Raw genomic sequence first — 56,668 nt, forward strand, 5'->3', positions numbered from 1 at the left:
GAACTAAGAAGACCAAATAGAAATTCTAGAACAAAAAGAAAAATATATAGTAAAATTCCGTAGGTAAACAGCATTGAAAGCCTGGAGAGGCAGAATGAAGAATCAATTTGTTTGAATATAGATAGATAATTCAGACTGGACACTGACACTGGATGGGGACTTCTTCTGTGTGCACAGCCCTGTGTCCCTGCTGGGGAGCCCAAAGACACCCTGGGGAAGTCCCTAGGGAGAAACTCAAAGGCCCCTCAGGTCTTCTGCCCTCAGCCCTCTGGCCACACGGGGGCGCTGCTGAGCTCCCGTCCCTCACCGCCAGGGGGCGCACGGGGCTGAACTGAGTGAGGTCCAGAGGGAGGACCAGCAAGCTAGGTGTCTTGGGGCCTTCTGAGTAAGGGGCCTTCTGAGCAGCCCTGGGGGCCAGGTGCAGCCGGGGGACAGGGATCCCGGGAAAGGAGCGCTCTGGAGCCCTGCCCGGTGTCTGAGTTGCCATCTGTCCTCCCCACAACCCCTCTCTCCAGCCCCTGGATCACAAGTCCAGGAAAACTGAAAAGAAAAACCTCAATCCTCCTGGACCGATTCCCTCTCTGAGGGCTATTTTACAAAAGACACTCTTTCATCTTAGAATAGTTGGGGATTTACAGAGAAGTGACAAGGTTAGTGCAGAGTCCCTGAGCACCCCACACTCTCTTGTCCTGTCGTTAACCCCAATCTCACCGTTGTGCATTTGTCACAGCTAATTACACAATATTCACATATTACTACTGATCTCCACACCAGATTTGCTGTCATGGTTTTGTTTTCTCTCCCAAGATCCATCCAAGTTACCTCATTGAGTCCCATCATGGCTCCTTCAGGCTCCTCTGGCTGTGACCATGTCTCAGACTGTTCTTGTTTTTCATGACCCTGACATGTTTGAGGAGATGGTTTGGGTACTTTGTAGACTGTCTCTCATTATGAATCAGGCTGACTGAGGCTGTGGGGTTTAGGAACACCACACACCTGGGCGGGCCATTCTCCACACAACATAGCAAGAACATACAGTGATCACTCATTCACCTTCACCTACTGGCTAAGGTCGTCTAACCCAGATGCTCCCTGTGAAGTTCCTTCTTTTGCTTTGTCCCTGTCCATAGTCTTTGTAGGAAGTCACAAAGTGTAGCGCACAGGTGAGGGCTGTTCCGCTGGGACAATTTGCATGCAGGTTGTCGTGCAGACATGAGCTCTCAAATGACTTGGGTAAGTACCTTACGGGGGGATCAGCAGCTTCTGTGCTTAGTCTGTGTCTGACTTTATAAGAACCCGCTGACCGTTCCCAACAGCTATGCTGTTCTGTCTTCCCGCCGTTAGTGACTGAGGCTTTCTGTGGCTCCCCGTCCTGGTCAGCAGGTGGCGCTGTCAGTGTCTGGATTCCCACCATCTAACAGTGTGTGATGGCAGATCACTGTTGTCACCTGCATTTCCCCGATGGCACCTGCTGCTGAACATCTTTTCATGTGCTTATTACGCATGAGTGTATCTTCTTGAGCTCTCCATACTTTTGCTCATTTTTTAATGAGTTGTTTTCTATTTGGTCCTTTTTAAGGTTTTATGAGTATTCTAAAACAAGTCCTTTATCACACTGTGTGATTTGCAAATATTTTCTCCCAGTCTGTGGTCTGAGCGAGCTTGTTTCCTGATACAACAATAAACATTAGGGCACAGGTGTATTTTTCAAATAGGAGACATGACTAGTGGCTGACCATGCTGGATTTTGGGTAGAGAATTTGGGTGACTGGAGGATGAAGGGTTACCACATGACTTCTTTATTTTTGAATATTTGTATCTATCGAATGCTCTTGTAAGTGAATGAATAGTGTTTAAAAAAGAAACTACTCTAAAATCCCTAAAACCTGACAGATCCACCTCAGACCATGATTGAAGACTCAGGTTCTGATCTTCTACTTTACAACCAATCATCTTTTCACAGAACTATTTCACTTTTGAATTTCTTTTTCTGAACCAGGTGGGCTAGATTGTATGGATAAATTCTTCCAGTAAAATAGCTTGAAATGTCATGCAATGTAGAAAAACCATCGTCTTAAAAACATGAAAAGATAGGATAATAATAATAAAACAATGAGCACACCCCAAAAAGAAGGGAAAGACTCTGCTTGGCCCCCCAGAGAGCACGGTCCTACAACATCAAGCAAAGGCTCTGTGAGTCCTCTGCTCAGAGAACAGATAGGCAGGCCCAGCCCTTCCAGCTCTGGGCCCTGAGATGCTGATTTTCCTACCATCTCCTTCTCTTTTAAAGCATTTACATTCTGATTATGATGTGTATGTATGATGTATAATAATATGATATCATCTATGTTCACCACAGAAAAATTATAGGATGGGAAAAGTGATAAATGACAAAGTAAAAACGATGTAATTCTCACATTTGAGCTGTTTTGTTGCATTTGCTTCTGTTCTCTTATCTATCTTCCTGCTGCTGCAAGTCTTTCTCTCTCTAAGGTGATGAGCACAGAGCTCAGGGCCCCCAGCCCTGCTCCCTCCAGATGCCATTTCCCCACTCAGCTCCCTGTCACTCTCCTGAGAGGGCTGCCTCTCACTTCCTCCTCCCTCCTCAGCCTCCTTGACTCCCTCCCTGCTCCCCTCTGAGGGGATGAGCTCATTTGTTCCTCACTCAGAAAAGAAGGACTCAGGTGAGAACTGCACAGGCCCCCCACCGCACTCCCCACCTCTGCACCTGTATCCTCATCTTCTAAGCAGTGATGGGGGAGAGGCCCTCCTGTCTCAGGCTGCCCATCCACATGGTCACATGGCCCCTCACTCACCAGCATTAATGCACTTTCCCCTCTCTCTTGCCTCGGGCATTTCTCCTACAAACATACTGGGATGACTCCCATTCAAATCATGAAATAAAACTAAACAAATCAAAACAAAATCATTCCATAAACCCAACACTTGCTCCCATGACTCCTCCAACTCCTGCCCCATCTCTATGGCTTCTGTGCAGAACTCGTCCCTGACCCATCATCTCACCCCCCATGTTTTCTTTGCAGCCAATGGTTAGAGGCACAGAGTTTTACAAGTCAAATCCTTCTGCAGTCCTTGATATCAAGACAGATGACCCCAAGATTCGATGACCCCATTTCCTGAATCTCGGAGACCACCTGCATTAGTTCTTCTGGCTGATTCTCTGATTATTGCTTCTGTGCCTCTCAGCAGCCTGCTTCTTAGACTCCTTCTCTGGTCTTCAGGTTTATGCGTCATCTTTCCTGAACTGGTTCCTCTCTCACACTTTCCCATCTGCCCCATATAATTATTTGATAACTTCGATGAACTCAATGTTCAGTGTTTCCTTTACTATGACCATGAAATACTAGTCACAACTGAGTCTTCTGTAGACTTATGATTGCGATCCCTTTCCTGAATCAACTTTTATTTTCCCCAGAGTAGATAAATATCTTATCCCTTCATTTACTTTTTTTCTCTTGTGCTCCTTTTAAATCCTTCCTCCGCTCTCCCTGAGTAAAACTTCATGAACATACTGGAGCCCATCCTTTCCTCTCCCATGTTCATGTCCGTGCAGCCGCCTGGCCTACAGCCCTCAGTCCTGCCCCATGGGGAGGGGATGCCAACACCCCTGGGGCAGGGCTGACACCCAGACCCCCTGCAGCTCCTCCTGGGGGAACTAGGCCTCTCTCCTGCTGGCTCCCTGTGGCCGGGATCCCATGTGCTCCCCCTGTTTGGTTTTCTCCATCATTTGTCCCACTCTGCCTACTGCTGTCCTGCAGAAGGAAATATGGAAAGGAGAACAGAAACTCTCACATCTGAGGAGACTGTCACATGGTAATGTGACAGAGACTCTGTGCTGGACAGAGATGTCCTCCGGATTTGGGGGCCTTGTCTCATGCCTTCCAGCCCGAAGCCCTGTGTTGTTTCCTCTTGGAGTTTTCAAGGCATCTGCCCTTCCACCCTCTTTCTGACATTTTACTATGATATGTCCTCGTGTGGGTCTCCTCTCATCTGCTCTAGGTAAGAATTTGGGTGCGTCTCTCAACAAGTGTGTTTATCCCTATAAAGTGGGAGAAATATTCTTGAAATTTATTTCATCATTTCCTATTCACCTCATTTTCTTAAAAGATTTTATTTGACAGAGAGAAACATAACGACAGAGGGAACACAAGCAGGGGAAGTGAGAGAGGGAGAAGCAGGCTTCCCGCTCGATTCCAGGACCCTGGGATTATGACCTGAGCCAAAGGCAGATGCTTAATGACTGATCCACCCAGGCACTCCTCACCATCGTTTTTAAAACTGTTGTTATTAACTTGTTGGAAACATTTGATTGAGAAACAAACAGGTCTTCTCTCCCGTTACCATCACATTCCTGATTGCACGACTTCAGGGAAGGAAAACAGTTATCATCCAGTGAATCCACTCAATTATTCATTTCTGTGGTCATATTGTTAGATTCCCAGAGCTCTTTCCTGTTCTATGATCATACAGCACTGTGTGGAGTTGTGTTTTTGTTTCACATCCATATGCCTGGTGCATCCTGTAGATGTGACTGATCCTAGTGGTAGGGGCCATGCTAGGTCTCCTGGTTCCTGCTTTCATGATATCATGACCTTTCTCCACACAGCACTCATCTCAGGAGCAACCTGCATTCTCTCTGTCATTTCTGTTCCATGCCCATCTCCCACATGACCCTGCCATTGTCCTGTCACCAGGGTGTCACCCTTGCTCCGCACTGTAGCTCCAGAGGCCAACTGATCCTGAGTCCCTGGAGGCTTCAAGATATCCACTGGATGATGGACTTTAGTGTGATTTGAGCAGCTGAGTCACATTGCTCCTTAATGTCCTCCTAGGCTCTGAGCCTCGCAGCCTCCCATCACAGAACATTCTGGAACATTGCAACAGCTCACTTGCATGGAGTGCACAGACATACCCACCCCCTGATAGACAGGAAACAACTAACAAGTCAACAAGGTCTCTGGGAGCAAACCTTTTGTGCTGAGCACTGCCTCCACAGCATCCTTCTGAGTCTCCCTTTCCCTGTCTGAACAAAGGGATGCCCTACAGGGTGCCTCCTGGGTTTGCTTTCATGATGAACTGTGACCCTCTGTGCAAATCACATGGTGATAATCCATGACACATGCTAATGTTCCACTATTTGTATTTACCTTCATCATATTGATTATAGCGATTACATAACTTCTGTTCTTTGTTTTTATAAACCACAAGTGAACGCACATCCTTGTAAACATATGTAATTACCTCCTTAGGATAAACCCCTCAAAGAAAATGTCTGTTTCACAATATAAGCACATAGCATTTGTGGAGACATTTTTCTAAAGCACCCATTGAAAATTGTGTCCCAGTGATCACTTCCATCAACATTTACGACACTGTTTTCCTGACCCTCTGATGAACACTCTCATCCCTTACTTTCATCTTTGCCAAGTACATAGATTTATTTTACAGCTTTATTCCTATTACTTATTCCACATTCTCATATTTGTTTATGTTTTCTTATCACAAATACATTGGTTTGATGTTTCATTTCCACCTTCCCAAATTGTTTTCTAACATTTTTATTTCTCTTTTCTTTCTTTTTCTTTTGTTATTTGATTGCATTTGACACACAATGTTACCCTCATTTCAGGTGTACAACATAGTGATTCGCCATGTAATCCAACAATTCCTCTCCTGGGTATTTACCCAAGGAAAAGAGAAATACCAATTCTATAATTATGTTTTGAATCAGTTGTAGCTATTTTAAAATATGGAATTTAACAGAGAAGAGCCAGAAGCCCCCAACACTGGGAGCTGGTCTGACAGTGATAGTCGGACTCAGTGTGGTCAGAAGCTGGTGAATGTCCACCACTTGGCCATATTCCTCTCCTGTGGGACATGAGCCTCACAGAACATCAGCATCAGCCAAGGACACTCTGAAACCATGACATCACTTTGTGTCATTACAGACAAAACAAGGCACTACACAACCCACAGAATAATACGCATCTCCCTGTGTCAGCCAATGTGAGCAATCGCTGCTTCTTCACCATGACTGCTCTCTCTTCACTCTGGTCTGCCCTGCTGGAGAGCGGACTCACTGAGATGCTCAGCCATGGGATTGCCCACACGTCCTGACAACGCGCAGTCAGGAGTGGCCGGCAACTTCCACGGGTCCTCTCCAAAACTCCCATCCAAAGCCCATGTCCCATAGGTTCCAACACCTTCATATTAAGATGCCCCATGGCATCTCACTGCAACAGGTAATAGATCCAACTTGAATGCCCACAGGTGCTCCTGGTGGTCGTGGGCTGAAGAGCATTGAACCATGTTACCCTTTTATCTGTCACAATAGTTTTTGTGTCTTTTAATTTGTTCATGGACATGAGTTTGTATCTTTGTGAGAGTGTGGTTGGCATGCAGATATTTCATACATTTCCTATAGGTTTTTGACACTAGACTGTGCTTAGAGAATTTCTTCATCCTACAGTTGTAAACATTTCATGTATATTTTCACCTCGGTAGAAATGAGGAGCAGAGGGTTTCACAAGATTGAAGGGAAACATGGAGAATTGTCTGAATTTGGGCAAAAGTGTGGGGAGGAGCAAGAGGTAAAGGATGATAAGATGGTGGAATCTAACATGTCTGTCTTCTGCTTTATGACATTTACAAGTACATACAGAGCCTACGAGATACAAGTTGTAGCCAATATACCCTCTCACCTGGGCTCAGTGAAGACTTATGAGCCTCCTAATGTTTACCAGGTGAACACAACCAACACCAAGACATCCAAAGTAAGAGATAACAATGAGCTCCAGGGATGGGCATCTTGAACACTTATGACCTAGATGTGATAATCACGTTTTGGCTAATGTCTGTACACTTCAGCTGTCTCAATGCATGATACTTACACTTTCATGCTGTATTTTAAGCATCTGTTTCAGATCCACATAGACAAATCTTCAACTTCCATTTAAAGGTAAATTTAATACACATACACCTATGAGTCACACAGTCTCTTCTTTGAGGAGGATCCTGACAACTAAGAGCATTCTAGATATGTACTGTCTGAATAATAGTTATAAGCCACCTGTGGCTACTTAAATTCCTATTCATTTAAAACAATTAAAAATTCAACTGCTTAGCACACCAGCCACATTTCAAGTGCCACCTGCATCTCAAGAGCCACATGCATCTCATGGCCACCATACTGGACAGCGCGGATACAGAACAATTCCTTCCACACAGACTGTTGTATTGGAAGGTGCTGTGCTTCATGCTTTGTGGGTCTCAAGTCAAATATATTAGACACATGTAAAGTGAAAAGACCAACATGATTTCTCTTACAGACGACGTCAGATTCCTGTCTGGGATGAGAATACATATGAAGCCGATGTGTCACAAAATCAAAGTTGTTTATGCCTAGGTCTGGTGCCTTCAGGGGCAAACTGTCCCCAGTTAGAAAAGGGAAATCCCTGTCCCTCCACCTCCCTTCCCAGACTGGGGACCCTCTCTGCCATCACATTTCCAGGAGGTGAGGTCTCTTCTAGATGCACTCAGGGCCTGGAGTCAGAGCTGAGTTTTCAGAGGAAACAAGTGCAGCTCAGGGAAAGGGATTCTGCTGAGTGAGGAGGAGGCCAGGACAGGACCAGTGGGAGACTCTCCCAGGGTTTTCAGAGCAGCCGTTCTCAAAGTGTGGTCTGAGGAGCAGCTGATGTCACTGAGGCCCTTGCACAGAATCCATGAGGTTAACACTATTTTCATAACATTACTTAGACCTTATTTGCCTTTTCACATCATTGACATTCACACTGAGGTAAAACTTAGCAAGAATGGAGGTGATGGGTCCACAGGGCAATTGTTTTTCTTCACCACTACTCACTTCCATAAAAAAACAAAACCACTCTTTCCACCACTTTCCAAGCCACCACAATGGTCCCATGCATGTCCCAGCAGATGCTCTCAAGAGTATTAATGCCTAGAAGAGAGGCAAAGTCAGGTCTTATTAGGCCATGCTCCAAAGTCATCATCCCATTTCTAACTGTGATGACAAAGCATGGTTACATTGGGAATTTGAAATCACTGCTGATCACAGAGCTGGGATACTGCTGTGAACCTTATGAGCAGGTTAAACCTGAGTGAAGTGAGCAGCCACAGATTTGATGTGCAACTCAAAGATCTACCAAAATAGCAGGAGAATCTGCCCCCATCCCTCCAGTTTGGTTTCATTGTCCTGACAACCTCTGCTGGCATCATGGACCATGAAGAAGCAAAATGAAAACTCACATGAGGGAAAATCCTGAGACCTAGGGAGATAATACCTACATGCAAATAAAATACCTCAAAAACAAAAGTAGGACAAAAAACTAGTATCACATTCAAACATGCTGATCAAAGCACTAGAAATTATTATCTTTATTAATTATTCTCAATAATTATTCTCAATAATTAATAATTCTCAATTATTCTCAAATCCACATTTAAACATGTCATATGTGATGACATGGGATGTACAGCACTTCTACATACATAAACCCCAAGGGAAATAATTTGTGTAAAATTAACTGGCCTCTTTTTTCTTTTTTTTTTAACAGAATACCATTTTTACCCGAAGGAATGAATGACACAGAACTTGGATTATTTAGACTAGCACAGTTGACCGACAGTGTCTGGAAAATGAACATGAAGTTACCCTTTCAGGAAAATCAACTCATATACGACAGCTGAGAGTACTTGTTGCCTTGATCAAATGTAAGCTCTCAAGAGAAAAATCAGAATTTTGGGAAAATTGTGATGTACCAATAAACTTGACAGCTTCCCACTACTGATCTATTGGGATCTGTGGTAATATTAAAGCAAATATGACTTTTGATAAATCAATTTTAACCTCATCAACACTAGAACACATGCGTAACTTAAACAACACATTACTTTTTTTAAAAATCATGCATTAGTACAAGATCCATTCAGTGTGCAAGATGGGCCTGTGGATTTTAAGGCATCAGATGACAGAGTCAATGATAATCTCTCAAGTTCCACTTTGCAAATAACCTTAGAGAAAGTACAACTTGTGTCATTTGAATACAGTACCTAAGATGAATAGCCGTAATTATCTGAGAAGGTTATGAAACATACTATTCTCCCATATTTGTGTAAGATTGTACATTTTTTCATACACGTCAACCAGAACAACACAATAAAGGCAGAAGCAAATCTGAACATCCAGGGGACTTCTAAGGAGACAGACAAGAAAGGGACTTGCAAAAAAGTAAAATGCAAGAACATCACTCTTCTCGCTATGGTTTTTATTTGTAGAAATAATTATTTTGCATAAAAACAATATTTCTGTTTTCATGCCATGGTTATTAATATGATTCTAAATGAATTAATGAATTTTTAAACCTGTTTTATTCCTACTACGGTAAATACTGATAGAGATAACCCACAGACACAAAATGATCCTTGGGATCCTCAGTCATCTGTGAGACTGTGCAGATACATTGTGAACAGAATGACTGACTCATGGAGCTCCTGGGCCATGCCTCGGGGGACAGTGTGACAAAGAGCGCTCTGTGCAGTAGGTGACGGGTCAGGGCAAAGTCCCAGGTCCCTGGGTCGCCTCTCAGGTCCCAGGGCGGTGTCTGGGGTGGGGAAGCCCAGTGTGGGGAGTCTCCATCTCTCTGGGTTTCACTTTTCTCTTTCCCAACCTGTGCCACCTCCTCCTGTCTGGATACTCATGACACAGACCCAGCTGGCGCTCCCATTGGGTGCCGGGTTTCTGGCGAAGCCAATCAGCGGCACCGCGGTTTCGGGTTATAAAGTCTCCTCACCCGCCTGCGAGCCCAGCGGCGACTCTGTCTCCTCAGACTCTGAAGATGGAGGTCATGATGCCCCGAACCCTCCTCCTGCTGCTGTGGGGGGCGCTGGCCGTGACCGAGACCCGGGCGGGTGAGTGCGGGGCGGGAGAAAAGGGCCTCTGCGGGGCGGGAGCGAGGGGACCACCCGGCGGGGACGCGGGACACCCAGGGAAGGTGCCTCTCCGCAGCCGCCATCCCCGCCCCAGCCTGTGCTTACCCCGTCCCTCCTCGCCTGCACCCTGCTCTCCCCGACTCGGTGCCCTCTCTCCCTGCCCTCCACCTGGGCCCCGGGCCCCGCGCCGGGAGGAGGGTCGGGCGGTGTCTCAGCCCCTCCGCGCCCGCAGGATCCCACTCCCTGAGGTATTTCGACACCGCGGTGTCCCGGCCCGGCCGCGGGGAGCCCCGCTTCATCGTCGTCGGCTACGTGGACGACACGCAGTTCGTGCGCTTCGACAGCGACTCTGCCAGTCAGAGGATGGAGCCGCGGGCGCCGTGGGTGGAGCAGGAGGGGCCGGAGTATTGGGACCGGGAGACGCGGACCTGCAAGAGCGCCGCACAGACTTACCGAGTGAGCCTGCAGAACGTCCTGGGCTACTACAACCAGAGCGAGGCCGGTGAGCGACAGGGCCCGGGTCCAGGTCACGACCCCCATCCCCACCGCACCGACGGGCGAGGGTCGCCCCGAGTGTCCGGGTCTGAGCGTCACCCGAGTGTGAGGGACCCTCCCGCACCCCCACCCCCGTCCCCCATCCTTAAGCCCAAAGAACCGCGGGAACTTTTAGGCGGTCTTACTTTCTGTTTAACCCCCTCGCTGTCGGCCTGGGCCAGGGTCTCACAACATCCAGCGCATGTACGGCTGTGAAGTGGGGCCCGACGGGCGCCTCCTCCGCGGGTACAGTCAGGACTCCTACGACGGCGCGGATTACATCGCCCTGAACCAGGACCTGCGCTCCTGGACCGCGGCGGACACAGCGGCGCAGATCACCCGCCGCAAGTGGGAGGCGGCCGGTGCGGCAGAGCAGCTGAGGAACTACCTGGAGGGCACGTGCGTGGAGTGGCTCCGCAGGTACCTGGAGAACGGGAAGGAGACGCTACTGCGCGCAGGTACAAGGGGCCTCGGGGCCTCCCTGATCTCCCCTCCCCTGGGGCTGGCTTCCCACCAGGAAGGGAAAATGGACTCAGTGGCAGAACACCGACCTCCCACGGGTGGGGAGAGGGAGGTCCGCCTGGGTGTTCAGGTTCCTACTAGAGAGTGACTCAGCCAGAGGGCCGCTTTTCTCTAAAGGACAATTGAGGAATCTAGTCTTTCCCGGGAGGCAGGTGGAGACCATCCCTGCAATAACCCATCAGCGGTTCCCTTTGACCCTGGCAGCCACCCTGGGAAACCGGGCTTAACCTCTCAAGGCCTTTTTCTCCACTACAACACCTTTGGAGGTCTGACTGGATGTGTTGAGTCATTCACCCCCCACCACAGTCAGGACCGTTAGTTTGCTCTACCCCTTAAACCTACAGCCTCCTATCCTGGACCCTCTCCCTGACTCTAGAACTTTCCAGGATTAGAAGATCCCAAGGGCTGGGTTGGTGACTGAGTTTTGTGCTTCTTCCATCCAAACCAATACCCAGTCCATCTTCGAATGGTTACGTGAATGCCGTTTCAGTGGCCCATAAAGGTAAACCCTAGTGTGGATTTTCTGATTCTCTTCTCAGAACCCCCCAACACACATGTTACCCGCCACCCCATCTCCGACCATGATGTCACCCTGAGGTGTTGGGCTCTGGGCTTCTACCCTGCGGAGATCACCCTGACCTGGCAGCGAGATGAAGAGGACCTGACCCAGGACACAGAGCTTGTGGAGACCAGGCCTGCAGGAGATGGAACCTTCCAGAAGTGGGTGGCTGTGGCGGTACCTTCTGGACAGGAGCAAAGATACACATGCCACGTGCAGCATGAGGGGCTGCCCAAGCCTGTCACCTTGAGATGGGGTAAGGAGGGTTTTGGGTAGAGCCTCTTCTCAGGGAAAGCAGAAGTCCTTCTGGAGAACTTCAGTAGGGCCAGGACACTTACCAGAGCTCTGTACCCCTGACCTTGCCTCCATTTCCAGAGCCATCTTCTCCCACCATCCCCATCACGTGGATCATTGCTGTCCTGGTTCTCCTGGTGGTCACTGCAGTGATTGGAGTTGTGATCTGGTGGAAGAAGTGCTCAGGTAAGGAATGGAGTGGGGTGGGGGATCTCAGGTTTCTTGTCCCACTGGGGGATTTCCTCGGTAGCAGACTGTCCTGCCTTGTTACTGAGAAGTACCATCCTCACAAATGGACTTGCCTGCTCTGGAGCTGATCACGAACACTCACTCTGTAGCAAACACTTGTGAAAATGAAGGACACATTTTCATCTTGTTAATTCTGGTGATGGGAACCTCATGCCCAGCAGTCACAGGACAGAGAGGAAAGTCCCTGCTGAGGACAGAACTCCAGCCTGCTGGGTGACCCAGTGACTCCTCACCTCGTTTTTCATGTTTCCTATCGTGTCCTGGGAGTTCAGTTACAATTCTGGAAACTTCATTTAGAACCAGGACTGGGAGCTTCCTCTGGGATCTCATGGCCCAGCCCTGTCCCAGGCCTCTGATATGCTATTTTTTTTCCACAGGAGAAAAAGGACCAGGCTACTCTCATGCTGCACGTAAGTATGGAGGGGTGATCCCTGAGACCCTGAGATAGTGTAGACAAGACCCCATCGGGAGCTCACACACCCCATAGCTCCTCCTTTAGTCTCCTCTCCTGTGGGCTCTGACCACATCCTGTTTGTTCTCCCCTAGGCGATGACAGTGCCCAGGGCTCTGATGTATCTCTCACGATTCCTAAAGGTGAGACCCTGAAGACCCTGATGTGGAGAAGGATTGAGGCATTAGGGACACTTTGAGCATGAGGGGAGCTTCTGAGATGTCCCCACTTGTGGGACTGACCTCAATTTGTACATTATTTTTTTTCACAGTGTGAGACCAGCTGCCTTGTGGGGACTAAGAGATGGAAGATTTCTTCACACCCCCACTTGGTGACATCAGCAACCCCTAACTTCTCTTTGTGCAGATGTCAGAATGTGTCTGTGTTCCTTTGAGCATAATATGAGGACATGAGATTTGCCCACCCTGCCCATCAGACCCCTCCCTATTCTGATTTTATTCTCCTTTCTGATGTGCTTTCCTGTTCCAGCAGAGGCAGGACTGGACCATCTCCATCCCTTTCCTTATTTCATGTTGGGCTGAGTACAAATGACTTACTTTTGTATTGAAAATGAGAATCCAGACATGAGTTGTGTTTTCTAATTCTTGCCATATGGAGTTGATGAGGTAATAAAAGAGGAGATTTGTAAAATTGAGACAGCAAATAAATGGAAGCACTGAGAACCTTCCAGAATTCGTGTGTTTACTGTGTTGAGTCTTGCGGGTGGGGGCAGAAGGTTGTGAGGAGACAAGTGGGGATGGGGCCTGTGCCCAGTGTGTGCTCAGTGCATCATGGGGGTGACATGCTAACCCCTCAGCTGGGCCATCTCTCTGCTCTGTGTCCTTGACCCTTGTGTGGAAGCTTGTCTCACTAGGAGCTGTGATCACAGGGACTTGGATATCACCTCTCACCAGGACATTGTGTAGCAAGAGATTCCTGTGACTGGGTCAGCCTCACCTCAGGCCTGGGTTGGGTCATAGCCTCCATTTGGGGGTGGGCTTTTTTCATTGTTTCTCTAGAGCATCAGGCCGGCTCTTGCTCTTGTGTACCAGTTCTTATCACATTCTCCCTTGGTGACCCTATCGTTTATAGCAGCAGGTGTCCTTTGGGCTGTGTTCCCACAGGCCTAGGTTGTCCCCTGCACACAGGAGTCTCTGCGGTATGGAGAGATGAACTTTCAGATTCATCCATCTCCTCCCTTCACTCTAGACCTGTTTTCTAGATTATTCTTGGGATTCTGGAGATAGAGGAGGAATCTGAAAGTTTCTCAGCCTTAATAAACATCAGTTAGTTTCTCTCTCGAGCTGCTCTACCCTCTCTCCCCTACCCCTAGTTCAATGAGCCTAGTGCTGGCGTGGAGCCAAGTTCATGGATTTATAAAGCAGAGCCTAATGTAGATCTCTTTGTGGTTGGAGAAAACGACCCAAAAAGCCTGAGTACAGTGTTTCTGGAGAGAGAACTCTGTGTGCTGTGCTGTGCTGTGCTGTGCAGGAGAGATGGTGTGCAGGGAGGGGCTGAGCAGAGAGAGGGAGGGGAGGGCAGCCCTGTGAGGGGAGAGAGACAGCACTGATGGGGAAGTGGATGCACGTGGGGTGGGAGCTGCCTCGGAACAGCTGTTCCTGAGACTCATCTAGAAGGAGTCCTCTAGCTGCTCATTCATTCCCTGATAACTGTCATGTGCCACATACAGGACATGCTGTGTTTACATCTGGGCACCTGAGTGAGACTAAGAAGAGGGAAAATGTGCTGGTCTCATGGAGAGTATGTTCTAGTGTAAGGGGCAGACTACACTTGACCCTCCGACAACGTGGGGATGGGACAGTGACCCCCTCGTGCAGTCAGAAATCCAAGTATAAATTTTGACTCCCTCCAAACGTAAGAACTAATAGCCTACTGTTGCTGGAAGCCTCCCTGATAACATGAAGAGTCACTTAACACATGTTTGTGTTACATGTAGAAAACAGTCTTCTAACAATGAATGAAGCTGCAAAAATTAGTCAGAAACCACAAAGAAGAGGAAATGCATGGACAGGACTTACTGAAAAAGTCCGCACACAGGTGCACATGTATGGTGCAAACCAGTGTCATTAGGAAGTGAACTGTGTGTTGTGTAAGCGCAGTAGTAAGGGAAGTGTTTAAGTTGGAAGTTGGCAGGAGCTGTGAGGAAGGAGACCCAGAGATCACCTGTGCTGAGACAGGGACGACGGCTTCTTTACTCCAGGGATCAGGGGAGCCTCACTGAGAAGGTGACCTCATCATGGAGGTCTGAGAATATTAGAAGGCTTTGGAGTTTTCTCTGAGTGAGGAGTGGAGTTACAAGAATGAACAGATCAATGGGATTGACTTTCTAAGCAGCACCTGTTTGCTGCTGTGAGAATCGAGAGGTGCAGGGTGAGCCACCAGTAGGGAAAATGTAGGAAACCAGTGCTGTGTCCCAGGAGGGGGATGTGGGCTGTATGTCTGGGGTGTGAGGAGGGAAGATAATAGGAAGTGGTTGGGTGCTGGATATTCACAGATGGACTTTGCAGCATTTCCTAATAGATTCATTCTGGGTGGTGGGGAGGAGGAATCAAGGAGGGCACCCAGTATTTCAGACTGCAAGTAGAAATGTGGAGTGCCTTCCTTGGATATGGGGAAGATTCTGGAAGCAGGACACTGGGGGAAGCAGCATCACAGGCATCCAGGTTAGGCATGTGGAATCTGAGACAACTATTAGAAATCCAGTGAGGTTGGCAGTTGGATACAGAGTACAGGGGAGGAGAAATATCCAGACTGGAGAAATAGATTTGGGAGGCGACAGTATATACATGATGATTAAAACCTTCAGCAGAGATGAGGTCACCAAGGGGGTGAGAACCATAGAAGAGAAAGGAACAGGACCAAACCCTGGACTCCTCAGGGCTAAGTAGGCTGATCAGAACACACACCCAGAGCGCACTGCACAGTCCGGTTCTGCGTCTAGAAGGCACAGAGACCAGGGAGGCCCAGTCCTCAGTGTGCACAGGAATTTCCTGGACTATGAAGATCTAGACAGTCTGGGGTAGAGCATGAGATGCTGGGTTGATAACAAGGTTGGTGCTGCTGCTGCTGCTGCTGGTCGTCAGATCCCACACTGAGTAACGAGCACAGGAAGCAGGATCCCCACATGGCCGCACATCAGCCTCTCCTATAGTGATTCCTGGGCCCACGCCCAACATTTTAAGCTGGTGGGTCTGGGGAGAGGCCCGAGTATTTGGTAACAAAGCCACAGGCAATCCTGTGACTCCACCAGATAGAGAACACTGAAGTCATCGATGAGAACCCTCATTGTGGGAAGGGGTCTTACAGACACATTTAAATGGTTTTTCGGGAGTGTCTGGGTGTCCCACTCTTGGTTTCAGCTCAGGTCATGATCTCAGGGTCATGAGAACTAGCCCATGCGATGAGTCTGCTTGAAATGTCCTCCCTCTCCATCTACCCCTCCCTGCCCCTCTCACACACGCTTGTTCTTTCTCTCTCCCTTTCTCTCTGTCTCAAATAAATAAATAAAATCTTCGGGTGGTTTTTTGTAGGAAGAAAAATGCAGGATATACTGGGAGATGCTTTTTTCCTCTCCCATGGGGCACAGCCAGGTGACTGACTGAGGAAGTTATCAGCTCAACATAAAACATCTGAGTTACCAAGAGTGTAGATCTTAATGTCTGCATCACACAAAAGGAAATGGTAACTATGTGACGTGATGCACGTGTTAGCTAATGTTACGGTTGTTATCAGTGTGCAATACAGAAATGTATCAATCAGCAGGTTGTACCCTAAACTCACACAATGGTGTATGTCAATCATATCTCTATAAAGTTGGTTAAAAAAAATGCCTGAATTCTTGCTCTTGGAAACTCTTTACATGGGTTTCTGACTCCTTGTGATACATACATATAGTTACACAGAGACTCGGGGAAGAGAGAGAATATATGGGACCTTGTTTTATTTCCAGGAAAGCCACGATACAGGCTTGAGACTACACAGCCAGGAGCAGAATCCACACTGGACCCTAGACGGGGGCCCACAGACAGCCAGCGCCTGCTATTGGGTATTGATGCCACTGTCCACACCACTGAATCCCCTGAGGGAAGACACTAGACCCTGCGGCTGGGACTGCTATCGCTGCTGCCCCTGACAGCTGCATGACACGACTGTGACACTGCTCAGACCCCCTCTGCCCAATGCATGGACACTGTCCCAGTGTGTCTGTCATGTGTCCTGAGTCCGAGTCTGGCAGGTGGTCGCGTGACTGTTGAAGCTTCATGTCATGTCCACCTGCAGGACTGGCAAAGTGGGTTCCCCTCTCTGTGGATGGAGGTGTCTCTGCCCCCAACAAGATTGTTGACATGTGGCATTCCTGTGCGTGGGAAGAGAGGTACAAGTTCTGGGAATGGACATTGGGGTTCAGGAATGGAAAAGAATGACAAATTTCCACATTGGAGCAGTGATCTGAGACTAGATCTTGATCTGCACCCTGTAGGCACTCAAGTCTGCTTGGATGAGGAGTGACTCATAAATAAACTCATCTTTCAACTTACTCCCTTGATGGTTGTTATGGCCCAGGTTTCTCCCCTCCAGTCCCTACTCATAGATAAGTGAAGTAGCATTGTTGGGTCATGAAGTGATAGCTCAACACATCTTCTCCATCCTTTGTCTCTTCCTGGGATTAAAAACCCAGATCTGGGGGCACCTGGGTGGCTCAGTGGGTTAAAAGTCTCTGCCTTCGACTCGGGTCATGATCTCAGGGTCCTGGGATGTGGCCCCACATCCGGTTCTCTGCTCAGTGGGGAGCCTGCTTCCTCCTCTCTCTCTGCCTGCTTCTCTGCCTACCTGTGATCTCTGTCAAATAAATAAATAAAATCTTAAAAAAAAAAAAAACAACAAACCCAGATCTGTGTCACTTCAGATGATCCTCATATACACACTGACATTTGATGTTTCTTTCCTATGTACATATTTCTGGGGAGAGTATCCATAATTTCACCAGGTCTCTTGTGGCCTCCACAAAAGTCTGAAAACCCTTTATAGTATAGACACTGTCCTACTTCATGTCTGGTCCATGAACAGCTATAATCGCAGTGTTTCAGCAGATCCAATGACGTGATATTCATGCTCAGTTTTGTTTGGAAATAATCAGTCTCAGACAGGAGAAGGTAAGAGCTTTCTGGCTTATACTCACTTATACTTATACTCACTTCCAACTTCTGTGTACTTTCTGTGGGCTGAGGAACAGTTCCCAGACCAGGGCTGGCTCACAGAAGACACTGATCAGCACTGGTTTAGGTGACTTACACTCTAACACCGACTCAGGTGCCAGATAAAGAGCAGAAATGAAAAGTACTTACTGGGGATTCCATTTCTACCTACACAGCAGACTAAGGTTTAAGGCTGCCCCTCTCCATGTGAGGTGATGAGCACTGGTGTTATATGGAACTGATGAATTATTGAACTCTACATATGAAACTAATGATGTACTCTGTGTTGGCTAATTGAATTTAAATAAAAAAAAAATTTTTTTTAAATAAGGCTGCTTCTTCTCCCAAAAATGAAAATGATACAAAAAAACATAAAATCACCCAAAAGTACAGAACAATCAACAGAAAAATCATTTAGCCCAAAATTTATAAATGGACCATAAGCCAGAGAGAATAGTTGCTCTGATCCGTAGAGTATTTTACAAATCTAGAAAATCTTAGCTTGGCTTCTCAGGCTCAGGAGCTTCATAGAGAGGAGATAATGCCCAGAGCTGCTTCATGTGAGGAGCAGGAGAAACATCCCCTCCCTGAAAATCTGGAACCTAAGATTCACATCCTCAGAACAGGGTGACACAATCTGTTCTATCTTCAAGTGCAAGAACATTCTAAGGAAATTTGCCTTTAAGTTGGGAAAAAGTAAGGAAACAGCTATTTCAAAAATTTGCAGACACGGACTAAGCATCTGTGATTTGTAGTCCAAATTTGCTTTATCATCAGCCATTGGGCCAAAATAACTTCATGTCATTAACTTAGTTTATAATCGTCCTGGATTGGTGATGATCCAAAACTTTTAAAAAAGAAATTTCTCTAGAGAAATCTCTATTTAACCTACATGGCAAAAAACTTACACAGAAAATTGCACAGAGAAAAAAAGCAACTCGTAGAAAGAAATGTAAAGTTCAAATGGAAAAAAGACTGTGGTTAAGTAACCTTAGAAAGTGTGAGTAGTAAAAAGCTCATGAAACTTCAATATTGGAACCATAAGATACAATATTACAGGACCAGGAAATGATACAAATATATAAACATATGTTATTTGAATATATATTATGGGTATGATATAAAGAAAAAAGTCACAAAATTTAAAATGTAGAAAATTTGGCAAAAGCAAAAACACCTCTTAAGAAAATAACAAAATAAACTGATTAATGATTAAATAATGAAAATATTACAGTTTATTCACTGAATAAGAAGCTGTCAGTAAAAAGGAATGAGTGGAGGGGCACCCAGGTGGCTCAGCTTGTTAAGCACCTGCCTTCTGCTCAGGTCATGATCCCAAGGTCTTGGGATCAAGCTCAGCTTCTGGCTCCCTATTCAACGGGAAGCCTTGCTTCTCTTTCCCCCTATCTTCTCCTGCTCCCCTGCTCCTGTGCTCGCTCTGTCTCTCTCCTCTCTCCTAAACAAATAAAATCTTTTTAAAAAGAAAGAGAGAGAAATGAATGAGGCATGGAAAACAAAAAGCAAAAAGTAAGACAGCGACATAAATCAACAGTATCAATATTAACATTGCAAGTGAGTGGCTTAAATAAGTCAATCAACGTGCAGATTGTTCACCTGAACACAAAACAAGATCCACCTATGCTGTCTACAGTAGACGCACTTGATCTCAGTTACAAACAGATTAAACTCAAAAGGATGGAAAAAGTTATCTCAGGCAAACAGTGTAAGTCTGACATGTAAAGAACATTCCAGCCATGAACAGAATATACATACATTTCAAATGCACATGGAGCTTTCTAGAAGATAAGCCCTATACTAGGCCATTAAAAAACTCATTGAATTTAAAGGGGTAAAAATAATGCAAATATCACAGTGGCATGACACCAGAAATAACTGGAATGAATTTGGGAAACTCACAATATGCAGAATTAACACACTTCTACATAATCAAAGGGTCAAAGATATCAAAATGGAAATCAGAAAATACTTCAAGATTAATGGAAATGAAGACAGAGCATACCAACCCCGAGGGGTTCTGACTAAAGCAGTGCTGAGAGGAAATATATAGTTGGAACTGCCTGTATGAAAAAGAAACATATCCAATCAATTACCTGAACTTCAACATTAGGTTAAAGGAGAAAGAGGAGAAAACTAAACCAAAAGCAGGTAAAAAGGGATGCCTGGGTGGCTCAGTCGGTTAGGCCACTGCCTTCGGCTCGGGTCATGATCCCAGAGTCCTGGGATTGAGTCCTGCATCAGGCTCCTTGCTTGGTGGGGAGCCTGCTTCTCTCTCCACCTCTGCCTGCCACTCTGCCTGCTTGTGTGCTCTCTCTCTCTGACAAATAAATAAATAAAATCTTTTTTTTAAAAAAAGGCAGGTAAAAGGAAGGAAAAAATAAAGATGAGAGCAGAAGTTAAAGAAATAGAGAAAAGAGAATAAAATAACAATATAGGAAACTAACTGAATCAAATGTCATCCTTTAAAAGATCAACCAAACTGACAAATCTTCAACTAGACTCACTAAAAGAGAGAGAGAGAGAGAGAGAGAGAGAGAAATGACCCACATTACCGGAATCAGCAATGAAAGAAGTGATATTAGGACTGACCCCACAGAAATAAAGAGAATTAGGAGATTTTGATGCACAATTATATGCTAAAATATCAACTTGCTTCTATAAAATAGACAAAAACACAGAAAGACACAAATGACTAAAGCTGACTGAAGAAGAAATAGACCATCTGAATATACCTATAATGAGGTAGAAGATAGAGTCAATTGTATAAACTATTCCACATAAAAGCCCAGTTCCAAATGGCTTCACTTGCAAATTATACCATATGCTGAAAGAATTAATAACAATTCTTTACAAACCCTTGCCCCCCAAAAAAGAGGAGGAAACCCAACTCATTCTATGAGGCTAGGATTATTCAGATACCAAAACAGAGAAAGAAATCACAAGACAAGAAAACTACAAACCAATATCTCTTATGAATGTAGACTCACACACACACACACACACACACACACACACACACACACACACAGAGAGAGATCTCAACAAAATGTAGCAAATCAAATCTAGCAACATATAGAGTTAAACAAACAATGAAATTTATTTTGGGAATGCAAGATTGGTTAAACATCCATATCAATCAAGGTAAAACATATATATATATATACATATATGTGTATATATATATATATATTCATGGTATATACTATATATTAATATACTAGGAATATAGTAGATAAAAATGCCACATGCTTATCTCAACAGATGGACAAGAAGCATTTGACAAAATCAGACACCTTCTCATGATAAAAACTCAACTACTAATGGAGGGACTTTCCTCAATCTGATGAAAGGCATTTATGAAAACCCTTAAGCTAACATCTTACCTAATGGTGAAAGACTGGTTGTTTTCCTCCTAAGAGCCACAACACGAAAATAATGTTCACTCACGGCTTCTATTACACATTGTGCTGGAGGGGTGCTTGGGCGGTTCAGTCAGTTAATAGTCAGCCTTTGGCTCAGGTCATATCCCAGGATCATGGTCCCAGGGTCCTGGTCAAGCCTGCATGTGCTCCCTGCTCCCCTGGGAGAATGTTTCTCTCTTTCCCTCTGCCTGCACTCCCCCTGCTCGTGCTCTCTTGCTCTCAAATAAATAGATAAAGTTAAATTAAATTTAAAAAGGGAAATGCCAAGTGAGGTTGTCAGGTTGGCAGTCGTGTTTCTGAAAACTGGGCACGCTTCTTGATGGGTTCAAGGCAAAAGACTCAATGAAACCAAAGAATAGGGAAAGGAAAGGTTTTACTGACACGTAAAGGAGAACACCGGGGATGTTTCCCAAAGCAGCGTGTCCCTGAACAACACTGGGGAAGTTTCAAGGTGAAGGTACAGATGTCATGACTCCTCTGACGCAGGACACCTGACCCTCAGTAGGAACCGCTGTCTCTGCTGCTCCTGGCACCTAGGTGATACTCGTGCCACTCAGGCCGAAATGTCTCTGTACAGACTTGGCACCAGAGCTGGGAGCCTGTGGCTGCCACGTCCCATCAGACCTGCCTCCAAGCAAGTGAAGATGTTAAAGATACTTTTTCCAGAGGAGAAATGAAAAGCATAGACTTCTAATAAAATCTATTGAAAATGAGACACTTGTGACTGGATCCTGTAGTCAGCCTTCCATTCCTGGGGTAAGAATTATGATTCCTTTGTTTTGCCCCTCCTGGAGGACAAACAGCCATGGTACATAGTGTTCAGGTTAGACTCTGAGAATGCCCAGGGATGTGACTGGATAGTCACTGTCTGGTCTCCAGAACATTCTCATGGTCATTAAAATATATTGTATGCAGGAACAAGTGCAACTCTGAAAAGGGTGTTTGGAGGGAGCCACATTACAGATGAAGTGTTTGGAACAGTAAAGGAAGATGCATCATTACACAGATATAAAAAAACTTGCCGTCACAATCTTCTCCTGCCCCATTGACAGCAGCTGAGGAAGCACCACGACAGATTAAAATTAATGAGGAACAAACTGACATGGGTGTGGACACAAAGCATCAAAGCTATAAGGAGTAGCATTTCCTATTTCTTGAGAAGCTTTTCAAGCTTTGGAAACCTTAAGTAACAGACAGCTCAACTATGTGCAATTGGAAATAGATATGAAAGATGAAATTATAATTTTGGCCAACACAAAAAAGACAGAACAGAAAGACTTGCCAAGGAGGATTCCAAAGGATTCAGCACGCTACCGTTTCTTCCTATGGGAAACATTTCCATGAAGGAGACGTTTTGAAGTCCATAGTTTTTATTTATTCAATGCCCAGATACACATGCTGTAAAGAGAACAGACACTGTATTCTAGCTGCGAGAGCCCTCTGCTGGAAACTGTCGAAAGACAACTACAAATGGACATCATTAGAAAGATCGATAGGGTGCTTGGGTGGTTCAGTCAGGTAAGTGTCTGCCTTCAGCTCAGGTCATGACCTCAGGGTCCTTGGATCGAACCCCACGTCTTGCTCCCTGCTTGGCAGGGAGCCTGCCTCTCCCTCTCCCTCTGCCCCTCCCCTCTGCTTGTGCAAGCTCGCGCGCGCTCTCTCTCTCTCAAATAAATAAAATTTTTTAAAAGATTTTATTTATTTATCTGACAGAGATCACAAGTAGGCAGAGAGGTAGGCAGAGAAAGTGGGGGAAGCGGGCTCCCCGCCGAGCAGAGAGCCTGATGCGGGGTTCAATCCCAGGACCCTGAGATCATCACCTGAGCCGAAGGCAGAGGCTTAACCCACTGAGCCACCCAAGTGTCCCTCAAATAAATAAAATCTTTTTAAAAAGGAGCAGGGTTGGGGGCACCTGGGTGGTTCAGTGGGTTAAGCTTCTGCCTTTGGCTCGGGTCATGATCCCAGGGTCCTGGGATCAAGCCCGGGATCCGGCTCCCTGCTCAGCAGGGAGCCCGCTTCCTCCCTCTCTTTTTGCCTGCCTCTCTGCCTACTTGTAATCTCTGTCTGTCAGATAAATAAATGAAATCTTTAAAAAAAAAAAAAAAAGAAAGAAAGAAAGATCAAGAGAGAAAATGGGGATGAGTTGACAGTGAACTTCCTTTATGAAAAAGGACACCCAAAGCAGCAGGCACATAGCAAAGTTTTGCAAAACCGAGAGGTCCTGCAGCAAAACCAAGAATTCAAAAACTTACTAGGGGTCCAGCTGAAAGTGAAGCCACTGATGATTAAAATCATTGTATTGAGGATTCCAATCCTAGTTTTTTAAAAGTCCAGCTTTACTACAGGAGAACTGTTAGATCACTGCCCACAGGTCAGCTGACCAAGCTGTTCACTTCTGTGTTCTTAAAGTCAAGGTTACAGAAGACTATATAGGATGTGCTATTAATTTTGTCATACTGTTTTTTAAAAAGTGTGTAAAAGTATTTTTTAACTGTTATCACTTTTTAATGGAATTCTTCCAGGCATTGTCCTCTCCATTAGAGTGTTTTTTCAACATTATCCGAGACCACATGGCTGTATCAGGCTCAGGATTATTTTGTCTTTTGCCCATAGGGTACTTCTAATGTTTATGTTAAGGTGTAGCAGTGAAAAAATGTAACAATGGGAAAAGCCCCCGTGTTTTGAAATTACCAACTCAAGGCCAGTGGCCCACAGCCAGGCCACATGGTCAGGCAGAAGGACAATGGAAACATGGTCTATTAAAGGAATAGCCACAGGGGGGCTGGGCCTTGCTCATTATGGGAATTTGTGATGCATCAAAGGAGGACATGATGATGCCCATCACAAGAACCACCTTCTGAGTTTGGAAGTGGATTGGAATGGATGAGTGGGTTTCCTGGTGTCCTCTCTTAGGATAGCCACCTAGGTCAGGGAAATAAGGGGGACAGAGGGAGCTGTGGCAATGTAGCAAAAGGCTGAAATTCTGCAGTCCACTTGCATCTTCTGTGGCCCAAAATACCAAACAGAACTGCTCTGGCTGCCAACCAAACACCACAGAGAGCTAGGAGGCCGACCCCCCAGTAGGAAAGCCTTGAACATAGCTAGCAAATCAGAGCCATAACGGTAACCCCAAGGGGGCGATGAAAGGGCCTTGACAGGAATGCGTATTCTGGATTGGGCTTTGCTTACCCAGTGATAGATGCCAACAGATAGAGTCCTATTAAACAAACAAACAAACAAACAAACACCACAGAGCATAGCTATGCTTCAAGTAAAAGTCTAAAAAAAATAAAATGCACAGAGAGGACTGGTCCTGTGAGGACAGCTCAGGGAATGTTACACGTGCACACCTCCACGCATTACCCGCAGAGCAAGATGCAGAACACGCTGAGCTTCGCAGAGATTCCCAGTCAATATGTCACCACAAAAGGTAACCACTCTCCGACTTCTGACATTATAAATTAGTCCTGGTCTTCAATTTCACATACAAAGGGTCATACTCCTGTGTGTGGCTTCTTTCACTCGGCGCCGTGTCCGTGAGATTCCCCCACACTGTAGGGTGTAGCCACGGTCCAGTCTTCCTCAGGGCTGCGTGGTATCCCGTTGCACAGATAAGCTACAACTTATGTATGTATTTTCCTGTCATACGCATCTATGTTTTTTCACACTGGGGCAACGATACACAGTACTGCTGAGACATTCTCGTACACGGCTCTTGGTGCACATGTGGAAAAAAAGTACTGAACCAGCGAAGAATGCTCGGTCACATTTCCTCACACCACAAACACATGACAAAAAATTACGTCCCACAACGGGCATACAGACATGCTGACAGAGTAGCAGCTTCATGGGGAATGGGAACAGGCAACAGAAACATTGTGGAAAAGGGGTGTCGGGGCCATGGAGGCGTGAGGTGCCGGTTTACACTTCACAAGTGTGCGCTCCCACCCAGTGTGAGTGAGGCTACAGGACAGTCCCCACTACACAGTTTTCCCTGGGGGATCTGAGTAGGAGGGATGGGGACAGTTGCCAGTGTGACTCTACAGTCCTTCCCAAGGGAGAGGACCTCGGTATGACTGTGGTTCACCTCAACATTCTCTCATCCTACCCGATGCAGAGTCTCGGGACAGGGATGCAAGTGTGAGTGCCAGAAACGGGAAGGATCCTAAGACACTGTAAGTACTTTGTTAAACCCTGATGTGGGAATTCCTAAGGGCCTGAAGGGGAGGGCTGTGCCTTCACCCCATCCGGCAAAGTTGGGGCTGATTGTGAGCATAGCTACATCCCCTGGTGGTCCCTTACCCGCCAGTTCTGTCCCTGTGTTTCCCTCCCCTCTATAACCGAGAGTGGACTGGGGGGGGGGGCACTTGTCAGACTCATGTTGCTGCCACAGTCTAGACCAGCACAGCAGCCACACATAATGTCCCTTCCAGTGGAAGAAAATGAGGTATAAATGCAGAGAAGTAGAAATAGTAACCGAGGGTAAAGGAGGGGATACATTCGCTATGTCATGAGGGAAATCCATAGTACATTAGCGCCTCGGAAGAAGTGTGAGCAAGAGATGACACTGTCTCTTAGCTCCGTCATCCCAGACCCTGAGAGAGAAAGCCGTGTGCTGTGAGAATATTGCTGCTTCTGGAAGCTGGCAACACGGAATGGACCCAGCAGACCTAGGAGGCCCTGGGAGACACTGTCTTCCAGGAGGATGACGGGCTGACCATTAATGACCAGATGGGATGTGAGTACTGGGCCAACATCTCCGTAGTTCTGGTCCCACTGCTACAAGGGATCAGTGCTCAAAGACCACAGCATGGCTGCGGGATAAGTAAAATATGTGGTCTTTGTCCCTGATTCCTGGCACCCAGCTCCCCAGCCCTTGGGATCTCCTGAGTGATAAGACCGTCACCAGTACTCTAATGAGATGACTTGGCCAAGGGTCTTAAACAGTTCAGGTTGGGGCTGGTGACCAGGAGGACCAAGCCATGACTATAGTTGGAGCCATAAACCTCCCTCCCCCACCTCTGTGGAGAGGCTCTGGAGGCTGACTTACATCCCCAACAGCCAGTGACTGAATCAAGCATGCCTGTGTCGTGAAGCTTCCATGAAGACTGCTCTACGGTGGGGTTCACAGAGCTTCTGAAGTGGCGAACAAGTTCACGTGCTCCGAGGGGGGCACATTCCAAGCCCACGGGGACAGAGGCTCCCACATCGGAACCTGCACGCTCCCACACTCCTGAGCCTGTTCATCTGGCTGCTCGTGCGTGTCCTTATAATAAACCATAATAGTCAGCATGGAGTTCTCCTGAGACCCAGGAGTCCTTCTAGCAAGCTACTGAATGTCCAGGGTACCCGAAACTTTGTAGCCAACTTGAACAACAGTGCCTGGGACATGGGAACCTGAGAGTTGAGCTGAGGGCAACTTGCAGGATGAGTCCTCCCATCTGTGCGTCCCATGCTCACCCCAGGTCGGCAGGGTCAAGTGTGAAATGAATGAATCGGAGGACACTCAGATGGTGACAGGGAATCAGAGAGCTGGTCCATTGGGGGAAGAAACCCTCTCTGCCCCACAAAGAGAAATTGAGAGTTAGAGCAAGCAAGTAACCTGCGCCTCATCTCATCCGGGAGCAAAGGATAAGCAGAACGGAAGTCTGTCTATCATGTCCGTCTGCCTGTGACCAGCTGCTCAGGGTCCTGTTGAGAAATGAGACAGCAGGACCAGCATGGAGTCATGGATGCCACACACCACTGGGAACATCAAACTTAACCTATCGCGACTTCAGCTCTCAGGATCCCATGTCTCTGGCACTGTTGTTCAAGTTGGGCAGCGGTCCCATGAACGCTGACAGATGTTAGAGTCTCTCCCCAGAACATCGCCACACACACAGGAAATCGACACAGTCACACGACACGTCGGTGCACACAGAGAACTCACGTCTTGCAGACCCGGGGCTTGTGGTCCTTGCAAGAACAAAGGAGGGCAAATCTGCCCCGAGCCATCAGGCCACCAGCCCACCTCACCACTGCCCATGTTTGTGAGCAAAAACTGCAGTGGATGACAGCTCGGTCTGATCACGTAGTGTCAGGGGAACGAGAGGACAGCTGTCATTTGTTACCTACTTGTTCCCTCGGCCAAACCTGAGCGCCTAAAAAGCACCAGGTCGAGATGCAGCCTCAGATCTGTGCTCTGAGAATGACAGTTAGTTGCTCTCCTTCCATCCCTCGCCCCCAGCACCCCAGCTGCCTCAGTCTGGGGGCCAGGGCCAGTCTGACAGGCTGGGTGCTCTGTTTCTCTCCCAGGAATATCTCCCTGACCAGTATGCCCAGCAGTTTAGTGGAGTCCTGCCTAGTGGGAATGGGGCCTACTGGATGTGTGTGGCCACAAGGACCATTAGAGAGAGGATCAGAGGTTCACTTGCTACATGGAAGCCATAGGGAATTGCAGTGCACACCCTGTGCCCTCACATTCTGGGCCTGGTCAGGACAGGAGGCAGGGTGGGGAGGAGACAGCAGTCCTGTGGCCCTGGGGTAGCCGGGTCAATATAAGACCATTTTCCAGGAAAGGCCCTGGTGCATCAGAATGGAGGAACGACCCTCTGCTTTTCTTATTGCTGCTTGTTTCCTTATTAGTCATTCTTGCATGAGTCCTCTCTCTAAGAACAAGAAGTCAACAAGAGCAGTGGGAGCCCAAGTGAGAAATCTGGGCAGTGGGTGGATGGTAGGGGCTCTCTGGGATATGAGGGTCCCTTACGTCTCCCTCTGCACAATATGGAGGGAACAATAAGCCCCTGTAACAGGAGCTGAAATCTGAGTGCTGAGAGAGTGGGAGCCACATGTACATATACACCCTTAGCCCTATTCAAAGCCAAGGTCCCTGGGGCCCTTGAGGGGTGAGCATGACCTCTTCTTGCTCTGGATGTGGATTGGATAGTGGGGGCTGAGGCTTCGTGCTCTGAGCTGGTCCCTACTTCTCTCTACCCTCAGGCTCAGCAAGATTGGTCCAGGGGCATTTCCAGGTGGAGAGGTGCAGGAGAGGGGATGACAGTGGCAGTTTCAGGATGTGGAGAGTGGATAAATAGCCTCAGAGATGGGGTCTCAAGAATCTCCTACATCTCATTTACAAGAAGGCTGTAAGAGGCACTGCCTGAATTGCCTGGGGAGTCCCTGCTAGGAAAGGGGCAGGAAGGCTCTGGCAGCCTCAGGCAAGGAGCATTAGGGGAGGACCTGTGATTCCAGGTGAGAGTGGGCCAGGAAGGAGCAGTGAAGGCCTCGTGCACCTGAAAGCTGGGCCAGGGATGAGGGTGGAGGGCTGTGAGCGTGGGGTTTTCCCGAGTCAGGTCATGTACAGACCCAACTGAAGCCTCTTTTTCTAGACTGCCTGCCAGTCATCTGAGCTTCCTGATGTGCCTTCCAGTTAGGAGCTGTTGGCTCAGGGGAGGGGAGGGAGGAGGCTGAGCTTCAGGTGGGGTCTGTGCCTGTAGCTGAGCATGGCCAACAAGCAGGCAACAGCCCTGGTGCACAGGTGGTTATGCAAGTGGGGATCAAGACATGTAGGGAGAGAAGGTGCTGTGTTTGTGACCACTTCCTTGCCTCGAGGAAGAGGTAATAGGACTTGTCCTTCAGGGATGCCCTGTGCTCCTTGGGTGGACGGGTTGGAGCTTGAGAGGAGGGGAGGCTTTGAGTTTCTGCTCCAGAGTGTTGTTCTTGGTCCCAGGGCCCTTTCCTGCTCCTGTCTTATGGTTGGTGGAAGCAGGCCCAGGTGACGATGCTAAGGGATCACGTGGGGCAGGGAAGACCAGCAGAGGCTGAGAAAAGAAGTGAGAGAGAAAATAGTGAGGGTGTTATCTTCCTTCAGAGAAAGGCAAAGCTGAGTTTGGACAACTGAAGAGGTCCTGAGAGCACACAAAGCAATATTTGGCACCAGATGGGCTTCTATTGGTTTCTCTTTCCTCCCTGAGCTTGTTAGCGTTCAAGACCTGGATTAACACCAGATGGCACCAACGGGCCGTAATGGCAGCAAGCAGCATTTAACAGCCTCAGTACACTTCCCATTGAGAGTAAACATATTCTAGAATATTCTAAACCATTCAGATCTCCAGATGACTGTAGTCCCAGCCCATGTCACACAGAGCAGAAGAGCTGATGTTGGGCCTCACTGACTCACACAATGAGATAAAATAAAAGGTGGTTGTATTATTTTGAGATTTTTTTTGTTATCTAGCACTAGGTAGCAGCAATGTCTAATGTACTACTATTATTAAATTTTATTTATTGTCTGTCTTCCTGTAAGATGGGAAGCACTAGGACAATATGTGCTGAGTCTCTGGCATTAAATGATTACCAGGCCTAACACAGAGATTGGTCCAGAGGCATTCATGGAATATACCTAGAGGAATAAATGAATGAATGAATGAATGAATGAATGAATGCTGTGATCAGAATTCCTTCAAGTTGGGCTTGGAGCTGGTAAGAGGAAAGTTTATAGGCGTTTCACATGGGGAGTTCTTTATGAAGTTTTGTGTGTGTGTGTGTGTGTGTGTGTGTGTGTGTGTGTCTGTGTGTCTGTGTTTTATGTGTATGCACATGCATGAGTTCCTATGTGAGTTTAGTATGTACGAATTGGTCTTGATTGCCTGAAAAAGGAACCAGGAATATGAAGAGTACCTCCTGCACTCATATTCCAAACACATGGGCAGTATAGACAGGTAGCACCTAACCACCAGATGCCTCTGAGATGTTTTGGGCTCGGGAAGGGACTTTAGTTATGTTGTAGGTCATTGACTCAGCTGCAGGGCTTGAGGCCCTTTGGAGCACGTGGTGAGCCACCCTCAAATCCCTGGATCAGCCATCAGAGTAGAAATGAGATCTGAGGTTGAGTAGCAGAGCTCCTGTCTAGCTGTTAAGGGTAGCAGACAGTGAGACCTGAGGTGGTCAGGACTGAAGAGTCTGGCATTGATATCACTTGACATCACTGTAGAAAGAGCCAGTATCCCAGCCTCTAGCATCAGCAAAAGCAGTAGGAAAGAGTGACAGGAACTCGTGTCCAAAGTTATCTCCATGGAAAGGGCAGTGTGTTTATTGGAGCATCCGGCATAATTGTGGGGCTGGCTGCAGATCTGGGAATCAACAGTTCTGGCTTGGAGACCTCTCTGTTCCCTAAAGCCAGAGTCCCTGGGCACTCAGTGGGGAGGAAACATCAATATCAGTGTAGATTTTTGGGAAACACTTCACAAGCCAAACCTGACCAGACATTCATTGCCCCTTTATGTAGGGCCCTGTGCTAGTGTCATAGGTCAGGGACACACTGGGGAGGTAATGAGTGAGCAGGAATAAAGGAGCTCAGGTCTTCTGTCCTCAGCCCTGTGACCACAAAGAGGTACTGCCACTCTGCTCTCAGATTCTCAACAAACAGCACTGAGGTGGGGACTGGGGGGAGGGGCTGGAAGGAATGGGGATGTGGAAAGTACACACATGTTCAGGAAAAATTGTAGGCTCAAAATGACATGTGGAGAGCTGATGTGTATACCTAAGGATGATTTCTGGCACACAGCCTAGAACAATATGGAAATTAATACAAACAACAAACATGTTGATGGGAGAATCTGATTTTCAGAGTTACCACATCATAAGATTGAGATGACCCATTTTCAAAAACAACAAAACACCAAGTGTACAAAGAAACAGGACAACATGACCCGTTCCAAGTTTAAAAAAAAAAAAGGCGGGAAGTGTTCCTATGGAAGATGAGATGGTGGACTTACTAGACAAGGACTTTAAATCAACTGTATGCATGATGCTCTGAGAATTAAAGAAGTCAAGAAAATTAGATATGGGTAAAATAAAGTATTTACAAAGAGACACAAATCATAAGGAGAAACTTAAAGGAAATTCCAGTGCTGATATGCACAATAACTCAAATGAAAATTTTACTAGAGGTGTTCAAGGCAGATTTCAGCAAGTAGAAGAAAGAATCACTGAACTTGGAGGTAGGATCATTGAAATGATCAAGTCTGAGGAACAAAATGAACACAACTGAAGAAAAGAGAAGAGAGCCTACTGGAGCACTGATATAACATAAAGTGGACCAACACAGGCAATGTGGGAGTTGCAGAAAGAAGAGAAAGAAAAAGGTAAGAGAGATTGTTTGAAGAAATAATGGCTGAAAACTCACCCAAATTCAAGAAAGATATGAACAGAAATATACTCCAATCAAAGCATAGAGCTGGGAAGAATAGTGACAGAGAAATGATCCAACTATATGTTATTTAAAAGAGACTCACTTTATCAAAAAACACAAATAGTTTGACAGTGAAAGGATGGGAAAAGGTATTCTGTGCACAAAATAGCCAAAAGAAAACTGGAGAATTTCTACTAATATCAGTCAAAATGGACTTAAAATAAAAAAAATTGGGGGGGGGGGTGCCTGGGTGGTTCAGTGGGTTAAAGCCTCTGCATTCAGCTCAGATCATGATCCCAGCATCCTGGGATCGAGTCCCACATTGGGCTCTCTGCTCAGCACAGAGCCTCCTCTCTCTCTGCCTGCCTCTCTGCCTACTTGTGATCTCTGTCAAATAAATAAATAAAATCTTTTAAAAAAAATTTGGAAGAGACAAAAAGAACAGTATATGTGAACACAAGTCTCAATAGGACATGAAGATGTAACAATTACAAGTGAGTAGCATTTAATAACAGATCAATAAAATCTATGAAGGTAAGCTTCGTAGAATGAAATGCAGAAGTAGAGAGACCCACAATAATAGTTGGAGAATTCAATAACCCATTCTCAAAATTGGATAGAGCAACTAAGCAGAAGAAAATTAAGGAAACAGAGGGCTTGAGAAACATAAAAAACCAACTAGATCTGACACCCATATACAGAACACTCTACCCTCAAATAACAGAATACACGTTCTTCTCCAGGGTACATGGGACCATTCCTAGGATGCTCCACATGTCAGACCACAAATTAAGACTCAACAGAATCAAAAAGAGAGATATCACACAAACTATCCAACCACAATGGGATGCAGTTAGAAATCAACAACAAAAGGAAAACTGGAAAATTCACAAATTGGTAGAAATTAAACACTCTTAACAAAGGGGCCAAAGGAAATCACAAGTAGAATACTTACAAAATATTTAAGTCAGTGACCATATCCTCCATGAGGGTTCTGCTTGTCCCCTTCATACCCTGTCTGCCTTCCTCCCTCCAGAAGAACTGGCTGTGTGGTGACAGGCTAAGGAGGAAGAGAGAAAGGAGGACCAAGAGAAGGAAGTTCTGGCCACATCTGGGTGGTGTCTGCAGTGCCAGCAGGGGAGGTAGCGGCCGTGGTGGCAGTGTGGGTTTCACCCTATGGAGGACAGTATGTGTGTTGCGGGGGGGCTGTCTCCCCACACTATTGTCCAGACACCTGGGATGCGGCCCCTCTGGTGGAGAAGATGAATAATCTCTCCTTTAGTGACCCACATGTCCCCTCTTCTTCTGTCCACCTTGCCCTGGAAAACTGGCTTTGAAATTACCCTTTTTGCCACCTGATCCAACTTACATGCCAACATGTGATGAACTTGAAAACCGCTGGACTTCACACCAGTCAGAAGGAGCAGACCGACAGTACTCTTCTAGAGAAAAAGATGCCATTGAGAGTGTTTCCATGACTAGAACCAGTCAAGGCAACAGAATTGCCTGTATTTTGTGTGTTGTTCACCCAATGCCTTGTATGCTTTACTCTTCTCACATGGAAAGGCTGTTGATTTTGATCAGATGATCAGCTTTTACATACCACTGAGATCATGGATTAATTGTAGTATATTCTCGTATGCTTATTCTAGGTATAGATCAAGTCCTGGGAAACCAACAGAGAAGAATCTCTATGCAGGTAGAGGAGCTGCTTAGCTTGCTCTTAGGACAAGATGTGGCATTCACCCTGAAAATGTGATCATATATGGCCAGAGTAGATGTACAGCTCCATTTGTAGATCTTGAGAGTGCTGCTGTTACTCTTCATTCTCCTTTGACCTTGGGAATGCCAGTCACTCTTCATGATACCAGAAGACCTATTGTTTTGATGCATTCCTAATCATGGACAAAATCTCTAAGAGAACTTCACCGGTGTTAGTAACTCATGAGACTGAATAAAGGACAGGCAAGACTAGGTAGGAAAATGGGTAGGGGGTTTTGTGACTAAGCTCACATAGGGGGCTATGTAATCAGGCTCACAGAAAACCCACATGTGGAAAAACAATATAGCAGAAGGCGAGGGGCCAGAGAAGAAAAGAAGGAGACTAAAGGAGCTGCTGGCTGAGAAAATGACTATGGATGATGGGTGTGGGGACACTGGAGACTGGGAAGGTCGCTGGAACCATGTAAAGAAGTTCCTCGAGCGATCTGGACCCTTCACACACCCTGATTTCGAACCTAGCACTGAATCTCTCCAGTTTTTGTTAGATACATGTAAAGTTCTAGTCATTGGAGCTGGTGGCTTAGAATGTGAGCTCCTAAAACTCTGGCATTGTCTGGTTTTAGACAGATTCATGTTATAGACATGGGCACTACAGATGTTTCCAATCTGTTTTGTTTCTTAAATTCCACATATGAGTGAGATCACATGATCTCTTTCTCTGATTGAATTATTTCACTTAGCATAATACTCTCTAGTTACATCCATGGTATATATCTATATATACCACATATTCTTTTCCATTCATCTGCTGATAAACATCTGGGCTCTTCCCACAGTTTGGCTATTGTGGACATTGCTGCTATAAGCATTGGGGTGCACTTGCCCCTTCGGATCACTGTAGTTGTATCTTTAGACTAAATACCTAGCAGTGCAATTGCTGGATTGTAGGGCAGCTCTATTTTCAACTTTTTCAGAAACCTCCATACTGTTTTCCAGAGTGACAGCAGCAGCTTGCATTCCCACCAACAGTGTAGGGGGGTTCCACTTTCTCTGCAACCTTGCCAACAGTGCTCATTTCCAGATTTCTTCATTTTAGCCATTCTGACTGGTGGGTTGTCTCATTGTGGTTTTGATTTGTATTTCCCTGATGCCAAGCAATGTTGAGCTTTTTTTTTTAATTTAATTTTATTCGTTCAGTGTTCCAAGATTCATTTTTTAGGCATCACCACCCAGTGTTCCATGCAATATGTGCCCTTCTTAATACCCATCCCCTCCCCTCCAAAACCCTCAGTTTGTTTCTCAGTGTCCACAGGCTCTCATGTTTCATCTCCCCCTCTGATTTCCCCCAACTCCCTTCTCCTCTCCTTCTCTCAATGTCCTCCGTGTTTTTCCTAATGCTCCACAAGTAAGTGAAACCATATAATTGACTCTCTCTGCTTCACTTATTTCACTCACCATAATCTCCTCCAGTCCCATCCATGCAGACACAAAAGTTGGGTATTCATCCTTTCTGATGGAGCCATAATACTCCATTGGAGATATATGGACCATATCTTCTTTATCCATTCGTCTGTTGAAGGACATCTTGGTTCTTTCCACAGTTTGATGACTGTGGCCATTTCTGCCATGAACATTGGTGTATGGATGGCACTTCTTTTCACTACATCTGTATCTTTGGGATAAATACCTAGTAGTGCAAATGCAGGACCATAAGGTAGCTCTATTGTTAATTTCTTAAGGAATCTCCATGCTGTTTTCCAAAGTAGCTGCACCAACTTGCATTCCTACCAACATTGTAAGAGGATTCCCCTTTCTCCACATCCTCTCCAACATTTGTTTCCTGTCTTGTTGATTTTGGCCATTCTAACTGGTATAATGTGATATCTCACTGTGGTTTTGATTTGAACCTCCCTGATGGATAATGATAATGAACATGTTTTCATGTGCCTGTTAGCTATTTGTATGTCTTCTTTGGAGAAGTGTCTGTACATGTCTTCTGCCCATTTTTTGACATGATTACCTGTTTTTTGAGTGTTGAGTTTGAGGAGTTATTTACAGATCATGGATATCAGCCCTTTTTCTGTAGTGTCATTTGCAAATATCTTCTCCCATTCTGTGGCGTGCCTCTTAGTTTTATTGACTGTTTCTTTTGCCTTTGGAGATGTGTCTTGAAAGAACTCCTCAAACTCAACACTCAAAAAACAGATAATCATGTTAAAAAGTGGGCGGAAGACATGAACAGACACTTGCTATGTGTGTGTCTCTCTCTGTCACATAAATAAATAAATAATCTTAAAAAAGAAAGATATGGTTCATATATACAATGGAATATTACACTTCCATCAGAAAGGATGAATACCCACCTTTTGTATCAACATGGATGGAACTGGAGGAGATTATGCTGAGTGAAATAGGTGAAGCAGAGAAAGTCAGTTATCATATGTTTTCACTTACTTATGGAGCATAAGGAATAACATGGAGGACATCAGGAGAAGTAAAGGAAAAGTAATTGGGGGAAAACAGAGGGGGAGATGAACCACGAGAGACTGTGGACTCTGAGAAACAAACTGAGTGTTTGTTTTTGGAAGGAAGGGGGGTGGGGGGTTGCTGGTGGGTATCAAAGAGGGCATTTATTGCATGGAGCACTGGGTGTGGTACATAAACAAAGAATCTTGGAACACTGAAAATATAAAATAAAAGAAAATAACTCAAAACATATGTGGTGTATATATATAATGGACCATTACTCAGCCATCAGAAAGGATGAATACCCATCATTTGCATCAACATGGATGGAACTGGAGGAGATTATGCTAAGTGAAATAAATCAACAGAGAAATACAGTTATATTACTTATATCACTCATATATGGAACATAAAGAATAGCATGGAGGACATTAGGAGAAGGAAGGGAAAAATGAAGGCGGGGCAGGATTCAGAGTGGGAGATGAACCATGAGAGACTATGGACTCCAGAAATCAAACTGAGGGTTTTAGAGGGTGGGGTTGGGGAGATGTGTTGGCCTGGTAATGGGTATTAAGGAGGGCATGAATTGCATGGAGCCCTGGGTATTATACACAAACAGTGAATCATGGAACACTACATCAAAAACTAATCATCTACTGTATTGTGACTAACATAACATAATAAAAATCATTTAAAAAATCATTTATAAAAAGAGAAAACAATCTCCTCTTGGGAGGGGAGCCCCAGTTCTTACCTCAAAATTCCCCTTGAGCATTCCTGCTACCACGTTATTGCCTTCAAGTATTGACCACCATTAATAACCAAAAGCACAGAAAGAAAAAGAAAAAATAAACTGAAAATTTGCCAAGGCTTTATTAAAGGCTAGAATAACAAGAAAGTAAACACAATATCACATGAAGTGCCTGGGTGAGTCAGATTGTTGAGTGTCCAGCTGCTGAGTTTGTCTCAAGTCGTGATCTCACGCGTTATGAGATGGAGCACCTCTTCGAGCTTCACGCTCAGCAGGGAGTCTGGAGATTCTCTCCCTCTGCCCCTCCCCCTGCTCGCTCGCTCTCTTTCTCTCTAAAATAAATAAATCTTTTTTAAAAACACAGAATATCACGGGACGCCTGGGTGGCTCAGTTGGTTGAGCAGCTGCCTTCGGCTCGGGTCATGATCCCGGCGTCCTGGGATCGAGTCCCGCATCGGGCTCCTTGCTCAGCAGGGAGCCTGCTTCTCCCTCTGCCTCTGCCTGCCATTCTGTCTGCCTGCACTCGCTCTCTCTCCCTCTCTCTCTCTGACAAATAAATAAAACAAACAAACAAACAAAAAATATATATATAACTTATAAAAAAAAAAAACACAGAATATCACATAAAATTAACTAAATAACAGCTCATCAGGACGCTGAGGCACTGTGCCATCCCCATGTACTTCTGGATAGACGATGGAACTACTGTTCCCACGTTTACTTCCTTCAGCTCTCTCTCATACCTGGTTTTTCTTTTTCCTTCAAACTTCCGAGATGCAATCATTTCACCATGAGAGAATTTCCTCAGTATTGTGTCTAGGATGGATACAAATCAATGATTTTTATTTAAATACAATTTGAAGAGTTATTGTAATATGCTCTAAAGCAATATTTGCCACTATTGCTATGCTGTGATCATGGAGAAGTCATTATTAAGCCAGCTCAAAAAATAAGTTGTAATCTCAGAAATAAAATAATAATTAGTCATTCCTTGTTTGTCAAGGAATTACCATTGAATCAATCAGATACATCACCGGGATGTAAGTGAGGGGTAATGTTGGTACAAAGTGTTGCCTGTCCCATTTTCTTTCTCTACTGCCCGACTGACACTCTCAGGACAGCCTTTTTTCCCTTAATGTTTATTAATGCAATTCCAGCACTTAGCCTGGGAACTATAGGTCCTTTGAATTCCCACTAAGAAAATTTTTCAAATGATAATGGGAAGAAAATATTCTCTCTTCCTCTACAGCTGCCGAAAAGAAGATTTAGTTTTGTGACAGAAAATTGAACTTACAAATGTAATTTCTGACAAATACATGTCCGAAAACACCTGGCCTTCAAAGATCATTGCAATGCCCTATAAAAGTAACCTCTAACATCCAAAAACTCTAGAACTGCACTTGATTGTCTAAGAATTGCTTTTTAGATGTTAATATTTAAAAAAACTCTTCCCTGTTTGCCCAGGAATTTTCCAGTTTTAGCACTGAAAGTCCCACATCCCAGGAAAACTCTCAGTTCCAGGCAAACCCAGATGGTTGGCCAATGTAATCAACATCTCTGTGTTCTAGAAGGTATAAAGGCAAGCCAATGTTCTTTGTAGAGTCAGCAGAATATTATTGGCATGTAATCCTTCCTCAAGCAGGAAGATTTGAAACCTGTGGTTGCAATATTTCTTGCTTAAATGAAGAGGTTAAGAACATGCATTTCACTCATTGCAAGCAACTGTAAACAATAAATTTCTGTGATAATTCTAAAAAAGTCAACATGCTCCAAGTTCCCAAATTGGGCATTTATTTTTGTGCTCAAATACTCATAACAAATGCTCATAACAAAGGAAACATGCTGGGCGCGTGGGTGGCTCAGTTGGTTAAAGCCTCTCCCTTCGGCTCAGGTCATGATCTCAGGGTTCTGGGATCGAGTCCCGCATCAGGCTCTCTGCTCAGTAGGGAGCCTGTTTCCTTCTCTCTCTCTCTCTGCCTGCATCTCTGCCAACTTGTGATCTCTCTCTCTCTGTCAAATAAATAAATAAAATCTTAAAAAAAAAGGAAACATGTTAATAAGTCTATGATGTAATAAAATAGATTTAGGATTAATTTTAAACTGCTAATTAGTAATAATTTTGGCGTTTATTTAGAATTTAGAGGAACTTTGAGTAGAATGGATTAATGGACTCAATAAGTTTCAAAATTAGAAAACTCGTAATTTTTAAAATAGGAGTGCCTGGGTGGCTCCTTTGGTTAAGTATCTAACTCTTGATTTTAGCTCCAGTCATCGTCTCAGGGTCATGAGATCAAGCTTCACAATCAGCTCCAAGCCCAGCAGGGAGTCTCCCTGAGATTTTTTCTCTCCCTCTCCTGCTGCCCCTCCCCACTTCGTGTTCTCTGTCTCTCTAAAATAAATAAATAAATCTTTAAAAAAATAAAATAAAATGTTAGAAATGCCTCACCTTGAATGAAGTGGGTAGTACTAGATTAGAATCAGGAACATCAGTATGAACTCAAGTTTAACTTCATATAAATACAAATAGATACAAAAACAAGTATAGACATGTGTGTCTATATGGGTATGTATGCTGCATGTATTACCTAACTCAGTCTGCAGGGAGGGCCTAGAAACAATGATACCCCAGTAGCACATCCAGTTCCTGGTCTTGGACCCACAAAGAAACATGAAAGAGCTTTCAGTAAACAGAGCTGGAACAATTTGAGCAACAAGATAAATAACATAGTATGGGATCATAGCTTAGAATATAATATAAATATGAGATTACACTAAATTTTTAGTAAAGGAGTAAAGAAATGGCTGAAATAGAATGTGGACATAAGCAACAAATATTCCCCCCCACAAAAAAAGTCCAGTAAAAGGAAGGCAGTCGGAAGATTCTGGCAGTTGATTAACGAAGATAGAAACATAGATCCCATCACTCACAGAAGGAATACAAAAAAGAAGAGTGACAATTTCCTCCATCAAATCCTGAAGATATCAGATGCAGAATAGGGTAGAGTTGAAAGACAGGCCTGACACAAGGCTTTGGTTAAAAGTTTGTATGTGAAGTACTTATGTCCTCCATTGCCTTCCACACCCTAGATGTAAAATCCTAGAAACCGACATGCCCATTCTCCAGAGGGTCTCTTCTCTAGGAAAACTAAGGAAAACAGAGAAGAGATGATCTCGGAGACCATAGATAAAATCCTCAGAGATAGTTGAGGGGTTTAGCAGCTGTAAACAAGAATTAGACACTGGTTTTCCCTGCTGATAGGAGTTTCAGAAGTGAAAAAGAAGAAATGGAAGATGAAAATTATCAGAGAAATAATATTAGAGAATTTTCTAGAAATTGAAACACAACTTTACTTATTTATTTTTTTGTTTGTCAGAGAGGGAGAGAGCACGCTCACAAGCAGAGGGAGGGGCAGAGGAAGAGGGAGAAGCAGACTCTCTGCTAAGCAAGGAGCCCCATGTGGGACTCCATTCCAGGACCCTGGGATAATGACCTGACCTGAAGGCAGATGCTTAACCAACTGAGCTACGCAGGCATCCTGGAACACAAATTTTTATATTGAAAATCCCCAATGAATGTCCAAAATACTGAAAGAAAGACAAAACAAAACAAAAAGATGTAGGGACCATTATTAGAAATTCTGTATCACAAAATTTGTATAACACAAATGAGAAAATACAGGTTATCTACCAAAGAATAAGAATAACATCAAGTTTCTCTTGGTAACCCTGTACGCTAGAGAATAGCAGACCAAAACCTTCAAAAATATGAGAGAAAATGATTGTCAGCAATTAATTCTCTACTCTGCAAAACTATCTGGAATTATGAGGAAAATACAGGTATTTTTGTAAATGCATGAATTCAAATAAATTCTCCTCAGACCGATCTTTTCTAATTCTACTTGACAATATGCTCCAACAAAATAATAAGCGAACCATGAAAAAGAAAGTTATAGTAACCTGATTTGGTAGATTCAACCTGAAAAAAAAAAATGGCGAAGAAGTGTTCCCAACTGGCAGCTAAATAACAGGTCTGGGGAAGAGTCAGAACAAAGGAATACAGGACCTCAAGTCAGCTCCAAGGCCCTCAAGGAATAAAGGGGAGAAAGACAACTAGAACACAAAATATGGTAGAACATTTAGAGGGGCTAAAGTTATGTGGATAGAATTTGGGCAAAAAAAAAAAAGCACCTAGAAAAATATTAAAGTATACAATAATGAGTGTATTCATAGAAGTACTGAGTTCTGATCACTTTACTTAGCAATATATCTATAGTGGGAAGAGTGGAGGAGAAGAGATGAGTGTTCCAAAATCGATAAATCCCCACCAGTCAAAACAGGAAGTTGATAAGGATTCTCTCAACTTGATTAATAAGAATACAATAGTATAAGCATATCATTGTAAGTAAGGACATAACCACTGAAAATAAAGCAAATAAAAGCATTAAAAATGATTCCTCCTTTAAAGTTCCTATTATGGTTCTTGGTATAATAAGTGGAATCGATTCCCTAATTTCCCTTTCTATATTTTCATTGCTAGTGTATAAGAAAGCAACTGATTTCTGTACATTGATCTTGTATCCTGCCACATTACAGAACTGCTGTATGAGTTCTAGTAGTTTGGGGTGGAGTCTTGTGGGTTTTTCACATAAAGGGTCATGTCATCTGTGGAGAGAGAGTTTAACTTCTTCTTTGCCAATTTGAATACATTTTATTTCTTTTTTTTTTTTAAAGATTTTATTTATTTGTCAGAGAGAGAGAGAGAGGGAGAGAGAGCAAGCACAGGCAGACAGAATGGCAGGCAGAGGCAGAGGGAGAAGCAGGCTCCCCGCTGAGCAAGGAGCCCGATGTGGGACTCAATCCCAGGACACTGGGATCATGACCTGAGCCAAAGGCAGCTGCTTAACCAACTGAGCCACCCAGGCGTCCCCATTTTATTTCTTTTTATTGTCTGATTGCTGTTGCTAGGACTTCTAGTACTATGTTGAACAACATAAGATACTTGGGAATAAACCTAACCAAAGAGATAAAGGATCTGTATTCGAGGAAGTACAGAACACTCATGAAAGAAATTGAAGAAGACACAAAAATATGGAAAACGTTCCATGCTCATGGATCAGAAAAATAAACATTATTAAAATGTCTATACTGCCTGGAGCAATCTATACTGTCGTGCCATACTGATAAAAATCCACCGGCATTTTTCAAAGAGTTGGAGCAAATAATCCTAAAATTTGTATGGAACCAGAAGAGACCCCTAATTGCTAAGGAAATGTTGAAAAAGAAAAACAAAACTGGGGGCATCATGTTGCCTGATTTCAAGCTTTACTGCAAAGCTGTGATCACCAAGACAGCGTGGTACTGGCACAAAAACAGACACATAGACCAGTGGAACAGAGTACAGAGCCCAGTTATGGACCTGCAACTCTATGGTTCACAAATCTTAAAAAAAAATCAGGAAAAATATGCAGTGGGAAAAAAAGTCTCTTCAATAAATGGTGCTAGGAAAATTGGACAGCTATGTATAGAAGAATGAAAGAGAACCATTCTCTTACACCATTCTCTTACACAAAGATAAACTCGAAATGGATAAAAGACCTCAACATGAGACAGGAATCTATCAAAATCTATGAGAAGAACATAGGCAGTCCTCTCTGACATTGGCCACAGCAATTACTTTCAAGACATGTCTCCAAAGGCAAGGAAACAAAAGCGAAAATGAACTTTTGGGACCTCATCAAGATCAAAAGCTTCTGCACAGCAAAGGAAACAGTCAACAAAACAAAGAGGCAACCCACGGAATGGGAGAAGATACTCTCAAGTGACACTACAAACCGAGGGCTGAATCCAAGATCTATAAAGAACTCCTCAAACTCAACACCCAAAAACCAGATAATTGCGTCAAAAAATGGGCAGAAGACATGAACAGACAATTCTGCAGAGAAGACATACAGATGGCTAACAGACACATGAAAAAATATTCATCGTCACTAGCCATCAGGGAGATTCAAATCAAAACCACAGTGAGATATCACCTTACACCAGTTAGAATGCCCCAAATTAATAAGACAGGAAACAAGAAATGTTGGAGAGGATGTGGAGAAAGGGGAACCCTCTTACAGTGTTGGTGGGAATGTAAGTTGGTGCAGCCACTTTGGAAATCAATGTGGAGATTCCTTAGGAAATTAAAAGTAAGGCCACCCTATGTCCCTGCAATTGCACTACTGGGTATTTACCCTAAAGATACAGATGTAGTGAAAAGAAGGGCCATCCATACACCAGTGTTAATTGCAGCAATGACCATAGTTGCCAAACTGTGGAAAGAACCAAGATGCCCTTCAACAGACGAAGGATAAAGAAGATACGGTCTATATATACTATCTAGTATTATGGCTCCATCAGAAAGGATGAATACCCAATGTGTATCAACATAGACAGGACTAGAAGAGATTATGTTGAGTAAAGTAAGTCAAGCAGAGAGAGTCCATTATCATACGGTTTCACTTACTTTTGGACCATAAGGAATAATACGGAGGACATGGGGAGATGGAAAGAAGTGAGTTGGGGGAAACTGGAGGGGGAGACGAACCATGAGAGACTCTGGACTCTGAGAAACAAACTGAGGGGTTTGGAGGGGAGGCACGTGGAGGGCTGGCTTAGCCTGGCAGTGGGTATTAAGAAGGGCACATATTGGGACGCCTGGGTGGCTCAGTTGGTTAAGCAGCTGCCTTCGGCTCAGGTCATGATCCCAGCGTCCTGGGATCGAGTCCCGCATCGGGCTCCTTGCTCAGCAGGGAGCCTGCTTCTCCCCCTGCCTCTGCCTGCCATTCTGTCTGCCTGTGCTCACTCTCTCTCCCTCTCTTTCTGACAAATAAATAAAATCTTAAAAAAAAAAAAAAGAAGGGCACATATTGCATGGAGCACTAGCTGTGATGCATCAACAATGAATCTTGGAACCCTGAAAAAATAAAATAATGTTTAAATTTTTAAAAAGGACTTATGATCAACATATGACTCACATTCCTTCTTGTTTACCTACTAGACCTTGACTAATGTATAACTTTCTTCTTCTCCTTTGGTGGCTGTTATCTTGTATCTAATAAATATAGGACTGAGGAGTTGTTATGGGCCACAGTCCTTTTAGCTGTCATCCCCTGCTCCCTCTCTCTTACAACTGACGTGTTTGTGCCTCATTCTCCTCCTGTGCACCATTAGGAAGTGGCACTTATGTTTCACATCATTAATTGGTGTCTTTTCATTTCCATTTGAAGAACTCCATTTAGCATTTTTTATAAGGCAGGTCTAGTGGAGATCAACTCCCTCAGATTTTGTTGGGAGAGTCTTTATCTCTCCTTCATTTCTTAAGGACAGCTTTGCTGGGTAAATATTCTTGGTTAGCAGGTTTTTCTCTGAACACGTCAAATATATCAACCCCATTCTGATGGCCTCTAAGATATGTGTGTTAATCTCTTCAATCTTGCTGAGCCTCATTAAAATAATCATTTTGAATTCATTTTCAGGAAACACAGATCTCCATTTCCTTGTGGTCAGTGCCAGAAAATGATTGTGTTCCTTTGGGAGTGTCATACCTGCTTGGTGTTCAGTGTTTCCTGGCTTCGTGTTGATATCTATGCATTGCAGGGTTAGTCATCTCTCCGAGCCTTTTCAAACTGCCCTCTGAAAGGAATGTGAGGAAAGACTTTCATGTGAAGGTGGTACAAGAACACTGTCTAGGTGGGTGCAGTATTTCCATTTCTGGGAAAGGAGCAGTAGTTTTGTCTCTGTGCACCTCCATCAGCTGAGGTCTAGATCTGCAAAGACCCTGGGGGCTCCTTTGTTGCCAAGTTGTCACCTGTCTATGATGGCAGTGGAGCTGGGGCTGTTGGGAGTCCTCAGTAGCAAAGGCTGCTAGGGTCCTCTTCTTGCTTGTGGGGAGAATTTGTAGTCAAAGGGATTCCTTTTAGTATCAGGTCTGGTGTGCTGGACCTCACATTGGCAGTGGAGCTGGGGTCTCAGTCTTGGAGGTGCACAGACCTAACTGAGCACTTGAGGCCTGGACACAGGAGCAATTTCTGTGGCAAGGGCACCAGTGCCTGAGGTCTGCGCCTGTGCACATCACTCATAGAACCAGATTATCTGTGGCTTAAGTAGTGACTCAAGCTGAGGCAGGGGCCTGTGGATGACAGGGGACAGCAGTGGCTGGGACCCAGGGGCACTGCACAGAAGCAGCATGCTTCAGTGATGGTGGAGCAAAGCCCCCACTAAGGTCCTTTAGGTGGGGCACAGGGCATTAGCAGTCTGGCCCTGTTGATGATGGGTCAAAGCTGTGACTCAAGACCCAGTGGGCAGGACACAGAATAGCAGCAACATGGCCCCAGGATGACGGGTCAAAGCCGCAGTTTAGTACATATGAGGTGTGCACAGAGCAACAGGACTGCCTGTGCAATGTTGGGTCAAAGGGAGGGGCAGAGGGAGAGAGAGAAGCAGACTCCCTGCTAAGCAAGGAGCCCCATGTGGGACTCCATCCCAGGACCCTGGGATAATGACCTGACCTGAAGGTAGATGCTTAACCAACTGAGCTACCCAGTCATCCCAGAACACAAATTTTTATATTGAAAATCCCCACTGAATGTCCAACATACTGAAAGAAAGACAGAACAAAAAAAAATATGTAAGGAACATTATTAGAAATTCCGTATCACAAAATTTGAGTAACACAAATGAGAAAATACAGGTTATCTACCAAAGAATAAGAGTAACATCAAGTTTCTCTTGGTAACCCTGTACGCTAGAGGAGAGTAGACCAAAACCTTCAAAAATTTGAGAGAAAATGATTGTCAGCAATTAATTCCCCACTCTGCAAGTTTACCTGGAAGTATGAAGTAAAATACAGGTATTTTTGTAAATGCATGAATTCAAATAAATTCTCCTCAGACCGATCTTTTCTAATTCTACTTGACAATATGCTCCAACAAAATAATAAGCTAACCATGAAAAAGAAAGTTATGGTAACCTGATTTGATAGATTCAACCTAAAAAAAATGGTGAAGGAGTGTTCCCAAATGACAGCTAAATAACAGGTCTGGGGAAGAGTCAGGCCAGCAGTCAAGAGCAAAGGAATACAGGACCTCAAGTCAACTCCAAGGCCCTCAAGGAATAAAGGGGAGGAAAACAACTAGAACACAAATTATGGTAGAACATTTAGAGGAACTGAAGTTATGTGGATAGAATTTGGGGGGAAAAAAGAGCACCTAGAAAAATGTTAAAGTATACAATAATGAGTGTATTCATAGAAGTACTGGGTTCTGATCACTTAAATTAGCAATATATCTATATTGGGAAGAGGAGGGGAGAAGGGGAGGGTGAGTGTTCCAAAATAGATAAATCCCCACCAGTCAAGACAGGAAGTCAGTAAGGATTCTCTCAACTTGATTAATAAGAATATAATAGTATAAGCATATCATTGTAAGTAAGGACACTGAAAATAAAGCAAATAAAAGCATTAAAAATGATTGCCCCTCAAAAGTTCCCATTACGGTTCTTGGTGCTATAGTAAATGAAATTGATTCTCTAATTTCCCTTTCTATATTGTCATTGTTAGTGTATAAGAAAGTCACTGATTTCTGTACATTGATTTTGTATCCTGCCACATTACAGAATTGCTCTATGAGTTCTAGTAGTTTGGGGGTGGAGTCTTTTGGGTTTTCCACTAAAGGATCATCATCTGCAAAGAGAGAGAGTTCGACTTCTTCTTCACCAATTTGAATACCTTTTATTTCTTTTTATTGTCTGATTTCTGTTGCTAGGACTTCTAGTACTATGTTGAACAACATAAGATACTTGGGAATAACCCTAACCAAAGAGGTAAAGGATCTGTACTCGAGGAAGTACAGAACATTCATGAAACAAATTGAAGAAGACACAAAAAGATGGAAAAGCATTCCAAGCTCATGGATCAGAAAAATAAATATTGTCAAAATGTCTATACTGCCTAGAGCAATCTATACTTTCATGCCATCCCAATCAAAATTCCACCAGCATTTTTCAGAGTCCTGAAACAAACAATCCTAAAGTTTGTATGGAACCAGAAGAGACCCCAAATTGCTAAGGAAATGTTGAAAAAGAAAAACAAAACTGAGGGTATCATGTTGCCTGATTTCAAGCTTTATTGCAAAGCTGTGTTCACAAAGACAGCATGGTACTGGCACAAAAAGAGACACATAGACCAGTGGAACAGAGTACAGAGCCCAGATATGGACCTGAACTCTATGGTCAACTAATCTTCAACAAAGCAGGAAAAAATATCCAGTGGAAAAAGAGTGTCTTCAATAAATGGTGCTGGGAAAATTGGATAGCTACGTCTAGAAGAATGAAATGGAACCATTCTCTTACACCATTCTCTTACACAAAGATAAACTCGAAATGGATAAAAGATCTCAACATGAGGCAGGAATCTACTAAAATCCCAGAGGAGAACATAGGCAGTAACCTCTTAGACATTGGCCACAACAACTACTTTCAAGACATGTCTCCAAAGACAAAGGAAACAAAAGTGAAAATGAACTTTTGGGACTTCATCAAGATCAAAAGCTTCTGCACAGCAAAGGAAACAGTCAACAAAACAAAGAGGCAACCCAGGGAATGGGAGAAGATACTCTCAAGTGACACTACAGACAAAGGGCTGATATCCAAGATCTATAAAGAACCCCTCAAACTCAACACCCCCAAACCAGATAATCATGTCCAAAAAATGGGCAGAAGACATGTACAGACACTTCTCCAGAGAAGACATACAAATGGCTAACAGACACATGAAAAAATGTTCATCATCATTCTCCATCAGGGAGATTCAAATCAAAACCACAGTGAGATATCACTTTACACCAGCTAGAAGGCCCAAATGAACAAGACAGGAAACAAGAAATGTTGGAGAGGATATGGATAAAGGGGAACCGTCCTTACAGTGTTGGTGGGAAAGCAAGTTGGTGCAGCCATTTTGGAAAACATTGTGGAGATTCCTTAGGAAATTAAAAGTAGAGCTACCCTATGACCCTACAATTGCACTACTGGGTATTTACCCCAAAGATACAGATATAGTGAAAAGAAGGGCCATCCATACCCCAATGTTCATAGCAGAAATGGCCACAGTTGCCAAACTGTGGAAAGAGCCCAGATGCCCTTCAACAGATGGATGGATAAAGAAGATACGGCCTATAGGGGCACCTGGGTGGCTCAGTGGGTTAAAGCCTCTGCCTTCGGGTCAGGTCATGATCCCAGAGTCCTGGGATCGGGCCCCGCATCGGGCTCTCTGCTCAGCAGGGAGCCTGCTTCCTCCCCTCTCTCTCTGCCCGCCTCTCTGCCTACTTGTGATCTCTGTCAAATAAATTAAAAAAAAAAAATTTAAAAAAAAAAAAAAAAAAGAAGATACGGCCTATATATACTATGGAGTATTATGCCTCTATCAGAAAGGATGAATACCCAACTTTTGTATCAACATGGACAGGACTAGAGGGGATTATGCTGAATGAAGCAGAGAGAGTCAGTTATCCTATGGTTTCACTTACTTGTGGAGCATAAGGAATAACACGGAGGACATGGGGAGATGGAAAGAAGTGAGTTGGGGGAAATTGGAAGGGGAGATGAACCAGGAGAGATTGTGGACTCTGAGAAACAAACTGAGGGTTTTGGAGGGGAGGGACGTGGAGGGTTGGCTGAGCCTGGCGGTCGGTATTAAGAAGGGCATGTATTGCATGGAGCACTGGGTGTGATACATAAACAATGAAACGTGGAACACTGAAAAATAAAATAAAGTTTAAATTAAAAAAAATGACTTATGATCAACGTATGACTCACATTCCTTCTTGTTTACCTACAAGCCCTTGACTAATGTATAACTTTCTTCTTCTCCTTTGGTGGCTGTTATCTTATAGCTAATAAATACAGGACTGAGGAGTTAGTTGTTCGCCGTGACAGTCCTTTCAGCTGTCATCCTCTGCTCCCTCTCTCTTACAACTGACTTGTTTATGCCTCATTCTTCTCCCATGCACCATTATGAAGTGGCACATATGTTTTCACATCATTAGTTGGTGTGTTTTCATTTCCATTTGAAGAACTCCATTTAGCATTTTTTTAAGGCAGGTCTAGTGGAGATCAACTCCCTCAGATTTTGTTGGGAGAGTCTTTATCTCTCCATTTCTTAAGGACAGCTTTGCTGGGTAAATATTCTTGGTTAGCAGGTTTTTCTCTGAACACGTCAAATATATCAACCAATTCTTATGGCCTCTAAGATATCTGTGTTAATCTCTTCAATCTTTTTTTTTAAAGATTTTATTTATTTATTTGACAGAGAGATCATAAGCAGACAGAGAGGCAGGCAGAGAGAGAGGAGGAAGCAGGCTCCCTGCAGAGCAGAGAGCCCGATGCAGGGCTCTATCCCAGGACCCTGAGATCATGACCTGAGCCGAAGGCAGCGGCTTAACCCACTGAGCCAGCCAGGCGCCCTTAATCTCTTCAATCTTGTTGAGCCTCATTAAAATAATCATTTTGAATTCATTTTCAGGAAACACTGATCTCCATTTCCTTGTGGTCAGTGCCAGAAAATGATTGTGTTCCTTTGGGAGTGTCATATCTGCTTGGTGTTTAGTGTTTCCTAACTTTGTGTTGATGTCTATGCATTGCAGGGTTAGTCACCTCTTCCAGCCTTCTCAGACTGCCCTCTGAAAGGAATGTGAGGAAAGACTTTCATGTGAAGGTGGTACAAGAACGCTGTCTGGGTGGATGCAGTATTTCCAGTTCTGGGAAAGGAGCATTGGTTTTGTCTCTGTGCACCTCCATCAGCTGAGGTCAAGATCTGCAAAGACCCTGAAGTCTGCTTTGTTGCCAAGTTTTCACCTATCTATGATGGCAGTGGAGGCTGGGGCTGTTGGGGGTCCTCAGTAGCAAAGGCTGCTAGGGTCCACTTCTTGCTTCTGGGGAGAATTTGTAGTCAAGGGGATTCCTTTTAGTAGCAGGTCTGGTGTGTTGGACTTCACATTGGCAGTGGAGCTGGGGTCTCAGTCTTAGAGGTGAACAGACCTAACTGAGCACTTGGAGCCTGGACACACGAGCAATTTCTGTGGCAATGGCACCAGTGCCTGAGGTCTGGGCCTGTGTAGATCACTCATAGAACTGGATTCTTTGTAGCTTAAGTAGTGACTCAAGCTGAGGCAGGGGCCCGTGGATGACAGGGGACAGCAGTGGCTGGGACCTAGGGGCATGGCACAGAAGCATCATGCATCACTGATGGTGGAGCAAAGCCCCCACTTAGGTCCCTTAGGTGGGGTACAGGCCATGAGCAGTCTGGCCCTGTTGATGATGGGTCAAAGCTGTGACTCAAGACCCAGTGAGCAGGACACTGAGCAGCAGCAACATGGCCCCAGGATGACGGGTCAAAGCCCCAGTTGAGTACACATGAGGTGTGCACAGAGCAACAGGACTGCCTGCATGATGTTGGGCCAAAGGCCCCATGAGGACTCAGGGAGAGGGGTGTAGAACCGCAGTTGCATGGCCCTAGTATCGTTTGCTCAAACCTCCAAATGTGAAACAAGTAGTGGAGCACAGTGCAGCTGCATCTCCAGCCCTTGTAGATGGTGAGGTTCTGTGGGATCCTAATCCTGGAGAGTGGAGCACAGCAGGGACTTGGACCACTGGGGGCAGGTCTCACCACAGGGAGAGCTCCAGAGCCGAGAAGGAGATGAAGCGGCAGGACTCTGGGGGCTCCTGCTCCCCCAGCTCCATCAGGGGGTTCAGCATTAGTGGAGACTGTGGGGGTCCTTGGTTGCACAGATGCAGATTCCACAGGTGAGCAGGATGGCTGGAGTCCCCCTGTTCTCTTTTCCCTGCAGGTGAAATCCCTCAGAGGGTATCTTCTTTGCTCTGAGCTGCTCCAGACTGAAGGATGGATGACACAGGTGAAACGCTTCCTGTGCTTTTCTGTGCAGCCATCCTCGGTTTTCGTGCTCCAGATGGTTCTGCTCCTTCCTCAGGATAGTCCAGAGCTTTCCCAGAGCCACTGTCATCAACTTGTGTTGTTTATTTATTGTTTTTGTTGATGTTTTTACAGAAGCAAGGGTGGTACCCTCTCATTTTATCTATCATTTATCTATCTATCATCTACCTATCTATCTATCATCTATCATCATCTATCCTTACCTTTGATTATTTGCATTTCTTGCTTATCAGAGGGACCAGATAGGGAGATCCTAATCACCTGACTTCAGCTGGAACATCTGTAAAACTGTTGCCTTAGTGTCTTTCTCTAGCAGGTTTGCCTTCTCTTCTTTCTCAGATGGTTTTACTCACTGATTTTTTTTCCTTTCAATAGTCATACTTTCCTGATTCTTTGTAGGCTCATGAATTTTTCTGAAAACTGGACATTTTAATCTTGGTAACAGTTGGTAATAATACTTGGTAATAATTGATAATCCTGGAAGTTAGGTCCTCCCCTCCCCCTGGAGTCTGAAGAGCTTTCTTAGTTGCTATTTTTTTGCTCTTGGTTTTTGGTCATTCTGCTGTGTACAGAGTCTCTGTCCCAGGAATCCAGCTAAGGTGCCAACTTAAGAACCTCTCAGGTCATTTATGAGGCTGCACCTTTCCCTGGGCAAGGGTAGCTTTCTAAATGTCTCTGTATCTACGGTTGATTTTCCATGTTCTACTGCTTATATACTTGCCTCCCAAAATGGAAAAAAGGGGGAAATGAAGGGAAGTGAAGCCCTCAGGTATTTTAAATACTCTTGAAGTGCTTCAGCCATAGGAATAAGGGCTTGTCCTACTGGCGGTGCACTTGCAAGCACGCTGGCCTGCATCTTCGCTGCATCCCCTTGACCAGAAGCCGCAAGTGGCCATCAGAACACTCATTCCTGATGTTTGGAAGACAGCGTCCTAATTGCTCAGCTTAGCTTCCACAAGCTGTGTTCAAACTGCTGTAGGGACTCATGCTGGCTCTCAGCAACAGACTGGAGGCAGGGAGATGGTAGCCTCATGTCTGGGGCCAGACTGAAAATGACTGAAATGAAAGGCAGTTTACCCTCCAAGCCTTCCCCCTGCAAGCTGCAAGCCTTCAGTAGACTCCAGGTTCCCATGACAGTCACATCGGACAGATCCCCCAGTGCACCTGCTGTCCAGGAGGAGACGGATCACAGATGCTTCCTGCCTCTCCATCTGCCCTGACAGCTCTTCTCAGCCAGTCAGCGCAACTTAAGAGTTTCCAGTGGATTCAGCACACTCTCTCACTACGGGTTTTTTATTACACCTTTACCAAGATCTTATTCACATATCATTTACTGATTTAAGGGTACAGTTCAGTTGTTTTCAGTACATTCACAGAGTTGTGCAACTATCACTATAACAAATTTCAGAACATTTTCATCAGCCCTAAAAGAAACCTTGTGTCACTCCCCCTTTTTTTCCATCACATCTCCCCAACCCTAGGCAACCACTCATCTACCTTCTGTCTCTGTAGATTTGCTTTTTACAGACATTTGTTAAAACTGGAATCATGCAACACATGGTCCTTTGTGACCGGCTCTTACACATGGTATGTTGTCAGGTGCAGTACATCCTGTCATTAGGGTGTAATTTGCATTTTCCTCATTTTAGAAGAGAAAGCATATTTCCATATGCATATTTATCTTTTAGATTTCTTCTTTGTCACTTTCCCATTTATCCCCTTTCCCAGGGTTCACCGTGCTCTATACCATGGGAGACCATCCTCCATGGACCACTTACGGACTGAGCTCTCCAAATATTCCCATGCCTTCTGGCTACCACTCGAGTTTGGTAAATTGGAAGCTTTAGGGCATGTACTCTGTAAGTAGTTTGTCTGATGCTCACTGACCGGAGCAGTGCTTACATAGCCTGTGGACTAGTGTTTGGTTGCTAACATGTGTGGCAAAGAATTTCTCCTCATTTGTGCCTTGTTTTTTCACTTTCTTAATGATGTCTTTTGTGAACAGCAGGTTTCAGTTTTAAGCTAATAACATACACGAATATTTTCTCTATTGCAAATGTCTTCCATGTTCTGCATAACAAGTTCTTTCTTAAATCAAAATCATAAAGTTTTTTTGGTAAACTTTTGTGAAATTCTATGGATTTCAATTGATTTGTTTTTGCATGTGTATGGTGTGAAGAAAAGTTTCAAATCTAGGTTTTCCTTCATGAATAGCTAGTAGTCGATTCACTTTTTATTGAAAACTCCATCCTTTTTCCTCTCTCCTAGAGTCCTACTTGTGTCAACAATACAGGATCCACATATAGTTGGGATTTTTCTAAACTCCTCATTTTGTACACTGGCCCCCTTTTTCATCTCTTTGACAATTTTCTTCTGATTATCCTAGCTTTATACTTTGTGTTGCATTAGATAAAGTAAGACCGTAAAGACACCAGATGTCTTTGCAACTTTTTAAGTTCGAGAAGCACATTTCCAAGTTCTACAAAAATGTTTTACCTCAGCTCGGAACATGCATGTCAGGTGACTAAATGTGTTTGTTGCTCTGTGCATGTACCTGAGTGACAGTGAAAGTTCCGTGAGTATTGATTGTGGGGTTAAAACAATTTTTAGCAACTAGGAGAATTTGCAAATACAGAATCTGGGAATGATGAAGATTGACTAAAAATGTACTTTTTGGCCAAACTGGTGATGTATCTGATGGATGCAAGGGGCTGAGCAGGAGCAAGGTGGGGGCTGCTCTTCCGTTCCACGGCTCTCACGGTCAGATAGTCAGTAAATGTAAATCCCAATAAACAAAGCAAACCTAAAATATAAAAACCGTGAAGGGTTTTTAATTCTTGACAATCCCAATCTACATTGGCCCTGCTAGGGTTCTTGAATTTATTTCTTCTTGTATCACTCCTGAGGAGAAGCATTCTGTCAGCTTATCGATTGTGTAAACTATCGATCACGTAAAACCACTTCCCAGAATTAGAGTAGATCTTAGGTTTGCTTCATAAGCAGGAATATTGGTCGTGGATTTTCCAGACCCTACATCTAATATTTAGCGCTTTTTCATGGAGTACCTCATTCCTGCCTCCTAATATGCCTGCTAATATGCCTGCCTAATATGCCTGTATCTTCTCAGAGGCCAATCTGCTCAAGAAAATCAGAACCAAAGGAAAGGAGGAAATCGTAAGTTATATGGAGAGCAGAAAAGGAAGCATGTATCAGGGAATAAGAGAGGCTTAGAAGGAATCATGGAGAGGAGTGTACTTACTGAACCCTCCCACTCTAGCGCATATTCTCTCTCCCCTGTGTAGGGGACATGGACCCACATCCCCTTCTCTCCACACACAGGCAGAGACCTCTGTGAAGTCTGGGCAGCATTACATTGTGGTGACCCAGCTCCTGGTGGAGAACTCCCCAGCCCTTACCCACCGATGAGTGATGAGTCAGAGATGAAGGATGTTTTCTTTCCTTGGGAGGAAATCAGACTATTGAGAGAAGTGACTGTCAACATTTTTCTAATTTCCTTTTTCATGAGGACTTTCTTGGTATCAGCCATTTAAAGATCTTCAACAAGGAATTCTTGCAGCTACCAAGCTATTTTGCTGAGGCATGGACACTGAGCGGGTGAACATTGTCACCAACTTACCACATGCCTGAGGCTTCCCACACCTACATGCATGGGGTCGGCTCCACACCCACAGAGCATCCAAGTGCCCCTCCCACTCCCTGATTTTCTATGTCTTCTCACCTTACATCCTCATCCCTCCTTTTGGGTGTCTTCCTACCATAGGCTCTTCCCAGGACTAACCTCTGCCTCCCTCCAGGTGCCCCGAAAAGGCCAGCTTGGCCCCAAGGGCATGGCCATCACGTTTGTGCCAGATGAAAATGATGCCAAGATCCTCACTGATGTGCAGGGTCGCTTTGAGGTCAGTAGCAGTGAGCTGCCCAATGAGATGCACATCTCCTACAGCGAGTCTGGATCTCAGGAAACTGGCTCCTCCAACTCTTCAGTCTCCTTGTTCCTTAGTGTATGTGTCCTGAACCACAGAGTGCATGAAGTGGGTGCCCAATGCATGATGGCTGCACAACAATTTTATGCCCCCTGACCTTGATTCCATGTTGGGATATTTGTGTATTTCTGTGTGGGGTCCTCTCCTCTCTCATCCAGTTATTTCTCTTTATTCATCCCCAGTCTACCCTCTGACCCCACACCCCACACAAAAACGCGCATGTATAGGAGTCTGAGTTTCTGCCAACCCCACATGGTTTCTCCACAACTTACTGTAACTGCCATCTTTTCTCAGCAGGTGCACAGCCATGGGAGAGGGCTCACCCATCCTTTCTGGAATGTGACACTCTGTTCAGGAGATGACAGCAGGCATGAGGGTGGGGGGGACACTACTCCCATCTGCACCCCCACTTTGCCCCATGACTTCCTCCTTCTGCATCACCACCCCTCCTGAACCCCCATTCCATCATCTGTCAGAATTTTTCAAAAAACATTAAAATGAAATGTACACACATCTGGTGTATCTGTAAATATCAGAGTCTGGGATGAGGGTCTTTTAGGGCAGGATTCATGATGGATGTCTGTAAGGGCTTGGGACTCATGTACCATGCTGCAGAGCCCAGGCAACAGGCCAGTCAGGTGCTTTCCTTTTCTTGTAGTGCCTCTGCCTGCTTTGGGATGTTGGACCCGCCAGCACTGGATGAATCAGGAGGAGTTCTCTCCTTTTCGTTGTTGGAAGACTTTAAGAAGGAGTGGTGTTGATTCTTCCTCCAATGTTTGGTAGAATTCACCAGTGAAGCCACCTGATCCAGGATGTCTCTGTGATTTGATTACTGATTCAATCTTCTTACTAGTTATGGGTCTTGTCAGGTTGGCTGTTTCTTCATGATTAATCTTCATCGGTTGTCTGTTGCTATGAATTTGTCCATTTCATCTAGAGTTTCCAATCTTTTCCTGTATTCTTGTCATTTCAGTATGGCTTTTCCCTATTCATTAACTGCTGGTTTTTAATTGTTAAACTCTTATACTTCACAAAATATAGAGTACTTAGAAGTCGTGAAATTAGGAGAAGTTTTTCAAAGAATGTGGAATAACTCAAACATCCATGACCCATAAATAAAAATTGATATGTTTTATAGTTTATTCTTTCTAACTAACTTCTTTAAATTTTTTTATTTGAACATAGTGAACACACAAGGTTACATTAGCTTCAAGTATAAAAAACACTGATCACTTCTGTGATCACACTATGCTCACCACCATGTAGCTGCCGTCTGTCACCGCACATGATGTGACAGTGATTCCCTGTGCTGTGCCTTTCATTCCTGTCACTCCTCATTCCAGAATTGGAGCCTGTGTCTCCCGCTCCCCTTCTCTCATTGTGCCCATCCCCCATGCCCTTGCCTCTGGCAACCATCAGTGGGTTCCCTATATTTGCAGGTCTGATTCTGCTTTTTGTGTGTTTCTTTAACCACTTGTTTTGTTGTTTAGATTCCACGTATGAGTGAAATTGTATGGCATTTGTCTTTCTCAGTCTGGCTTCCTTCATTTAGCAGACATACCACCCTGTAGTTCCATCCATTGTCAAAATAACAAGATCTTATCCTCATTTATGGCTGCATAATATTCTATAGTTCGTGTGTGGGTATGTGGGTGTGTGGGTGTGCGTGTGTGTACCACATCCTCCTTGTCTATGTAACTCTGGGCGGACACAAGGTGCATCAGTGAGGTTTTTGAAGACCTCACATTCTGAACCTCATGTGGGATGAGGGCGCCCCCTGGTGTCTGGGGCCCTTCCCAGGTGCCAGGAGCTGAGGGAGACTCTGGGGAGGGCCTGGCTGAAGAGGAGAGAGGACCCCTGGGTCTTCTCTCCTTGGTCCTGAGCCCCACACAGGGAGAAGGATAAGGGAGTCCCCACCACTGCTCTGCTCTCAAATGGATTCTGATGGAGAAGCCTAAATGGGGTCTGCACTGAATGTCAGGTAGAGATGTCTAAGCAGAGGCCTGGGCATCAGCGGGACGATAAACAACCTTCCAGACAGCCCTGGACTCCACAGGGGTCAGGCTCAGGGCTGTGGCATGGGTTGCAGTAGAGGAAAGCGCAGGAGCCCTAGTGCCCCTTCTGAGGATTCTGTATCTCTCTGCAACTCTTCTCTCCAGCCCATAGATGGTAGTCCGAGGGAAAACCACAAAGTAGAAACTTTATTTTTTATTCCTTCTTCCTGAATTTTTCAAAACTCAGTTAAACAAAAATCATTTCTCATTTGGGAACAGCATCTCAATATCTACATCCTACTCCACAGTGTGGATTTGTGCACTGGGGTTAGAGGATTAAGATCC

At 44.8% G+C, this 56,668-nt stretch overlaps 1 protein-coding gene and 2 pseudogenes across 1 annotated transcript; all 3 read left to right on the top strand.

Annotated features, from left to right (window-relative positions):
* Positions 1-9,855: 9,855 nt before the first annotated feature.
* Positions 9,856-13,268, top strand: LOC111152203 (DLA class I histocompatibility antigen, A9/A9 alpha chain-like). Its single transcript, XM_022510597.1, has 8 exons — positions 9,856-9,948; positions 10,202-10,471; positions 10,686-10,961; positions 11,565-11,840; positions 11,960-12,064; positions 12,505-12,537; positions 12,674-12,721; positions 12,850-13,268. The coding sequence occupies exons 1-8, from the start codon at positions 9,876-9,878 to the stop codon at positions 12,852-12,854; spliced, it is 1,086 nt and encodes a 361-aa protein (XP_022366305.1). The 5' UTR covers positions 9,856-9,875; the 3' UTR covers positions 12,855-13,268.
* An 8,223-nt stretch (positions 13,269-21,491) lies between these two features.
* On the top strand, positions 21,492-23,520 carry LOC111152418 (annotated as a pseudogene).
* Positions 23,521-32,667: 9,147 nt separating this feature from the next.
* LOC111152209 lies at positions 32,668-33,363 on the top strand (annotated as a pseudogene).
* Positions 33,364-56,668: the final 23,305 nt, after the last annotated feature.

This window comes from Enhydra lutris, unplaced genomic scaffold (genome assembly GCF_002288905.1).
Source record: "Enhydra lutris kenyoni isolate GAN:26980312 unplaced genomic scaffold, ASM228890v2 scaffoldscaffold28, whole genome shotgun sequence".
NCBI lineage: Eukaryota > Metazoa > Chordata > Mammalia > Carnivora > Mustelidae > Enhydra > Enhydra lutris.

Excerpts from the sequence above, each read along its gene's own strand:
- LOC111152203 (XM_022510597.1), top strand. The coding sequence starts at position 9,876 with ATGGAGGTCATGATGCCCCGAACCCTCCTCCTGCTGCTGTGGGGGGCG. Across the intron at positions 10,962-11,564 it reads GGAGACGCTACTGCGCGCAG|AACCCCCCAACACACATGTT; the intron begins GTACAAGGGGCC and ends TTCTCTTCTCAG. Across the intron at positions 11,841-11,959 it reads GCCTGTCACCTTGAGATGGG|AGCCATCTTCTCCCACCATC; the intron begins GTAAGGAGGGTT and ends CTCCATTTCCAG.